This window comes from Aplidium turbinatum, chromosome 9 (genome assembly GCF_918807975.1).
Source record: "Aplidium turbinatum chromosome 9, kaAplTurb1.1, whole genome shotgun sequence".
In the NCBI taxonomy this organism is placed as follows: Eukaryota; Metazoa; Chordata; class Ascidiacea; order Aplousobranchia; family Polyclinidae; genus Aplidium; species Aplidium turbinatum.
In genome coordinates this window covers 26576583-26647489 of record NC_137480.1, presented here as the reverse complement: position 1 = coordinate 26647489, position 70907 = coordinate 26576583, and the positions used below count along the sequence as shown (strand labels likewise).

General features: G+C 37.9%; 5 protein-coding genes across 7 annotated transcripts; 3 read left to right on the top strand and 2 right to left on the bottom strand.

Annotated features, from left to right (window-relative positions):
- Positions 1-1940: 1940 nt before the first annotated feature.
- On the bottom strand, positions 1941-7090 carry LOC145777440 (galactosylceramide sulfotransferase-like). Of its 2 annotated transcripts, none has more exons than XM_082588811.1 (4): positions 6804-7090; positions 5006-5105; positions 4316-4427; positions 1941-3382 (listed from the first exon to the last, which is right to left on the bottom strand). In XM_082588811.1, the coding sequence occupies exons 1-4, from the start codon at positions 6959-6961 to the stop codon at positions 2514-2516; spliced, it is 1239 nt and encodes a 412-aa protein (XP_082444937.1). In that variant the 5' UTR covers positions 6962-7090; the 3' UTR covers positions 1941-2513. The 2 variants fall into 2 exon arrangements, with proteins under 2 accessions (XP_082444937.1, XP_082444938.1); XM_082588812.1 differs by having other exon boundaries at positions 4316-4424.
- Positions 7091-10332: 3242 nt separating this feature from the next.
- LOC145777733 (cytochrome P450 2J4-like) lies at positions 10333-17814 on the top strand. 2 transcript variants are annotated; one of them, XM_082589175.1, is made up of 10 exons: positions 10333-10454; positions 11581-11730; positions 12737-12867; positions 13279-13378; positions 14199-14308; positions 14511-14629; positions 15218-15327; positions 15486-15630; positions 16299-16459; positions 17073-17814. In XM_082589175.1, the coding sequence occupies exons 2-10, from the start codon at positions 11668-11670 to the stop codon at positions 17421-17423; spliced, it is 1290 nt and encodes a 429-aa protein (XP_082445301.1). In that variant the 5' UTR covers positions 10333-10454; positions 11581-11667; the 3' UTR covers positions 17424-17814. The 2 variants fall into 2 exon arrangements, with proteins under 2 accessions (XP_082445301.1, XP_082445302.1); XM_082589176.1 differs by lacking the exon at positions 10333-10454 and having other exon boundaries at positions 11570-11730.
- A 1137-nt stretch (positions 17815-18951) lies between these two features.
- LOC145777594 (cytochrome P450 2U1-like) lies at positions 18952-26201 on the top strand. Its single transcript, XM_082589014.1, has 9 exons — positions 18952-19078; positions 19619-19764; positions 20137-20236; positions 20724-20833; positions 21128-21246; positions 23394-23506; positions 23722-23866; positions 24072-24229; positions 24429-26201. The coding sequence occupies exons 1-9, from the start codon at positions 19016-19018 to the stop codon at positions 24744-24746; spliced, it is 1272 nt and encodes a 423-aa protein (XP_082445140.1). The 5' UTR covers positions 18952-19015; the 3' UTR covers positions 24747-26201.
- A 3953-nt stretch (positions 26202-30154) lies between these two features.
- On the top strand, positions 30155-65765 carry LOC145776889 (regulator of G-protein signaling 6-like). Its single transcript, XM_082588107.1, has 17 exons — positions 30155-30233; positions 30848-30915; positions 31635-31712; positions 32316-32514; positions 34471-34589; positions 35562-35613; positions 35913-35974; positions 36527-36603; positions 37100-37287; positions 37863-37929; positions 38650-38769; positions 39014-39217; positions 39811-39871; positions 40291-40445; positions 40986-41000; positions 64860-64902; positions 65647-65765. Exons 1-16 carry the CDS (start codon positions 30155-30157, stop codon positions 64891-64893), a joined length of 1578 nt encoding a protein of 525 aa, XP_082444233.1. The 3' UTR covers positions 64894-64902; positions 65647-65765.
- LOC145777766 (uncharacterized) lies at positions 47996-50346 on the bottom strand. The gene is made up of 5 exons (XM_082589211.1): positions 50134-50346; positions 49576-49782; positions 49108-49234; positions 48792-48877; positions 47996-48518 (listed from the first exon to the last, which is right to left on the bottom strand). Exons 1-5 carry the CDS (start codon positions 50176-50178, stop codon positions 48372-48374), a joined length of 612 nt encoding a protein of 203 aa, XP_082445337.1. The 5' UTR covers positions 50179-50346; the 3' UTR covers positions 47996-48371.
- Positions 65766-70907: the final 5142 nt, after the last annotated feature.

The following is a 70907-nucleotide window of genomic DNA, read 5'->3' as shown; positions in this document are numbered from 1 at the left end:
AGAAGCAGCAATCCAGGAAGTAGAACCTAGACGTTCTATCAGAGAAGGGATACCACCTAACAGATATGGTGAATGGACTGTTTGAACTGCATTTTTGACATGCATGCCGACATTTTAAAATTGGAACTGTCAATGTGTAAAAAATTTTAAACACCAAACATTCCCCAACGCTATGGTAACAACTTTATATCAAGAAAAATCTTATGTATGCTCTGTTGTTAATTAAATGAATATTTAATTTATTAATCGATTATTTTATGATCAAACTGCATCGGTTCTCACAAAATTTGGCAGGGAAGAATGTGGTAAATTTATAACTTATTTAACTCGTGCTATAAGAGCACTGCGCTGCTTGTAAGGTCAACTAGTGTTTGTTTCTCTTGGGCTTGTTATGGTCAGTTCAGTATTCGATGAAATGCCAGAAGGACTTAGGAGGTCGTGAACTTATTTTGAAAGATCAACGGCCCAATATACTGCCCAGAGTGTTCAACCATGCGTTAAAATGTTTTTCAACAAAGGCCAATATTTGCAAATACTCACAAGATGATTTAGGAAGCATTTGGTTAAAGACAAAACCTCGCCTAGAGTCATTGTTGGGTTGGAACAAGATTTGCATAATTTTGTCAATCACTGCTACATACCACCGGCCTCAACCATCTCTGGAAGCACCAGCGGACACAGGTCTTTAGGAAATCGCTCCCATTCTTACAAAGGATTTGTGTCCAAGATGATTACAATGCATTATGAAATTAAAAAACATTTTTATTGATATACTCATAAAAATATAATGATTTATAATAGATTGCAATCATCTTGGAAAAAAGCGACTTTTACACCAATTTCATTCAAGAACTTTTCTTGAAACCAAACTTTCTTGACAATGAGTAAATTTTTGCCGTCTTTAAAAGACCCCTTGAAACAAAGTGAAATCTCGGGTTTAGTGTATCAAGTTTGAAACCTTTCTTGACAATAAGTAAATTTTTGCCGTCTTTAAAAGACCCCTTGAAACAAAGCGAAATCTCAGGTTTAGTGTACCAAGTTTCTTGTGATCGTCGTATCCAGGCTTACACCCGGTAGTTGAAGATTTAGATTAAGTGGGCGGGAAGGCAAGGAAGCCAATCTTCGTGTCTACCTTCAAGCATGCCTTAAAGTGTCCGGCCAAAGACACAGCCGCATGCTCTTGAGCGGTGTCGAACCGGCGACCTTTCGATTGCCGTTCCAAGGCTCTCACCACTCGGCTATGCAGCCGACTTTCTTGTGATGATTGCAATTTAATTTATGTTGGCCAAACAAAACGAGATCTTAAATCTCGCATTAATGAACACAAAAGAGCTTTCAAATATCAACGCCCTGAACATTCTGCTCCTTGCATGCATGCCATAACTTCAGATCATAAAATAACTTGGAGCAATTCTAAAAGTTGAAAGTGATTATAAAAAGCGAATGTTTTTTGAAAGTTGGTTCATCAATCAAAAGCCTCATGTAATGAATCGCAATGATGGCATCTCCTTTCCTGCCATCTATAAAAAACTATTGTAAGTGCTTATTTGACGTTGTTTTAAATTGGTTTCATGCTGATTGTAAAACTGTGCAGTAGTGCGTACAAAACTCGATTCATGACTCATGCCGTTCACTCTCCTATCTTGTTGTTATTTAAGTTTCTTGTTGATCGTTAACAATTAAGTCTCCCCCTTTTTTTCGAACTTATTTCAAACTTTGCGCGCGATAAGTTTTTGTCCAGAAGTTGAATTTTCATTTTGCATGTTTAGTCGTTTTCAGCAATATGTCCTGTGTTTTGCCATGCTAGACAGGTAGTCACTACCTGGTCTAGCCCCCTGAAGTAGTCAGTCGTGTCTGATTGACGAAACGTCGGAATAAAAGCAGATTGTCACTGTATACATCTGGTGATAGTTTAGCTTAATTTGCACCAGTAGAACATCTCATATTATTTAATTTAATGCCTGGTGAACAGCCTCATTCAATTTTCAGTATCTTTCTAACTTGTTTTAAATATTTCTAAGAAAAGGGCTTGTACAACATGTCAGCCACGTACGACATAAATCAGTTAGCAGACACAGTGGTAAAACATAAAACTTAGATATGAAAATCAATATAAAATGAAGATAAACAAAAGGTAGAGCAATCATTAGTTGACATCATCATTCATCAATGAAGGATGGCTTCACAACTTCTATACAAAGAACATCTCTAAACAATATGGCCTTGGTACAAATCGTCTTCATGCTGGTATTATTTGTCCCCTTCAAATGGAAGAGCTGAAGGGGGTTTCGAGAGCTGTGGAAGGAGATGATCTAAAGAGTGACCAAGAGTTGAAAACGACAACAGACGATGATTGTGACTTCAAATATATATTATTTATAAAATCTGGTCTATTTTTGTCGGCCTCCGCTTTGTAGTTTACACGAATAGACTTTACAGACGCCATGGAGTGTAAAAGATTTCCTGCTTTATAAATGCACAACGTTGCTTAATGTCCTCAAAGTTAATCATCGCTAATGAGCGCTGTCAAGAGACTGCATTTTAATGGCAGCACTTTGTACTTTGAAAGCCACCTTGCTCAGAGTATACTCATGCATTGTGAACAATCTGCATTCATCTGCTTTTCTTGAATATCTTTTCATTTTCTTCCCAACGGTTGGTCTCGTATTTGTTGCAACTTTCTGGGAACTGGCATCGCCTGCAGGGTTGCTTGTGGAAAGGATAACCAGGCATTCCTCGGTTAAGTTTCCTCGAATGTATCGTAGCTTTCGGACAGATTCCGCCATCTTCTGGTGACCGTATTCTTTTACCCTCAACCAAAAGGTGGAATTGAAATATTTATACAAAATAACATCAGCACTATTCCACTCGTACACTATTTCACGATGTTTTCTCCCGAGCTCCGTTTTCTTCGACTTTTCCTTTGCCGCGTAATGGAGGACATGAGTCAGATCCCAGCACATGAGGTCCGCCAGTAGCACCAGAGACTCATCCATGTAATCTTCTATGAGAACCAAATCAAACAACTCGCTGAGGAATTGCACAACCAACTGGACGTAACCGATTTCTGAGCGATGATAACCAAGCGCAAAATAAACGGGGTTCTGTGCTAACTTGTTGTAAGGGGCAGATGAGGCAAGATACTGGAACTCTTGTGCTCTCTCTAGCCAACGTTGGAACAAACGTTGAATCGAGTTGTTTTGCGCCAGCTTGATCTTCTGGAATACAGGAACAACTGACCTGTAGTCTTTGAATAAAGTTTGAAACATACGCGCTGGTTCACTGAGCATAGTCACCCACACTGTGTCGCCACGCATGACTGAGCGAACAGCTTGAATGTCCAATCTCATGTTGTGACAAATGATATTGTAAGGAGGCCCACCTGCAAATAAATTTATATTACTTGATTTATCTATAAGAAATTGAGGACGTACGTCCTTGGTTTTTTATTTGCTGAAGTATTTCGGTCATTTGTAACAATTTGCGTAAAATATTTCGGTCATTTTCGATTCAATTTGGTCATTTTTCTGCTATTCAAATATTTTTTCAAGCTGGTGTCTGGTAGTCTACAGAGGTCTAAAATTGCTTGTCCAGACAGCAAAATGTGTCTTTCTTTGTCGCTAAATTGTCTAAAAACGTTGCATCAAAGTAAACAAAACGGATTTTGCTAGCTAAATATTTTATACGGTAACTACCGTAGGGCTACGCATAAAAATAAGTTTCACTGAGAAACGTTTTCTGGTTTCGTCTATGCAAAACCTTGTCAGCATGGAAAGTAGACAAACTTCTGAATCAACGAAAACTTTGATACTTTCACCAGCGAAGCTTATGTTTGGAACAATAACGACACAAATTGTTTATTGACACAAAAAGTAATTGACACAAAAAGTCACAAAAACAATTGAAAACGAATGAATTACCAAAACATCTCCACGAAAAAAACACGTAAATTTGAAATGTTCTCTAGTAATATTTAAAGTAAACAGCTCATAAACAAATTCATCTACCAACCATGCTGTAGCCTGATCATTTCAAACTATCAAACCAATTATGCTGCAATCGTCATCATAGATTTGTAGTTTGTACGATATTGTGTTCTACTGCTACGAAATGACTACTATATAAATATTTATAAATACAACATAAACAAACAAACTTGAATGATTATAAGTGTTGTGTTTGAGACTTGTTGCAATTCTAGTGTCAAACAAACCAATAATATTTTGCTACCTAAAAGACAATTGAGCTCGTGTAATTGAAAATCTATTCATTGCTCAAATGACATATTGAACAACTCGATTATAATCAAACTCACCATGGGGGGCGACAGAATCCGCATCAAAAGATAAAGGAAAATTAAAATCTTTCTTGTTGTGAGGCAAAGCAATCCGCTGTTTGTGTTTCAATCCATATCTCAGCAAAATCTGCTGAAAATAAAAATTACAAAATTAAAATGTTTACTCTTTTACAAGATAAGCAAAACATTTGATGTTCTTGATTGAACAAGAAAAATGTGGCCTCGTGATATTGGTGGGTCCAGAAACAACAAATACCACTCAACAGAGAATGTGGCAACTCTATTTATTAGGAAACATTTTGTCATTTGAAATTTGAGAATAAAATCAACCATTTTGTTGCGGAATGGTGGTTATGATACCACTATGCTTAGAAAGATGGCTCTCAACATCCATTGAGTAGAAGGTAACAACTGACTTGATGCTTTGTGGTGTTTTCACGGTCTCTTTGTTCAGTAAAATTCGTTGCTATTCAATCTTTCAGAAAGTAAAGTCAACTTTATTGATGCAAGAAACTGTATCTTAGGCGAAACAAGACATGCTTGAATGAAGATGAACATGAACAAAGTGAAGATGAACAACTTTCTAGCCTCTGCAAACTTAATCTTCAACTGCCAGGCATAAGCCTGAAATATTTTCAAAAATGATAAAAAAAGTAGTTACAAACCGCAGTGTTGCCAGAGACAACAAATGCAAAACTATTTTTGTACCAGTATTGGTGAGTGAGCAGCTTTGTGAGTCTTTACAAAAACAATATTACTCTTGGGAGTACATAGAGATCTGCCTGTTGCAGCTAAATATTGCCGATGACTGCAAAACAGAAAGCATCATTTTAGGTAAGGCTATCTTCTTTGAAAGTTTTGCATAGAAACTTGCATCAAAACATACATCAAAATTAATACATTAGGCAGTAGCTACTTAATATTATTATAACAATTAATAGATGTAATGCTTAAAGCTTGGCCAATATGCTAACAATTGCATATTTTTGTAAGCCTAGTCAGATTTTATAAAATATAGCATGTGGAATTTGATTGCTTGTGGAATCTTTATCAAATTGACAAAGCTTGTACGAGAAAGTTTAATCCTTGTCAGCCATACATAGTCTACTCTTAGAGGCCTTGAACCACTAACACCCCAGCCAGCAAGCCTGACTGAGGCCCAGTAAAAAGTTAAGTGGGCACTTAAACTTGTGGGCACACCATGTAAGTTATTTATAGGTCCCAAATCCGTTAACACAAGTCCAGCTTTTGGTGTATGTTCAATTAATTGCACCAAACCGAGTCCCATCTCTTAATTTCAACTTGTTATTACTTTTTCTTTAGTTTGAAAACACAGAATAAATGAGCATTAATGTGGGTTGAATTTGGGCTGCAACCCAGTTGTAAAACATGGGTGGTAAGCGGGTTGTCCAATATTAAAAAATGTTTTTAAATTTAACAAAAATATTTTTATTTGCTGTGTAAAAACAACTTTGTCAGTGTTGTTTTTACACTGCCAAAAATTATTGCAAAGGTTAATATGAGATTTCATGTGGGTGCAGCTTGGAAAGCCATTTGCACAACAACATTATACAAAATTTTATGTTGTTAGATGTTAGTTGTTAGTTCAGAATAATAGTAATTTAAATTATAGCAACATAGATATTTTTACACATTTTCTTCTTTCACCTTTCTTTCAACTACAAAGAAAATCTAGTTTTAATACCGGTACATCTGAACTTGAAGTTTTTTGGAGTGAGTTTCAGTGGCACATCGTGTTCGTTTGGGATCCAGGAAACCAAAAACATCAGTTTGACACCGCTCAAAAATTTTTAAACTGGACTGCCCAATTGGGTAAGAACTTGAGCCCGAAAACAAATATAACTGGGACCCAATTGGGCAGCCAAATTGGGGTCTAGTATATTTCCCCTTTGGTACCCATTAGGGCCCCAATTGTCATTGCTGACTGGGACAGCCCTAATCACAGATAGGCCTAAATATAATGTTTATAAATCTCTAAGCTTCAACTCAAAATTTAGGGAATATATATACGGTATGTATGGTCTGGGTCTGCTACTATTCGGTGAGTCCGATTCGGTGAATCCGATTCGGTGAGTCCGATTCGGTGAGTTCCTAACCTCTAACACCTAACCCCTAACCCTAAAACGGCAATGATAATTAGGCTACGGTACCCGATAATTAGAAAAAAAAATTGAAAAAACCCCCCCTTAAGGGATCGGACTCACCGAATCGGACTCACCGAAACGGCCATTCCGGTATGGCCTACACAACAACACAACTCTATATCAAAGCACAGAAAAGAATTGTCATAAAAATAGCTCCAATTGACAGATCAACAATACCTCATCAACTAGCATCAAAATGGCCTAGGTCTTTTTTAACAAGTTTTGAAGTACCAAAAAAACAATTCCCACCTAAAATGATAGCGTGAATAATGCAATATGTCAAGCTTACCAATATATATGGCAACTAAAAATTTAGCTTAATTGTTATTTAAACAACTTACAGCTCATGGTATGTTTGACCCAAAGGAATCCATGCAGTGAAAACAATCCCAGAAATAAAAACACAGAATAAAAAACTTTTGAAAAGAAAACGGTTTTTTGGTACCACTAAAATCATCTTGAAGTGATTGGCTACACTAGACTGTGAATTGGTATCCATTTGAATTCTATTCAATTTATTTTTTCTTTGTTGGCGTGAACATGTCACAGACAACTCCAAAGTAAACGCATAAATTTGTCACCAACAAAAGGAAAACTATGGCAAAATCAAAAGGTTTCAAATATGCATAAAACAGCGCTTGAAAATCACTATATTTAATTTGCACAGCTACCAAACCCAGAAAATATATATATATAGATAGAATTTTTTTTTTTTTTGGGAAAACAAGCCTGCAATTACCACTTGCAAGTACAAGGAAGATTTAAACTTTACTACACACAAAAGAAATTCAAGATTGCCTTGGTTCCAGATTTTCTGTCAAGACTCATAACTCTATTAACATCGTGTCAATATTGAAAATAGTTAATATAATTCAGCCAATAAGCAAGTCACGTACGTTGTGAGCAAAATCTTACTTGTCCTGATGTAAACTGCAGCCTGCAGTTGCACTCAGCCAGTGCCGGTCTTAGGGTATTTTGGGCCCTGTGCGGAATATGCTTTGTGGGCCCAATGACAATGATCCAATTCCGTAGCATAGCTAGGTATTTTGAAAGGGGAGGAGGCTGGTTTGACGGTCGGCGGGCGAAGCCTGACATTTTTGAAAAACTTAGATAAAGAAAATTTTGAAACATTGCTTTGAATTTGGAGCATTCTGAGAGCATGTTGAACAAAAATTTGGGTATAAATATTACTGTAAAATGGTGCTGTCCAGTGGCATAGCAAAAGGATAAGATCATGCTTTCTTTGGCATTTTTTGGAAATAAAGCTATGTCTCTATGTTGAGTCTGGATGCAACCTATTTCGTCCCCTGAAAAATTCGTACCCCGATTTCGTACCCTGAAATTGGAGTAACAAAATCAAATTTCGACCTATTTCATCCACTGAAAAGATCGAGAGAAATCTTTAAATGTTTGCGGCAACTCCGATCAGCGACTTCGACTCTGTTGTTTTTTTTCTCAATCTTTTCAGGGTACGAAATGTTCAAGGGACGAAATAGGTTACACCCGTTGAGTCTCTTTGTTTTCTTGTTGCTAATTCCTTTGTTGAATTTTTCCATTAGAAATGACAAAATTAACGCATTTTCTGAGTAAATTGCGGGCCCTGTGCGATCGCACAGTTTGCACACCCCAAAGACCGGCACTGACTCAGCATTCAGCAATCAACATTTTAATTTAGATCAATAACTGTAGTATCGTAACTATGTTGCCAAATATTTTTTAAGTTTTCGACCAAGTAAAATTTATTCATCAGTCAAAAAAGACAATCAGGCCAAAAATTACAACATTATATGCAATTTGAGTGTTTCAATTAAAAATATAATTGAAAATTACATAGTTTTAGAGGTAGGTTAGTCCCACAACAATATAGAAAAAAATTAGGAAATTTGCAATGAATTTGTAAATATGGTGGCCAATTAACAAAAACCGTTTCAAAGGTCCCACACTCTCTCTATTTATTATTATTATTTATTTTGATCAGACAAGATTGTCTTTTGTGATTTTCGTACTGATATGTTATTTTAAAAAAAATTGGTGACAAATCATTGAAATAGACTAAAAACCAGCGACTGGTGACAGTTGCAGTGGCAACTCTGCGCAGCAGAAACAAAATTCAAATAGAATAATTACGTCTGCGACAGAGAGGATCGGGGCAGGGTTGCCATATTGACGTTTTTTCTGCCAAATTCCACAAATTTGGCGTTTTTTGAAAGCGTTTGGCAGGAGAAAATTACGTTTGGCAGTTTGGCATTTTTTTGGCATTTTTTATTTTTGTGTCTGGCATTTTTTTGTAATTATTACGGTACCGGTACAACTCACCACTACAGTTTTTTAAACAACTTTTATTAATGAAAAGTCCATCAAAAAACTTTAATTTATGGTCTGGAAACTCCGAATTCCTAATTTATTGAAATGGAAGCTCCAGACCAGAGGCCACTGGCCAGTCACACCAGTCACCATTCACCAACCAAAGTTGGAGTTGGACTGGGCAGCTGGAGGGATGCGGTTTTGACATTTATTTTCTTGCCAATAGTAAGTGTTAACAGGGTATGGTTAATGATGCGCAGTCGCACTGTTTGAGTTGAAAGCATAGCTTAGGCCAGAGATCTTGTAGAAATTTGAACCGGAACGTATTTGGCCTACCGGTATGCTGTACTGTGTATGAATGGCTGGCTGGGCTGAACATGTTGACATACAGGTAGGCAGTAGGCTATAAACCTATACGGGAGGCTACTGTCTCGAAGAGCACACGGTCACTGTGCAACTTACCAGGAATTTCGTTGACTTGAGCTGCTGAATTGGTACCGGAAGTTCCTCACCAGTACCGTACATGCAGTCTATTATATATGGCATGTGAAAAAGCAGATGAAAATGAAATGCGTTTTTTTATCAGATTATAATCAAAATCTAAAGTTGTAGTCTGCAAGTGCCGCCCCCAGACGTGCCGCCCGGGGTGGTCTGCCCCCCACCCCCTAGATACGCCACTGCAGATCACCTTCAGTTAAGCTTATTCAAACAGAATATTTGCGATACAAAAGTTTCAGACAGCTGTTTGATATTATAAATGCATGTGAAAACCCATCGGATGCCAGAATAGCTCCACATCCACTTGTAAAAACATGCACTACAAGGCCAATTGGTCTTTATCACCTTCCTCTGATTGCGCTTGGTTGATGCTTGATAGCTCCAGCTATGTGGCCGCGTACAACCTTTGAAAGTTTGTTTTAATTTAGCTTGATACATGCAGTTTGTGTTTTATTATTCATACTAAGTGGTTTATCAAGTTAAATTGAGACAATATACCATCAGACAGAGCTATATGTAGCACCAAATAGTATGGTGTATGACCTTTCTGACTAACAGGACAAGTAACTACTAACACTAACAGTTTGGCAGTTTTTTTTGGCAGTTTTTTTTTGAAACCCTGAAAAATTTGGCAGTTTTTATGAAACATTTGGCAGGCAAAGCTATTTTGGATCTGACAGCCCTGGATCGGGGTCGAGATTTTCACGCTCCGCACTTGCTCCGCCTCCGAACTTGCTCCGCATCCACTTAGCAACTCTCCAACTCCAGAAGGAATGGAAATAATCTCAAATGCTTGATCTTTGCGAAAGCTTTTTCTCTGCGCTTTCTGGTGCAGAAAATGCAGTTGCCACCCATGGTCCAGTACTGTACTAAATAAACAAACATGGCTTGCACAAATGTGTGTTTGTTTGTCGATATAGTCTCGACAACTCTCAAGGAAGTCTACAATATCAGAAGCTACGTTTGTTGTTAACGTACAAGGGGCTCTTATTGCAGAAATGTAGCTTGTACCGTACTTTACTTTATTTTGTTGCAGGCATTGCGAGAGTAGGCTACGTCATGTAAATCAGAATTGTCAAAGCAATGTGCCGCGGAACGCTAGTGTGTCAGCGTCGCAAAAGGGTCGCGCGTGCCGTGAAAGTTTGGAGATTTGGATGTTGCAGCCGTAGCGCGAAGCTGCAAAGTGTCAAGTCAGTTCAAAAAAGATCATTTATTTTGTGTTACAGTTGAATCATTAAATTAGATTCATTAAAATAGAAAAAGTCCGAACCAGTTAGTCAACAGTACATCGACAACTATTTACAATGGGAATTCACGTAGACAGGAATTTCTACCCTGCCATCACTGCTCACATTGCTAAAAAGTAAATAGGCTAGCTTTACTGACATAAGCTACCTTGATTAAAATACAGCTTAGATGACTTCTATCGTGTATAACCTAGTTTGTTCAACGTAGCCTACCGTAGCAGCTTCGATCAAAACGTTGTTGAAAGGCAAGATTTCAATAAAAAACAATGACGTAAAGGAAGGTGGTGTGCTGCGGTAGATTGCTCTTTGGTGACACTCAGAAAAGTTTGAAAATCGCTGATTTAGACTAGGCTGATGATGATGGTTATCCTTTGTCTGCGAAAGTGGCCGAGTGGTTAGCGCGTTGGGTTCGCAGTTGAGAGCCTGCATGTTCGACTCCAGCCACTCGCAATTGCTGTTGTTTCTCTGGGCAAGAAACTTTACGATAATTGCCTCTACCCAGTGATCGATTTCGAGTAATGGAGAGTACCAAATTTAAGTCATAAGCAGAGTAGACAACCGGAAACAGACATTGCCGTCGGCTGCAGCGTGGGTCAGGTGTACGTCGGAAGGCGTACACCGATGCATAGCGCTCAAGTCCGCTTTCCCGCAATGCAGGATAAAGATAAACAAACAAACAAAAAAAAAATGATGATCTTTGTAATAAAAAACGCTATCAATAAGTTTTTGAACGGCAAATGTGTCCAATCCTGGCTGTAAAATTTCGGTTACATCTGATACATTTAAGGTCCTTTGGCCAGACCATTCTAGACTAGGCTACACTTTTCACGACTTTAACCTTCCCACCAGTCCCCGATATTGAATTCGTTTTAAAGGCAGGATTCCAGATACTTCCAGGATAAACGAATGCAGATTAATAAAGTTTAAGTTGTCATTTTTTGTTATCGCGATGTCTGCGACCATTCCTCAGATGGCTGCGTGCAGTGTTTCGGTTGCTGGGGCTGTTTTAGCAGCATTGTTGTTATTTTGGTGGGCACAACCGCTTTCTAATTATCCTCTTGGCCCCAAGGGATTCCCTTTATTTGGAGTCTTGCCTTTCCTTGGGCGAAATCCGGAGCAATATTTTTGTAACTGGAGCAAGGAACATGGCGCCGTCATGTCAGTTCGCCTAGGTTCCAAAACAGTCATCATTCTCAACACATATGACGTCATAAAACAGGTACGTCGAATACTTAAAACAACAAGATTGCTCAAGGTGTTGTGTGCTTGATATTTGGTGAGCAATCTCATCGTTTGAGACTTTGCGGCCGAGGGTCTACCTCTTCACCATCCCGGATGTTAATGTTCTTCTTGCCCAGACCGCAAAATTTGTCATTTTTACATTGATTAAAGGTCTGCCGACGTTGAATCAAAGTAAAAATAACAAATTTTGCTGTCTGTGTGGCTACAAACCCGACAGCGTGGTTTGTCATCAACAAAGTTTTTGGAAAATAATTTCTTCAAAGTATTGCAGGAATGTTTTTTTGTAGAATAATTGTAGAGTTGATTGGTAGAACAGAACTTGAAAGTAGCAGAATAGGTCGCTCAATGCTCATAACTCGAAACTAAAGTGTTTTGTGAGACTCTCTTGTCAGAGAATAATAATTATTATTGATACAATTATTGCGTATTAATTGCAACAATTACAAATGAAGGAGATCAACAAAAGTAAAGTTCGCATGGAAATTAAATACCTTTGCAAGTGAACTAAAAGTTGGTAACTCAAATAACAGCCCAATGCAATCCAAACAACCGTCCGCACTCGGGGCCGTTGAGAGGATAATTTGGGCCCAGTACCAATGAAATCTCCGGGTCTCAAATCAAGACAACACGAACTATATCCAAAGAATACGCGGTAGTTTCTTTCAACTGTCGGACTTCTTGAAACGATTACTGGCCCCTAAGCCATACCGGGCCCGGTTCCAAAAGTACCCCTTGAACCCCCGCTATCAACGCTGCTGTTTACACCTCGGGGTGGTAAAAGGATTGATCTCACCTTTAAACTAAAGTGTCATTTGAACAAACAAAAAGCTTTTACCTAGAACTACTTGCATGCTGATATGAAACTTGAAACGTACATCAACCTGGTTTACTTCAATGCTGTGTGTTGTGCCTATCTCCTCTCACCTCGGCTATCTAGATGAACATTTCGAAAAGAAGTCGTTGCAATATTTTGTTGAATTTAGGTTTTTCATGACGAGGCCTTTTCTGGGAGGCCCAAAGGAGAAACTGAAAACGTAGGAAACAATTTGGTCTCAAAGGATTTCAAATCAAACGTCACTTCCATAATCCAGTTCACAAAAGAAGTTCTGACTGAGTGAGTTTTGAAAATAATGCACGGTATAAGCTATAGGCTAGGCCTAATGTTTTTTATCCAAAAAACATTAACAAGCAATTAATAAAACAGTAACCAAAAGTAACTTATTCATTTTTACAAATAGCTAAAAAGGTCCGAAGCTGTTTCTTTTTTAGATACAAAAATTTTTTTAGATGAAGCTTAATTTTTACATACAAAAAAAATTGCCACGAAAAATAACAAAATATTAAACAAAATAATACGATAAATGTGTCGTACCCGTTGACGTTACTCAGTTTTATAATTTGGTTGTAACCTACAACAAAGTAAACTCTCTACAAAAGTTTTGTTGATAAAACATCTTACAAAGAGCTATCTTTTGGTCTGTTTGATCCAACTGTGCTTTTAAAAATTTATTTTATTTTATTGAAGCTTCAACAATGGAAAAGAAGAAATGGAAAACTTGAACGAGGAAATCCAATATTTTTTGAAAAACCTTAAACGGTCCGGATGCGAACCTGTTGATCTGATGGTAATAAACCACCATCATATTTGCATCCGTGTGTTGATGAGACGATTACACTGCGTATTAAAAATTTAAATAATCTTTTGTTATCCAATCATTTCAAAAATATGCAATAGAATGAGTTTCCCTTTTAGCAGCATGATCGTTGCTTACTTCAGAATGTAGATATTAACGATCTGTTTTAGTCTGATGCTGCGAGTTCGCTGTGGAAATAGCGGATTACACTAGCACGTCACCTCATCTATTAATCAACTGATTCAACCAAATTTCCCAGCAATAACGCCTAACAACACAGAAACAACAGCCAGCAGCCTCAAGTTAAACATAAGAGCCGCAGGAACGACTCACTAACTTCAACACCATTCGTCACAGCACACGACTAGAGAACTGTGTTCCGAAAGCTAATGTAGCCTAATTCACTGTTACCACAGCGAACTCGCAGCATCAGGCTAAAACAAGTCGTCTCGTCTACATTGTGAAGATTTCAAAAATACGTGATCATTGATATGCTACTCAAAGGAAATCGATATAACTTCTAGCTATCTAATATCTCATAACTTAATAGGAAGTGAAATGTTTATTGGAGCGACAGTTGATTTTGTTTGAAAATAATGAAATAATCTTTTCACAGTTATTCAAATTGTTGCTCTGTGTTATTTATTAGCCTAGAATACTATTTCACTTTCTAGTTTTGGCAGCCCTTCTCAGTCATCCTGCTCGTAATAACGAATAAAATGATGTTTCATGCTGAGGAAAAATCCCTATATTGCTATATTTTATAATCTTCTAATAAAAACGCTCACGACAGTCACTTCCCTCCTCACAGCGTCATCTTCTCTGTGTCGTCACAAACATAATGGCGCGATTGACATCCGGGCATTCTTACGATTACAATGATTTGGAATTTGCGGCCATTATCGATGCAATATCTAACAAGTCGGTGGTAAACCTATGTAACTGATATTGCAACTGAAAGTTTTACAGCAAAACTGTTGTTGTTGTTTGTTGTGTCTTTCACGCAGTAACCAACTGATTAACTTATTAGAAATATTTTTAAAGGTTCCTGTCTTGTGCAAATTATTTGAGACATAGTGTGATAAGAAAACAACGAAACACAAAAAATTATTTCTTTGTATAGAATGAAACCTATCAACCCATTTCTGGCAATCTCCTTCAACTGCTTTCCTTTCCTAAAGCACCTTCCTTTCTTCCGGGACTTCCACATTAATTTCGTGGATCGAGAAACAAAGCTGACAGGTATTTCCCCTAAACTGAAAGTATATTAAAACCTTGAAGGTCAGTGACGTCATTTTAATTTAAATAGAAAATTTTCAAGGGTTTTAAGCAGGTAAAACTAACCCAATTAATTAAGCTAATCAACAATCATCTAATGTCTCAATTACAAAGTTTTCCTATGATGTGAAGTCGTCGAAAATATAAAAACAAACCCAGTGATTTGTGTGCGGACAAAAATACCTCAATTGAATAATATGAGCAGAAAATTAGGAGAACCATAATGGATGCTTGCACCGGATGCCCGACTGACGGAGTTAAGCCACTGGTTGTATACTGTAACTTGTCTTTGCTTGGTTTTATATGCATATGGACTTGGACATGGTCCACCAAAATGTATTTCAAAGATTATCTTCAAATTCTTACTATATTCTGTTTAAATAAAACTGTTATTCTGTTTAAATACAATGCTTTTTTCAAAGATTGTACTAAATTAACATGTTTTTATTTTAGAAACATGGCAAGAACCTGGTCATAAACTTGTTTTGAAAATTTTATTTGAGTTTGAATCTTCGTGAAATGCTGCTGGATGCTTGTTTTCATTTCTTCCAGATTCGCTAGTCTCGATGGTCAAGAAGAAAAAAATGAATCTCAAAACTTTCCGAGGTATGAGTGACGCTTTTCATGAGGACAAGACAGTCTTCGGGTCCCCAGGTATTTCAGTGAGTATCCCAATGACAACCTTCATATAAGGTTTGTTAAAAGGTTTATTAAAATTTAAGCGTTTTTGTGAAAACTTACAATTTGCTGTGATATAAACTAATGATTGACGCAAACGTGAAAAGGGAGCTTGGTTCATTTCTCCTCCTCTTCTCATTAGGACAGAGAACTACAACTTCTAGTGAGGAATTTCTTCATCGCCGAAGTAGAGTCGATTGTCATCCACATACAATCGGCCGTGCTGGCTTTGTTAACCTTACCGAACTATTACAAACGAATAGTTTTTGAAATCGATTCCTTGAAAGGTAAGGTTTGAATTTGAGCAGACTGACATCCGATGGCTGAAAATTTAGATTAAGTTAACGCGAAAGCTAGAAAACCAATCTTTTTGTTTGCCTTGAGTTATGATATTAAGTATCTTGCTAAAAGCACAACCGCACGCTCTTGAGCGGCATCGAACGACAAACGCAGCATCAACGCTGTAACCGCTCAGTCATGTAACCAATAAAGGGAAACACGAAATCAAAGGTCAGAACAATGCAACAAGTCTTGTGCTGTCTGGAGAACTTGCTCTTCCGATCTTTACTGATTGCTCTTGGAGCGAAACTGCAAGGTTCAATTTATCTTCTAATGATGTGATGTGACAATTTACGTTTGTGTGATCATCATGACCGTTTCAAGTTTGTTTAATGATCAAGCACTTGATATTTTTTCTTATCTTTTCTAAAACTTTACCGATAGCCTAATACGACAATGACTTAAAAAACTGATTTCGGTAATTTTTGAAAGATGTCAGCTAACATTGCACATCACAGAAAAGACAGAGTAAATCTGTTCATCAGGCATTTGATAAATAAAGTGCCTTGCGTTCTTAATTATATTAGCGGTTAATCAGTTAGCGGTTACTGTGATAATATAGTAGACACATGGACGTCAAAATTTTCTTTGCTTAAAAATTCGTCACTTTATGAAGTTTCTGGAGGGATAACAATGAAGCATCTTGACTCGCTCCCCTTCATCAACGCTTTTCTGGCTGAAACCTTCAGGATGACAACCTCCCCCGCGTTCAGCCTTGCTCGTCACGTAACCATGGCAACGAACCTATCAGGTTATCATCTTCCGGAGGGGACAGAGGTATTCGAGGCTTTCTTATCTGCATTTGTGTTTTGTTTTGATTGTCTTAATCGGTAACATCGCGATCTTATTGACTTTAGTTTATCGCTCTCCTAGTTGAATTGTAACCTGTGCAAAAGGAAAGCTGTAATGCAGCGAGCCCTTATCATTACATCCAATGAGTTTTCTTTTGCTAGAACGTGGTAATGCTCAAGTGATCAACGATTGATCAGCTAAAGCAGTGGTTCTTAACCTTTTTTTCCCCAGCGCCCCTTTTCAGAGATTTCCATAGTCTGGCGCCCACCATAATATAAGGGCTGTAGCCTACTAATGACATTTTCTTCCAAGACTATAAGGCTAGCCTACAGCCAGTAGTAATTAGTTATTAGTTAGTAAGAAAAAACTAGTTTAAGCCGATGTTAGTTTTAATACTAAAAAATCAGCACAGATGTGCCTTAAGGCTCTTAACTTAAAAGTCTTAAGGCACATCTCTGCTGATTTTTAGTAGTTAGTAAGAGTTACACTAATAACCATTATTGACTGACTATTATTATGACCAGTCCTTATGGTTTACTTGCACTGCCTGCCCACTGCCTGTTCCGCTTTGCTTGCTTTAGCTGTGACGTTGTTTCAGGTCATAGCCAACTTATGGGCGGCCAACAGAGACCCGGATGTATGGAGTAACCCGGATGTGTTCCTCCCTGAGCGTCATCTCGACATCGATGGAAAGTTTAAAGATTTAGGAAAAATGTTGAACTTTGGGACTGGGCCAAGGTCTTGCCCTGGACAAGAGCTTGCAAGAAACATTGTATTTCTGGTGTTTACAAACCTGCTTCATACGTTTACAATAGCGCCATCTACCGATAACATACCATCTTACAATAATAGACACAACTCTAATAATGATTTTCGAGAATTCCAAGTTGTTTTAATCAACACTTATTCAACAGAACTTCAAACTTCTCATTCAATTGGTTCCAATTGAAATACCTTTAAACAAAGCATTTGGAACGCCAGTCGCGCGATGATTCATCCGATGACTCCATCGATAGACAACTCCATCAAGCCACGAGTGTTGCCAGCAACATCATGTCCATGGAGTTGCACAAGCAAAACGAACTTCCTCCTCCTCAGAAGCGTGATCTTTACTCAGGAGCACTTAATGGACAGCACTTACAGTTACACAGCACTCTTATTGTTGACGTAAGTTGCTTTAATGTTTAACTCAAGTGACATTTGAGGCAGGCAACAGTATAAAATCATTATCGACCATATTCCCCAATGCGGCTGCACCAAAAAAATGAGAAAAGGCTTCTACAGGACTAAAAGACAAATTTGCAAGCATTACAAATCTACTTTTTGTAAAATAAATATCATCCATCTCAAATGAATAGCTTCAAATCACTTTTCTCTATAAATTACTTTTGTAAACTTATTATCGGAAATGACGTAATAAAACTCGAGGATGCTTTTGCGTTTTTGTATTGTCGGCAATCAAAGCGTTGCATTCGTCAGAGAATCCGGTCATGCACAGTTGCAGAACGTGTAAGACGGAACAATAGTCAGTTTAGCTCAATTGGGAGAGAAACAAGGTTTTGATAGTATAGAAATTACTCAAATAACCAAATTGCTTTCTCTGATAGCAACCATGAGTATAATTTCTTTTGTTCTTGAGTGTTGCAGCAATATGAACCTGCGGTTCGGAAAACTTGTAAAAACAACAGAAGAAAATTGTGGCAGTACTGTTTGTTGATGAAAAGAGTTTAGTTTGCTTAACATGACTTTATAGTACCAACCTACATGCTTTTTATCTCGCATAATCATCAATCTCATTGTTAATGTTTTGCGAATCACTTCTTAGAACAAAATGGTGAGATCCTTGTGACGTAAGGTTACTCATAAAGACATGCTTTGTGACAGACAAGGAACTATGACTTCATCAACATTGCGGTGACCTCACAGGTTGATGTTATATCAGTGAAGATGACGTGTGATCTGGCAGAGCGCATTGTGACAAAAAAAACTTTACTTCGAAAGCTCGAGGTGTACAAAGCGACTTATAAACTTGGCCCCATTTTTTCTTCAATGTCCCATCAGCATGTGGCCATCAGGGTAATTGAGGTTGTGTGTCAGCTGGGTAGGAGGCAAGCAGGCCGTCAGTCTGCCGTTCATAAAGATGTTATGCTTTGGTAGGTAAAGTCCATATTTTTATGTAAATTTATCCTGTAGAATTGCACTTTGGCAATACTTGAGTTTTACTTTCAACTATTGCAGCAGTTTATGCTACTTGAAGTATTCTCAAGTCTCGTGAGTATCACAGCCTGCAAGTTATCCAAAGTTTAATTTGAAAACATGGTTTTCGATGAAGTGTTGAAAATACTGAAAATGGTTGCCGGGAAAATCAACATTTGGGCCGTTGGGGCAGCAGCTGTGATATTCTGGTATTGGTGGAGACGGCCAAGTTCCAAATACCCCTCTGGGCCCAGAGGTATTCCCCTATTGGGTGTCCTACCATTTCTGGGAACAGAACCAGGTCGTACAATATACAAATGGAGCCAGGAAAAGTATGGCCCAGTTATGTCTATCCGCTTTGGCTCAAAACCAGTGGTGACGTTGAACACTTATGACACAATAATTCAGGTGAGTTGCAGAAGATAGTCATTGTTTGTTGATAATAAATAAAGTAACGCAAAACAAACTTATTCTTTGTAAACATACGTAACTATCGGAAGGTATTTCAATACCCGATAAAAGTTGTAAGCACACAATGCCGTGGATTCCTTTTTTGCTTATAATTGTGATAATCCGCTTGGGATGTCCGAAGTAAATCCTCTTTTTTGTCGGTGATAAATTCCTCACTAAGAAACTGTTTCCGGACAAGAGGAATTATGACAAAACACTAATTTTGGATTGTTGTACTGAATCATATATAGGCTATCAAGCGCTTTGTCTCAATTTGAAAATGAAGTGAAGTATTATGACGATAAATGCCCCCCCCCCCCCTTGTTATTGTTGTTCGGTAAGAACAAGTGGATTCCCTAACCTCAGTCAGTTAGTGACCTCGTCTCTGTATGATTCAAAACAATTGAACGGATGTGAAGCGTGTGGGATTCTCTCAGATCCCACACGTTCAAACATTCTTTCTATAAATCCGCTGTCATAACAATAAAATATCTTCAGGCTTTTGAGGAACAAGAGAAAAAATATTCCGGCCGGCCCTGGGTGGAGATAGCCAGTCAGTTGTGGGGGCGGTATGGGGTCGCCCTCAAAGATTACGGGGACGATTATATAGCTCAGAAAAGCTTCATGCGACGAGCTTTTGCAAAGTAAGTATTTGTATTCTTTTGACTTAGACTTTCTAACACATAAAATCTTCTAAAGTCTACCAACAAACCACCAACAAATCATTTCACAAGTAATGCCCTAAATCTGTTGTCATCTCATGTTGGCGATGTTTACAATTTTACTTAATTTAAAAAGTGTAACAACGTGTTTTCGTGAAATGCATTCTACTTATTGAAGCAAGAGCTTTACACCAGTCAAAGAGATGAAAATTATTATTGCATGACGTCAACATCTTTGGCGCATCATTCGCAGTTGTTAATGTTATTGGCCTACAGAGTAACTTGATGTTTTCTGTTTATTGGCATTATGACCTCACAAATCATAAATGAAAACATCTTTTCTTTCAACTCCAGGTTCGGTGGAGGAATCAATGGGCTCCAGGCGGGAATGGATGAAATTCCTCATTTTCTAAACAAACTTGAAACCTCAGCAGGAAAGCCTATCGATCTCTCGGTACAGATATTTGTCAAATTATTAATTTAGTTTTCGTAGCACCTTGCTTAACAATCCAACAACTAGGAGTAGTGAGAAAGTTCAAAATAGTGTGGCAAGAATTCGTTCACAACTCCAAAATAATTAATCTTCTCATATTTGCCTACCTGCCCTCCTTAGCAAGCTCTATTATCTCCCAGCCAGCCATGTAAAATATGAAATATCCTCACTGCTTGTTTTAAAGATTCTACAAAAGTGTGGGTATTGCATGCAGAATTTTTTTTAATTCTTCAGCATTTTTTGTTGCCTAACCTAATCCACTATTGCCTAACAATATTAAGCTGCTTTCAAACAATCTGAGTAAAAAGTCACTTCAGTTTTCTTTGTTCCACAAATCATGAAAAAATTTCCTAATTCAAAACTTTCAACCAACTGTCAAACCTAAACTATCCTTTTCCTAAAATAGTCAAGTTGAGTGAGTATTTGAAGAACATGGCCTTGTTTGTAGCATGATGTTCTCTTTGCTGTTGGAAACATTGTGACGAAAATATGCGCGGGAAAGCGCTACGACTATGACGACCCAGAATACTTCGCTGTCATGGACGCAGTGGAAAGAGAGTAAGTCAGACTACTAAGGTCTTAGATTAAGTTGTAGAATTCATATTAATCGTAAGAGCTGCATTTTTGCTTTTGAAACGTCTTTTGTTGTTTGGGTGTAGCTGCATCTGCTTGTTAACAGCAATCGATAGGCTTAGCCTTGGCCTTGCCAGGTTTTTCGTCAGCAAACAAAATCAACTTTTTCATGGAACAAGAACTGGCCAAATGTTCATGTCCAGTATGAAACTATACAACACAGCAATAGTCTGAATGTTGATCAAGTAAAAAGTTGACGGAATATTTCTGGTTGTTCAGGTCGAACCCACCCAACCCGACGGCGCAGATCATCTGCTACATTGTGCCTTGGCTGAGTTATTTTCCTCCGTTCAGCGCAGCAGATAAACATTTTCTCAATTGTGAAAAGGATTTGGCAGGTAAACAATAATTTTGTGGACGTAGCCTGCTGCAGTGTACTGTAGCCTACAATTCGCTTGGCAAGTTTTTTTATTTGTTTTTGCAAGTCGTGATACTCTGTAAAATGATCTAATTGCACAAAGCTTCTTCACGCTTAACAATTTAAAGCACGATAAAAAATATGCCGGGTGAGTGAAATTCTAGATAAGTTAAGAGGAAGGCAAGGAAACCACCATTCAGGCTCAACGCGTGCTCTGGAGCGGTGTCGAACCAGCGCCTTTTGGAGCATTAAAACACAGCTCTAATAACAAACTGATCATGTTATTATGTCCTAATGCAGGGCTTCCCAAACTGGGGGTCGCGATCCCCCAAGGGGTCGCGTAACAAACTTCAGGGGTCGCAGAAATTATACCAATTTGCACAAGGTAGCCTACTGCATATTAACACTTCTGTGCGAGGTGCTGTGACAGTTATTAACTTTATTAAGAGTCGCGCACTCAATAGGCTGCCCGTATTTTTGAAAATTTATGAGGTGAAATGGAATCGGAGTTAAAAACTCTTTTACTGCATCGTTTGTAAAGTGAGGTGGCTTTCAAAAGTTAAAGCTTTAAAATGGCTAGCAAATTAATGTTGAAAACCGAAATCGTGATTTTTCCAACAGAATAAAATTCAGTCTTAGTCCACCATTTTGCAATGGCATCTAGCTTTACGAATTATGTCAAATGTCAGATTTTCTTGAAAAACTAAACGAATTTAATTTGTCCCTACTAGGAGAAAACATCAATATTTTGCATTGGAATCTAAAATTGGTGCCTTCATCAAAAGATTGAACATCTGGAAACCAAAATTTCAAATTGATTTATCTGAAATGTTCTCACTTCGCCTATACCGTTCCAACCTAAACAACATTGAAACCGCCTTGAGACCTGCATCAGCAAACACTGAGCCACAGCTGGACTTGCTTTTTTCGCAGAAGGCAGTCACACCCATCACACTGAATAAATGTGTTTGCTTTTTCGTTTTGTTTCCAGTAGGCTGCCCATAGTCTTCGTTGTTACGGTCAGAAATAAATAAAAATAAACTGAACTGAGTACCAGTAAATTGTAAGTTTATTTGGTTTTCGTTAGATTTCAGCTTTTCAATAAATATCACAATTGTATATTTCGCACTGTTCGTCGTTTTAATCGTAAGGGGCCGCGAAAATTTTTAGGAGATTAAAAGGGGTCGCGAGCAAAAAAGTTTGGGAAGCCCTGTCTTAATGCGATGTAATGGCATGCGGAACACTTTCATGCTTACAGTTCCGAGGTAAGACCTTACAATGTAACAACAGATATTTACGCAACAAACAAAAAGCAATTATTATTAAATAATTGAGACAATGTCTTCAATTTTTCTACACCACTGCTAGTGCCGTGGTATTTTGATAGGAATCGAACCGGCAACCTCAGCACTTCCCGATCCCTACACCATCCTACGTTGCAATTTGTAGAGACAGCGAGTAAAACTTGTTCCAAAAAGTTTTCCTACCAAACCATCAACTCAATTTTTTAACTTTTAACCAATTTGAAAACATTCATTCATTTAATACTTCACAGTGTAGATTCAAACGATCTGTTATAGCCTGATGCTGCGGGTTCTTTTTGGCAATATCAAATTACACTAGCTTTCGGAACACAGTTCCCTAGTCATGTGCTACGACGAATGGTGTTGAAGTCAGTGAGTGGTTTTTTAAAATGGCTCTTTGTTTTAGCTTGAGGCTGCCGGCTGTTGAGTTTCTGTGCTGTTAGGCGTTATTGCTGTGAGGTTTTGTTGGATCAGTTGATTAGTAGATTAGGTGACGTCACCTAATCTACTAATCAACTAATCTACTAATCAACTGATCCAACAAAACCTCACAGCAATAACGCCTAACAGCACAGAAACTCAACAGCCGGCAGCCTCAAGCTAAAACAAAGAGCCATTTTAAAAAACCCCTCACTGACTTCAACACCATTCGTCATAGCACATGACTAGGGAACTGTGTTCCGAAAGCTAGTGTAATTTGATATTGCCAAAAAGAACCCGCAGCATCAGGCTGTAACAGATCGTTTGAATCTACACTGTGAAGTAAGCAACGATCATGCTGCTAAAAGCGAAACTCATTCAACTACATTCATTTAATGTTCAGCCGCTATCCAGCCAATCATCGCGCGACACGAGGAAGAATACGATGCTGAAAACATCAATGACGTCATAGACGCTTTTCTTGAGCAACGAAAGAGCGGAGAGAAAAGCTTTCAAGTGGGTGGTAAGTTTAAAAAGAAAATTTAAATAACGAAACAACAAGTTTGTAATGTTGGTATTTAGAGAATAAGTTACAGACAAATGCAGAGACTTTATTTCAGGAACATTTCTTGCATAAAGAAACATTCCTGAACGTTACTTTGATGCTGTTTCTGAGAACAACTAAAATTTAACCGATCATTGAGTTTTGAATAAATATTATTTTTCCAAAGGAAGAACGACAACTTCTCGCTGTTGTTCGCGATGTCTTCCACGCTGGAGCACAACCGACGCAGATCCAGATCCAGTGGTGTGTCCTTGCACTTCTTCGTTACCCAGACTATTACAAAAGAATGAAGGAAGAACTTGACGCGATTGGTGAGAAGGAAATTGTGTTCACTTTATCACGTGATCAATTTCGTCATAATACAAAACTATTCCATCACAAAGCGACCTCATTTTACTAACCTCGAGTATTTTTTTATATTTGTGTAAAAAAACAGGGAATGTTCAAACATGTGATCCTGGTTTATTTAACGCAGAAGATGCAATAATTGTTATTATCAGCGTCATAATATTTTAGCTTCCACGGTATCTCTTAACGATCGTTCCAAGTTGCCTTTCACGCGCGCTTTCATATTGGAAGTCATTCGGATCACTACGATCGCACCAATCGGTGTCAATCACTACGCCGTCACATCCGGGAACCTTTTCGGATTCGAAATACCGAAAGGAACTCAGGTATGGTGACGTCACTAAATGTAATCAATAGAATCTGCGTATGATCTCATTTGGTTGCAAATATCCTGGTAATATGAAGACAATTGCGGAAGAAAGGTGCTCATTTGTGAAAAACTGGTCTTATACAGTTTACCTTACACTAGGCCAGCACAATACAGAGGTAAATAAATAATTGAGAATAATGTTTATTTCATTCCAGATGATGTCAAACTTGTGGGCCGCAAACAACAACCCAGAAGATTGGGAGAACCCCGATCTTTTCAACCCTGATCGTCATCTCAACGCAGATGAGGAGCTCATTGAATCGGCAACTGCAAGGGTGATCACTTTTGGGGTGGGGTTGCGGGGATGCCCCGGGGCAGATATCTCTCGGATGATGATCTTCTTAGTATTTTCGAATTTGGTTCGTTCGTTTGAAATCACCGCCGAGAAGGAAGATCTTCCAAACTTTAACAATGGCTACAACTCTGGATTCTACGCTCCCATTCCCTTCAAAGTCATTTTGAAAGAACGCTAAGCGACTTCTCACGCGAGATGAAGCAGATTGTTCATGTCAATAACAACTTTAACTTTCAAAATTAAACTGACTTCATGAGCTTATTTAACCGCGTTCCATCAAAGCCATTTGTCATTGAAATTTTCATAAATAAGGTCAATGGACTTCAAGTAGTTGATTCCAATGATGCTTTACCAACTACGAACCAGTTTACAAAGTGATGTCATGAGAACAATGCCCGTGTCACCACCTGACCTTCGTTTGAACAACTGCGCTGGGAATCGATGGAAGTTAATACGCGACAAATCACCTTTATTCTGCCTCAAAATATCAAAACAATACACGTCAACATAGCAAAGGTCAAGAAAAAGGTAGAAGCGACAAAACGCGAACGTTAAAACGTGCTTGTGATCGAAGTAAGTTATTGAGTTTAAAAAAATTTGGCACGGTCGCAACACCTTCAGAAAAATTTAAGATATAAAGGGAAAATAAAAAAAGTTACAAAACAAATAAACATATATAGGCTATAACTTTATTAGCCTACATAACTTTAGCTGATATATTGAAGATTTGTATGGACAGTTGCTATGAAGATCGGCCATGGTGCGTTATCAAGAGTGCTGATGGTCGTAAGGGGAACACGTCTTGATGCGTTTAGCTCATAGCAAAGAGCAAGGCAGGCAAAGAAAACCCCACAAAGAAATCCTACCACGGGCAAAGCCATTTCAAGCGCAACGCACCAGGCCTTGCACGACTCACAAAATAGATAGGTAGGCTATGACTTGACGACATGAAACAATGACAAAAAACAAATAAATCAAACTAGCAAAAAACAACATCATTATCTTGCGGAAATTCAATTATACCCAAAGAAGTTATGTCTTAAAGATATCAAGCGTGCTTTGATAAAAGTTGCGTTGATAAAGCGATAATTTTAGACCCCTGTCAGCTAAACTCGCCACTTCCACACCGATCCAACGTTGGCTAACGTTGAATTAATGCAAAAATGACAGTCATCGCCAGCTGGAATGTAGTAGTGGTATGTCCCAGTAATATGATAAATTTGGGTTACCGTATGTTTTACACGTTAAACCATATTAAAGTGACAAAAAATATCCAATTTGGCATATTACGTTAAAAAATAGATAAACAATCAGACAATAGCATAACGATCCAGTCCAAGATATTGAGATAAAACAACTGGTTGGAGCACATGGCCAACGCTTCACCGAAAGATGGAGATTGGTCAAAAAGGATGGAAAAACTTGTAACCTACAGCAGGCTATATGAAGCAAAGTCACAAAAATACCCAATAATTTTAAACTTATACTTATGAGGCTGCAAGATATACACTTTTCAGGTCAGCTGTGGTCAGAAGTTTGACTTGAACTAAACACAATTTGAAATTAACTAAATCGCAAATCAAGTATTTGTTTATTGATGTTTCATTTGTTTTTATGGGTCGTTGTTTGTTAATAAATTATTCAGTGACGTGATAGAACACCGTCTGCTGATAGTGAAAAAAAATGGAAAGTCTAAGGGAAGAGTTGATATTAAAAGGGAGCAGAGAATTTAAAGTCAAGTAGCAATTACAACGGTCTTAACGTTTCGGTCTAGCAACACGGTATGACGTCAGTCTCTCCCTATATCAGGGGTTCTTAACCTTATTTGTTTCGTTTACCCCTTGTCGAATGAAAAAAGTAAAATTTACCCCCACCGTTTTGGTGGCCCCTTGTGATGCATCGTGTCCAGTCAATCATGCGAAGAAATGCAAAACATCCTTTTATGTCTGGATTTACCTTGGCAAATATCAAAAACAAATTGTTTATTTGCCGAAGACACGATTGTTCTTGACGGGGTCCTGTGAAAAATAATTACTCAAAAGTCCTAAATAACTATGATAAAAGCACACAAGAATGTTTAAGTTTTTTTCTTTTATTAATAACTGACACGCAATTTCAACAGTCAATCAGTGAGACTTTTGTGCTTGCTTTCCACGAACAATTTTGGAGATTCTTGGAACAGTCGTTGAAAGAGCTACTCGCATGTCGTCTTTGGGAACTAAGCGAGATCGATGCTTTGTGTTAATAGTCAACAATGAAAAGAACCCTGCTTCACACAGATAAGTAGTTGGAAAAGGTATCATAACTTCAAATGCACGCTTAGTCAGCGTAGGAAACTCTTTGACTAATCACACCAAAACTTGGAAAAGTCACCATTGCACGATAAGAATATGGAACAAAGCGTTATTGAACATTGAAGATCATTCAATTCATCTTTGCAAAGATCATCGTCAGCAATACTTTCTAACTTGGCTTCGAAGGGATGAGTTATCCAAAGAGCAGTAGGCTACTGTTAAAACTTTCACCTTCGAAGTACCGTAACCGTCAAAGTTGTTTTTTAAGGCGGCAAGGTGCTGGCATATTTCGACTTCGAGGTCAGAAATCTCGTTGCGACTTCTACTGACTTTCCAAACATCAAATAATATGCGTGAATTCCTCATTCAACTCTTCTACTCCACAGATCTAATTTTGTCTGAAAGCCCTGAATTGTATCATGTACATATATAATGGTAACACTTTTTCCTTGTATTTGCATAATGAGCTGGTTCAAACTTGAAAAAATGTCTGTCAAGTACGCCAATAAATTTGTTGTCGCCAAAGTGCTTAACGGGGATTTGCGTTATCGAAAAAAAATCTCGATTTCACCATGTAGTTCGAAAACTCGAGACAAAACAAGACCCCGAGAGAGCCACCGAACTTCGGTGTGATAAAGGAGAACAGCATAAATTTGAATCAAAATCGAGTGCAACACTACCAGTTTTTTGATAACTGAAAAAATAAAGTTTGCTTTAATTTATGATTCAGTAAATTTACCCCCTCGGTAGGTGAAATTTACCCCCAGGGGGTAAATTTACCCCCGGTTAAGAACCCCTGCCCTATAGCTTACAGTACTTGAATAAACGACCAGCTGCACACACAGAAGCGCAAGAACAAGAAAAGATGGTTCGACTCCCGTGGTGTGGGTTTGAGCAACGCACTTCAAGGACAGCTTCTCTTTTGTTAATGGTATTTAGTGGATCGAGGGAATTAAAGGAAACATAACTACAATAAAAATGGAAACTCTGTCAGCGATGACTTGATGCAGAGGTAGCAATATTATCTATCAAACATCTCATCAGTCGAGATCCTGAGCTTGAAGTAGAATCGTTGGAGTTTAAAGAAGAGATATTAGAAGAGACTCCCTATTTTGATATTTAAAACACTGGTCGTCAAACTTTTCAGCACTAAAGAACGGTTTAGGGCAGGCATTGATTTTGAAGGTTTGATTTTGAATGTTTATCCTCGGACTGACAATGCCTTGATTGGTTATTCCTGATAGTTTCGCATACTTGTAGAGGCTCTTGACGCAGGGCCGGTTACCGAGATTGGCCGAGTGAAGTTTTTCGAGGCATTCTTTTGCGGGCCGGCCTTCAATAATACACAAATGTTTGGTACATGCAAATACATAAGACCTCTTCAATCACTGCAACGCTGAAGGCCCTGAGCTGGTTTTGCAGCAAAAAGCTGCTATAGTAGTTGGTGACACACGCAGTGGGTTTTCTATGTCCAGCCAATTTCGTTATTTTGTTTCGTTTGCTTATTTTTGAAGAAAGCTTCATGAAATTCTTTTTTTTACTTTGGGTATTTTATTTGCAGTAAACATTTAAGCCTCTTAATTATTGAAACTAAAATTGATATTTTAGCACTAGCCTTTTTGATCAAAACATTTTGCAATTTTTGGAGCGATTTTCCGCAACCAGTTGACAAGTTCCCACGAACTGGCAGTCTGGCACCGCCCGTGGCTCGGTGGTTGCCGATTTAAAAACAGGCACATCGCGATTTAACAACAACAAGAATGGTCAATGTTTCAGAGAGGCGCTGTGCTAAAAGATGGTCAAATTTTACTAAAAAGAAAACAAAATCTAGAAATTACCAAAACTCCGTGACAAAACTGATAACATAGACAAATAACACCTAACAACCAGACGGAATTTAACATAATAACGCGAAAATAAACGCGAAAATTACAAATGTTTTCGGCCATACTCATGCCAACTCTTTTCAAGTAACCAACTGACTGGTATTCTTCATAAATTGGAATTACAGAACTGATTTACATGCACAAAAATCGAATAAAGAAACGCAGAAGAATGAAACGGCAAAAGAGAGGGTTTTCGGCCATAACATCTGCAGAAAAACATTAAACCAGCGTAATAGATAACTGCTGTTCGATCCTCTGTTCCAACATATAGCTAATAATTTCGTCAATGTCATTAATCATCATAAGTGTGTCGCTTCGAAACTTATGAAACATTTGATTGCATTAGGAGACGCGACAGCCTATACCAAAACTTTAGATAAAACTATTTTAAGGGTCCGCAACCGCTTCGAAGGCACCAAAAGGAGTCCGCCAAAACAAAAAGTTTGAGAACCACTGACCTAAAACGAATCCAAAATACAACGCATAACCTGGAAACAGTATTTCAAGGGAAAAATTACATAAAAATAGGTTTTTAAAAATGATTCTACTTGAATAAGACCCTTCTGATGATCCATTAAAGGTGAAACAGGCTGTTAAATATTCAGATAGTAATTAATAACTATATTTGGTTTTTAAAAATGTATATCTTTCTGTTTTTCTTTCAATTTTTTCTGTAAATTCCAATAAGTGCATCGCTTTAAAACGTGTTAAACCACGACTTTCAAAATGTTGGATTCCCATAGGCTGCATGCGGCAGTGTCTGTTGATGTAAGCGGCTTAAAGAGAAAGCAATTGAATGGAAGAGCACTTAGCAAGATTGCTTTGTCTTTGATGCCGCGTTTCAGCAACCAACTAATCTTTGTTATTATCTCTATTAAACGTTTTATAACATTGAATCAACGTAAAATAAACAATTTTGTTACAGATGTAAATGAAAACAGCTGCTCCATGCATCTAGTAATCCATTATCATAGAGTTTTTAACGTCCTTTCACGAAGATGACATCTTTTATCTGTGGAATCGGATAAATTTATTTTACGACAAAAGTGGTTGTAAAGCTGCTGCAGCCAACCGAGAATGTTCAAAGCAGTGAATTGATTATTACGCAAGCGGCCTCGCTTGGAGGCTCCGTGTTTAGATGAAAGTGGTTCCTGTTATTGTGTGCTCATAGAAGGCAATGGAAGTTTTCAGCGAATTTCAATTTTGTGGTTATATAATTTTCTTAAAATGAAGTTGCGACTTTTTCAGTCTTGTCATGTAAATCAGATATAAAAACTTTCAAGTTTTTATGCCTTAAAGATAAAACTTCCATCGTAAGCGGGTTAGGTTTTCAAATGCAAACATAATAAGTTGACTGTAAAATTGTGGGGTGTCTTTCATCAGTGGAAGATTCGAGGAGCGAAAAGATGCCGAAAAGTTCAAAAGTGTGGGCAGAGTCCGCGTGGAAGAAAGCATTTGATGGAGTTCTCGCGCGTCCAGTGTTTGGTGGGTAATTCTTCTTCTTCTTCTTCGGCCCTTATTCCCACTTTAAAAGGCTTGTGGATGCGGATTACAGTCCTCCACATCACTCTGTAAGCAGCATCTTCTTTCTTCACTCTCACTATTTCCATATCTTCTGTCACACAGTCTCTCCATCTTCTTTCAGACTTCCTCGCTTTCTTTTACCAACTTCCAGTAATTTACATTTCCACATCTTCAGAAATTGGAATTATGAATTAAAAATATTTTTCTTTGCAATATTTTTTTTACAAAAGTCCACATGGAAGCTTTTCTGTTCTTTTGTTGTGCAATAGTTACATAGCGACTGACGTCCTTCAGAACCTCTCAACGTTTGCATCGTATCGTTCTTCTTTGAAGAATCGTGTTTGCTGTTTTCCAAGTGAATAAGCTGAAGATGCCGTTACTATAACACAATTGATTTAAAATAAATTACGATAACTGATTGGATTGCTGTACAAATGCAGCATTCGAGGAATGCAAAATAGCAGTTCAAAAAAATGCAAAAAGATTTGCAGCTAAAACAAATTGAAATTGATGCTTCATTGTCTTGTAACTTGAGCTTTGGCCATTTGTCTTGAAATTTTAATATTTTGTTCCAGCTGCAGATGGAAGTATTGTCTCCAGCGATGTGAACACGATCCAGGACGACCTGCTCGACATGCATATTGTAAGTGTTTTGAATTATTACTGTATCAGATTTATTGACGAAACCCAAAAACAACCAAACCTACCAGTTCTAGTGTTTTGCAACAAACAAATTCTGTCACAAGGAAAAAATAAAAATTTCAAACATTGCACTTTGACAATAAAACTCGCTCTTTCTTATGATCAATGTTTTTCACTTCGGAATATTTTTGAAAGGTACATAAGTTTCGAAAATCTTTGTCATTTTCTCGAGAGGCTCATAACCAAATTAGTATCCATTGAGTTTGATGCTAATTTCAAACACTCTGGCATCTTATCTGCTATCGCTAGCTAAGGAACCCAAACGAGTAGGTCAAAATTTTATTTTTTGAGAAATTAGATTCATGATTTATTCCGTTTTCTTTGAGGGAGCACGTGACAAAACGCCTCCCTCGACCCGCTACCGGCCACGAACGACATGAAAGAAACTTTTGAACAAATTTTAAGAATGATGAAATTATTTTAAGCAGATCTTCAAATAAATAAAACATGAGACAATGTTATTTACGTTGTTCATTTGTTTCGTTTGTTAGTTTGTCAGAAACCATGATAAATTATAAATAAGCTCAATTTCTGTCGAATTGCAGCGCCCAATTGTAACGTCACTGTGGCAGGTTCATGACGATTTAAAGTTTACCGTCATTTTATGTTTGATGACGTTTGAAGTGACGTCATCTTCAAATTTATTGGAATACTTTGCAGGAGGGTGAGGTATGCGTCACTGAAGCTGATTCCGAAATCCAGCTCCACTTCCCTCCGAGACAGAACGTCCTTGCTAAGGTAATGTTGTCATGGTGAACGTGATGGGACACTTTAACGACAAGTTCTCTCAATGGTGGCAGATTGACCAGATATAGATACAATGACAAGCACATTGCCTTGCGAGGATAATTTGGGCTCGGTACCAATGAGATACTCGGATCCTAAGTCAAGATGTTTCTAAGAAAAGGCATTACGGTATATGCCAAGAATGAGGGGTGGTTTCTTCAAGCTTCCGGGGCGCCTTGAGAGGTTACGGGCCCCTAAGATCATCCAGGCCAGGGTCCAAATATACTCCCTGGACCCTCCCTGCCAGCGCTACGGGCCTTTTCGTGCACTCATGTACAACTAGATTTGGGAATGCATTGAAACTGAAAGGAAACTCAGAGTACAGGTTTACGCGAACTGGCACCAACAAACGAACTCCCACCACCATGAGATTTTCAAATGAGGCAAGAAACAACTTTGCAAGAGATCGATATTGAGCTCCAGGACCGAGTGTGGTGAGAGTATGATCAGAAGGTTGTTGGTTCAACTCCAGATAAAAGCATTCATTTTGACATAATTTTTCTCATTGTTTTTTTTTTGCTGTCAATGCACAACCTGTTACTAAGAATATTCCAGATCAAGCAACTTGTACTGAAAATGCAACATCCCAAGACGGGAGTGAAAACACACACCCAAAACTTCCGTGGCATCATCACAGGAAGTTGTGAGTGTCCGGCCAGGAACGATTGCGCTTCTTCAGGCGTAGGAGGAGCCTTCAACACCCAAGCTCTGGTGGATTGGATGACAGAGAAGTTAAACATCCCAACTCCGAAAGGTGAGAGAGGAATAAAATTATTAATAAAAACAAGATGCAGCAGTTTCACATGGGTTTCCTATTTATTATTTTTTTGACTATTTGAATTTCGTAATATTTGTTTTGGTAAGCATGTATCTGTTTGAATGAGAGAGTGTAGACTCGACGACCTTTCACGCCTACACAGGGCTACGAGCGTTCGCACTCTCTTATTAGATGCACAGTTGCGCACTGTTTGTTTTGTTCATTGTTTTGTTTTGCGGACGAACAAATAATAAATGACTGACTGACAGACCGAAATACCATTTGATGGTTTATTTTTTAATTGCTTTATCTTTTCCTTTTATATGCGGTAGGCCTACCCTGTATTTTGTAATTAATAAACATAAAGTAATTTAAATTTTTAGTGCCTAGCATTTTTCTGCAGTTTGACCGAAAAACCAAGCACTTCTGTTGAACTTCTTTAAAGAGTTGAATTAATAACTTCCTAGAGTTGAAATTTTCTGCTACCGGTATTCAATTTTTTTGTCCATAATGACCTTGATATTTCCTATGTAGCGACATGCATTTTGAAAGGGATCAATAAATTAATAGATCTTCTCCTTGCGTTTGATTAATCTCCCAGTAGTGTTAAGGGCAGTGTCAATTTTGCTAGCGTAATTAATGGAATAATTTGTTACAAAGCCAAGCTTTGTGTTACGTATCGACAGTGTTGTACGTTGACGGCGTCAACTTTTTGTTGACGCTGAGGCTAGCGCCGTCAGTTTATTTTCTAGTTGACGGAAGTGATAGCGCCGTCAACTATTTTGCCGATTTTAAGCGTCAAGCACTATGCGTCATTTTTCGTTTGCATGGGAAATGTCGTTTCACAATGAGAGTTTCACAATGTATTCTGGCCAGCGCGACTCATCCGAATTACTCGCTTTCACGTTGGTTGGAATGGCTCCCTGGAATACAAGCGGAAAAAGTTCGCCAAATGGTGATCACCAGGGCCGGATTTAGATGATGGGGGGCCCGGGAGCACTTTTAGATCGGGGGGCCCCAGTACAAAAAATTTTTTTCGCTCCCACGGCGTCTACAGTAGCATTAACCAGCACTGCACAGCATTTTGCAGAAACTTTAAAGGTTGAAGAAAAACTAATAATAACACAAAATCACATTTTTTCACGTCGGGGGCCCTTCAAAACGGGGGCCCGAGCACCTGCACCTTCTACCCCCTCCTAAATCCGGGCTGGTGACCACTCATATCGTGAGCATTATGGGAGAACGAGGGATCAGAGAGAGAAAGCGAAAAATCAATGAATGTCATCGCGGTGGTTGAAGAAACTTTATTTCAAGAGCAATATGCCCCTGAAAAGAGCGATGTTGGTGCAGTGGACCTCGTTAAAATAAGATTATATAGGCTAAGCCATCACAGCACGCTTGGAACAGTGATAGGCTACCTTTCCTAGCAAAACGTTTTCAAGACTTGTTTTTGAAATACAACACACCAATACCATTCAGCGCTGCTGTGGAACGCATGTTTTCGTTTGGAAAGGACATTATGCGTCCCAAACGCAGCAGATTGTCAGACAAACGTTTTGAAATGCTTGTGTTTCTACAAAGAAATAACTAATAAACTAAAGCAGCTAATTACAATACAGTCTCAAAACATAAAACCTGCTCTATCTTTATTTATAGCTATTGTTAGCTTACACTTGGTTGAAATACTTCCGTTTTGTGAGACCCTGGCTAAAATAGCGCAAGAAATTAACGCTGACGCCGTCAATTTCTTTAAGAGCTGACGCTGACGCCGTAAAGTTTTTAGGCAATTAGCGCTGACGCTGACGCAGTCAATTTATTTCATTGACGCGTACAACACTGCGTATCGACGTATATCATTTTTAAATGGGAATTTTAAGAAGCATCGTTGTTTTTTTTGCAATTGAGTCATCAACGTGGATTCTTTACAATTTCCAACTCGATATTATGTTGTAGAAGCTTTTCACATAGCGGTGGTTCTTTGTAAAGTTGGTTTCATAATTCCTTGCAACACACCTTGGAGTATGAACACATTGAAGCTTGATGAGACGGAGGGAATGGTGCTGAGATTTCAGGTGTGTCAATAAATCATTCAACTTGCCAAGTTGCTCAAAGATTGATTAAATATGCTTAAGAAAATAGCGCACGATTGTGTTCGTATAATCGTTTACTGTATTCAGATCCCATTATGAGGATTATTAGTAACAAACCTGTCACAAAAGTTATCTGAGAAATTTTTTCTTCTTCTTTTTTTTTCTTCTTTTTCTTCTTCTTCTTCTTCTTCTTCTTTTTCTTCCGGGTTTATTCTCACTTCAAGTGGGGTCGCAGGGGGAGATTGCAGTCCTCCACATCACTCTGTCAGCAGCATCTTCCTCTTTCACTCTCACTATTTCCATATCTTCTTCCCCACAGTCTCTCCCTCTACTTCTCAGCCTTTCTCGCTTTCTTTACCAACTTCTAACTATCTGAAAAACAATACAAAAAATTCAACATATCTTAGAGTTGAATTTTCTATAAAATTTTCTAATAAGTTTATAATTTATGATATGCTATACTATATTTCCACAATTTATTCTAATTATTTTCATGCACGATGTCGGTAACGCATAGAATTCATTACAATGTATTATTATTATACAAAATAGCCTATATTATATGATATTATTATATCAAAATTTGAATAAGAACCTTCTAAAAACCGCACTGAAGGTGAAACAAGCTGTTGAGATTGCTTTGATAAAAGTGATTTCATTGGTTTAAATATTTTATTAACGACTTATACATTGCAATATTTCCATAATTTTATACTTATTTTATTAATTATTATTTATTTATTTATTATTATTTTTATTATTTTTAATTAAATAATATAATAATATTATTATTATAACTATTTATATTCTATATTAATTAATTATTTTATTTTAATAATCTTCAATCTTTTATTTCCAAACCAAAATTTCCGTCAATGTTTGAAACAGAAGTTGTTTGTTTCCAACATTTTTTAACTTCGTCAACGACATTAATTTTTATTCAATTTCATTCAGTCGCCATATTACTGGCCCACAGAGACTCTCACATCCAGTGAGACGGACCATGGTGAGATATAGTTGAGATTGGAATCGTTCTTCAAATAATTTGTTATTTGAAATTTTATCTGTCAACAATTTTCGACTTTTTGTTGGTTTAGCGACAAACTTCTTGCTGATTCTGAAACTGAAAATCCCATTTTCTAGTAAATGGAAACAAATAAATGGCGCCCATGTCGGAAGATTATTTTATGATTAAAATATCAACAAGTGTTTTGTGATGTCTGTCGAAAAGTTTAAAATTAAAGAGAAAATTAGGCAAGAAAACACAGTGTTAGATTTCAAAGAGAAACATTAATTTTGTTCCAGCTTGCTACTTGGTGGGGAGGCAAAACAATCCACGTGGGATCCAAATGGATGAATTCGAAGTGGTGAGAAAAATTACTGACCATATCTCTTTATGATTGTGAAATTTGTATTCATGTGGTTGGCTATGCAGACCATACAACGACATGTCACGTAACAATGAGTCAGCTTTCGGCTGGTGCAGTGAACCAGTGAAATATTTTGACAACATCTAGAAACTAATGGGACTGATAAACATCCTTAAATTTATAAATAAAAGAAAAGATAAAATAATATCAAAGGAATTTTATGAAGTTACAGCTGATCAAACACGGTTCCTCGGTTGGACAATAAGACGCGGAAGTATACACTTTGGCATTATTTTCCATTGAGCTAAATCTATTTCGTGGAACTATTTCCAGACACATGCAAGCGCAACGTTGACACTGCCCGCTGAGAGGTCTGTAGTTCGAAGACTTTACAAAGCAGTAGTCTCCACGAAACTATCAGGACTGTGCTACAGCAGGACTCAAAGAAAAATTTTTTGACTCGACAAACTTTTTGCAAGGGCTGTTTAGCATTTAGGTTTTTCCAGAATATCAATTACAGTATTGTCTTATACTGTTTCAACATTTCAGAAATATCTGGCAAAGATTCAACAAGCTTTAAGCCATCAATGGGAATTTATAGAAAAAACAGCCGCACTGAAGGAGAGGTTTGTCCTGTCAGCGAAACCGCTTAAAAATATTGATTTATATTTCTCATAAACAAACGAATTTAATTTTCGCTAGAATGGTCAATGCATTCGCAATTGAAACTTAAGAACTAAACTCTGCAACGAAAGCAAATAGATGGATTAAAAAAGCGATGGACAATTTGAAGCAGTGCAGCTCATTGCAAAGGTTAACGATCTATTGAACGGCAGCCAGTGGATGGTATAATTCGAAATCATCATTCACTCACTTTAAGTGAAACTTCAAACTTCACTTTGTCAACTTCGGTAATTGGGCTCGGGTCAATGGTTCGAACTCTGTGCAAGCATACTATGAGGTGCTGCTAGTATTAAGCTTCATAAAAGACTTTAATCATTATTTTAAAGATAAGTACGTAATCTCCCAGTCTAATCAAAGTGCATGCTGATCCACAGTAGGCTGTAAACTTGCAGAACTAATGTTCGTCGAATTATTTCAATTTCTGCGTTTTTTTTACAGTTTTATGAGCAAATGCTGTTTGTGCGATCAGTTCATAAAGTCTTGGCAGGAATATGGTCACTGGAGGGTGAACAGACCCCAGTGCTACTGCAAAAGTGCGAAGGCTAAAAATTTCTCAGACTGGCCAAAGAATTTGAGGGGTTTGAACAGAAAATTTTCTTCCTATGCCGAGCTGGAAAAACTACAAGGTAACAATAAATTCGTGGATAAATTTACTCAAACACAAAACCTAAGCTAGCCGTTTATTTTATTTGTTCAAAGTATGACCTATCGTTGAGACATGGATGTAGCAGCAGCGGGCCTCACAAATGACTTATAGTCTACTGCGCCAGTTTAACACTAAGACAAGAAAGTGTATTTGAATATATACTCGTCTGCAACTCGACAGAGCCTATGTCAAGTTTCTTCCATCACAGTACATCCCAGGATGCACCACTACAGACACAGACGTGCGTGAGGACTTACAATACAATGTTGATGCGTATGGCAATGACTCGGCGAGCAAACATGCATCATGACACCTGCTGGTGCATCTGAAGTCATTCAATATTTGATTGACGATGTAGGTTACTAAGGCCAGACAGTCAAAACAATCGATTAATTGAAGGACCAATCACAGTCGTTGAGGATACATGGGATAATAGCATGAGTTCTGAAAGGGGGCACGCAAGGAAAAAGACTTGAGGTCAAAAAGCATTGATCTTGTGATTACTTGCTGTCAGAAGCAAAGAATGTTCGACCAATTGTTTATTTTTTATTTCAGTAAAGAAAGAGAAAAAGAAAACTGGAAAGCAATCTCCTACGAAGATACTGATGGCGAGTTGCTCAAGGTAGGTGGGCTAACAATATGAATGTGACCGACAACGTGGCTGTGGCTAACAATATGAATGTGACCGACAACGTGGCTGTGGCTAACAATATGAGTGTGACCGACAATGTTGGTGTGGCTGACCATGTGGGTGTGTGAACGTGGGTGTGGCCAACAAGTGTAGATGGGGCTAATAATGTGGGTTTGGCCAACAACGTGAGTGTGGATGTGGCTAACAACGTGGGTGATGTGGGTGTGGCCAACAATGTGGGTGTGGCCAGCAATATGGGTGTGGCTAACAATATGGGTGTGAATGTGGGTGTGGTCAACAATGCGGGTGTGGTTAAGAATGTGTATGTGGCCAGCGGGTGTGGGCAACAATGCGGATGTAGCTAATAAGGTGGATGTGGCCAACAACGTGGGTGTGGTTAACAATGTGGGTGTAACCAACAAAGACAAACAACTGATTCATAATGTTAATTTTTAACAAAACAAAGTTTCAAACAAAAGTATATTAATAAAAACATATCAAGGACTTTTAAAGTACCGCTATTAGATATATTGTTCTGAAAAAGAAGATACATATACTAATTTGCACATTCGGGATTAAACGTTGCCCTAACAGCATTGAAAATATTCCTTGACGGAAAATATTCTGTTCCTTGTTTTGAGACTTAGCAATATCTCTACAGGTTAAGTTCAACGCAACTTGCTGAAAGCGATTGTTTGATAAATCTTTCAGAATTGCTTCAAATTGCACTGAAATGGAGGAAGCTGACCCGTTCCTCACCAAAGATGAAACGTATAAGAATCACTGGAGAACAGAATCAACCAGAAACTCTTGGCCGCTCCCCGCAAATCAGTCAGTTCTATTGTTTCTGTCTCATCGATTGTGAATAAATAAAGGAAAAAAACTTAGCAGAAATCTAAATTGTGATGCAATATAGTCTACAAATGTTTTCATACCGTTTTTGTGTTGCAATGTTTTGTTTTTCTTTGCTTTTTTGTCGTAATCCTTCCAGAAGTTCTTTCTCGTGGTTGCAAAAAAGGAAAAATGTAGATCTGCATTGTATATGTAGCAACAGAACTCCGTTCTTTTCTTTTAGAGAAACAGGTCCATACAAAATGCAATGTAAAATTTGGGGTCTCAACTTTGACGCTATGTTGCGCGACGACCTGGGTCGGTGGCTGTTCGAGCAACACCTGAAGAAAGAATACAGCGTCGAGAACCTCGCCTTCTACCGCGCATGCGTTGTGTTGAGAGGCGCCCCGGTCGCCAATGTGGAAAATATGTTGAGGACCATTTTTGAGTAAGTAATTATGACCAAATAAGCATTTCGCTAAGTGTTTTATTCATTGACTTATTTAACGAGTTAGAGGTATGCTATTTAACTATCATTATATCATTATCACTTACCAGTATCACTTATCATTTAACTATAACTATTTAACTATCATTAACTTAGGCTACTCGTTCTAGAAACGGTTCAATCCTAATGACGCAAATCATAGTAAGTCTAATGTACATAAACGTCATTGCAATGAAATAATAAAGAAAATATCACACTAAATTAGCAAATGTGAAGAAATGCACAGTTTGACAACTAAATATTTCTTCGTATGGATAATAACCGATGCGGCCTTTTGTAAAATACACGCTGAGCTCGTAAATTTTGTCAATATTCTTGTCCCGTTGTCGTGATGCTGTGTCCATCTTGATTTCATTGATTAGTCTTGTTCATAGTTCCTTCTCTTGTTCAAATGTTTAAATAAATATGGGACAAGTTAGCCTATTAAAAAAGTAGTAATAAAGTTTAACATCGTTTTTAAAGGAAAAGGAACAAAACTGATGTTAATAAATTATTTGATTCGTGACGTTTACAATGTTTTCCAAACTTTTCAGTGATTTTATTTCTCCAAATAGCAACACACCCATCAACATCGACACACAGACATTCAATCAGGTACAGCCAAGATGACATGCTGGAGAGGAATAAAAAACAAATTACAGTAAATGTAAAGTAAACTATACAGTCCTACAACAGCTTCTCTTGCTGCAGTAGTTTTAGTGTTGAGTTTAACAATCTTACGTTGTGTATGTTGTTGCAGAAATTGTGATTCGATCATTTTTCTTTATACATTCAAGAAAAATAACCGTCTTTGTTCAATATAATCAATAGTTTTTTGTTTTTTTTATCAAAAGCCTGAACTTTAAAATCCTTTGGCTAAGCTATCCTAATGTTTGGCGTGATCCGGCCCGGAGTCGACCCAAGCTTGGCAGACACACCTCAATCATTATATTGAAGAAGAAAATATAAACCCGGTGATTTTGTTTTACAATGAAACGCTCGAAACACAACAATGGGCAGCACTGTGCTTCCAGGTGAGGCAGGAGATCAAGAAAAGTAAGACGCGGTTCACGTTCGACATCGCGCTGGACCACATCTACATGCTGATGAGGAAGGACTCGTACAAGAGATTTCTCAATTCAAACATTTACAAAGAAGCTGTCGAGAGCGCTGTCAATCCAACCATTGTGTGAGTACAACTACGCCATGTGACGTCACAACACGCAGATGCTGCTTCGCGTTGCTGTGACGCTGGGATCTAACTTGAATATAAAATGATCTTTCTTTTTTCGATGATATGGACAGCGGACATGACGACGCAGAACAATCCATTTAGGCCTACAGCGGACACTTAACATTGCATCTACCTGGTGCTAAAGTTGCTATCTAAAAGTTGATGTCTTTAAATTTTTGAGAAGTTGTAAATATTTCATCGCAAATATAGCCTACATTGCACAAAGAAGAAATTATAGGTTTTATTTTGAAATTTACGGAATGAAAACCAATCAATCTATACGTCATTGAAAGTTGACAGTAATTTACCTCTGTATTGAATACTTCACCGCTTATAAAATTTTAAGCTATAACAGCTAAGAATCTTCACAGCAAATGCCTCGTAAAGTTTTCTTACTCAAAATATTCCTTTGTAACACATCATCAGCTGTAGGCTAGCGGGCTATTTAGGCCAAGCTCAATAACTTTGACGAGATTATATTTGTTTTATTTTCAGAAAGGAAAAGAAAAGGTAAGAAATGAAAATATTATTTATAGACCTAGTTTGCAATTTGCTGAATGTGCTTTTCTTGGCTTTGGGTCGTTCTCAATTTCAATGCCGTTGAGAAGACATTTTGGGCCTATAATGTTCTGCCTTTACTCACTAGTACACCTTGCTTGCTTACTGTTTCTTTTTAATAATTGTAAAATCCGTTTGCATGTGCGAAGTAACATAAATACACAACGGTTCATGCAATATCAATATGAGAATATAAATGAAAGGGACTCATGAATACTACAATCCTCCCCAAGTTGTAGATTTGGATTAAGGGGTATGCTTTTTATATAACGAGTACGATAAATTATAGTTGTCACAAATTTTCAGTCTGATGATAACAAAACGTTGCTTACTCGAATTACAGTTTTACACAGAACAAGAATTAATCAAACATAGCCTACTTGTCATCAATCTGTACAAAGGTCATTTGTGACTGGTTTGAAGAATGAAGAGTTTCTTGTGACCACATGAGATCCTTTTTTTGCAGTGATCATCGAACCATTTATGTTGGTCACTTTGTAAGGACGCAATCCATAAGGGAGTGATAGTTTACTTTCTCTTTTAACTTTCAACAAAACCAAGTCACCAATTGAAATATCACAATTTTTAGCATGTGTACGTTTGTCTGCATATTTTTTCATTTTACATTTTGCACGAGTGTCTTTCTCTCTCAACGATTGGTCATTTACAGTAGTGAGAGATTGAGGAATAGTAATATTAGCTTTCCTCCCAAACAAGAGTTCTGCGGGACTCGTTCTGGTCGTGCAGTGTGGCGTAGCTCGATAATTTCTCAAAAAGTTATTCAAGTCAGATTGCCATGAATTGTGTTGAACATTTGAAATGCGAACAGATTTGTTAAGTGTTTTCATGAAGCGTTCAGCTTCGCTGTTGCTTTTCGGCCACAAAGGAGTTATCTTTCGATGTTTGAAACCTAAACGTTGGGCAAATTGCTTAAAATCGTAACTATTGAATGGCGGGCCATTATCTGATTTAAGCACAAGTGGAATTCCAAACATTGAGAAAATTTTGTCAACTACCGGTATCACAGATGAAGCTTTGGTAGAATTGACAATTTCTACAACAGGAAATCGCGAGTACTCATCGACAATTACTAGCAAGTATTTACCAGTGTTATACGGTCCAGAAAAATCAATACACAGTTCAGTCCATGGTGCGTTAGGCAATGGTGACATTTTTAATGGTTCAACAGTGTTTTTAACGGTTGCAGCTTGGCAATAAATGCAATTTTTAACAGCGTTTTCAACAGTTTTGTCAATGCCAGGAAACCAAACTTTTTCTCGAATCAATGCTTTTGTTTTTACGATGCCTTGATGTCCTTGGTGTGCAAGAGTTACGGCTTGTTTTTCTAACACTCGCGGCATAACGATTTTGTTCTGTTTAAGAATTAAATCAGAGTTTGTTAATGTCAGCTCGTTCCTGATAGGAATGTATGGCTTGATGTCTTGATCTGGGTTCTGCATAGCAGATTTCCATGCGTTGCTTTTGATGATGTTGATGATTTTCTGCATTGTGTCGTCACCTTTGACAGCATTTGTGACATCATCAATTGTCATTGCTAGTGGAATTGCTGATTGAGAAATAAAGTTCACATATTGTTCAGTCGCATCACACAATTGAGTGCAATGTGTACTTCCCACGGGATGTCGAGACATGTAATCAGCAGGGTTGTCTTTTCCTGGTTTATACGTCACAACGAAATTGTAGGGTTGCAATCTTAGATTCCAACGCTCAATTCTTGCTGGGGGCTTGGATGATGCATTTCTGAATATGAGTTCTAATGGCTTGTGATCTGTAATCAAATTGAAGGGTTTTTGCATGCCATATAGATACAGATGAAAATGTTCACAGCCCCAAACAATTGCTAGTGCTTCTCTTTCAGTTTGAGAATATCTTTGTTCGACAGGGGTGAGAACTTTACTTGCATATGCAACAATCCGGGCAGGTTCATTAACATTGCTACGTTGAGTGAGAATGGCTCCAAGTCCTACGGGACTGGCATCTACGATAAGCTCTGTTTCTTTGTTCAGGTCAAAGTATGTTAAGACTTCATTCCCTGTCAGGCTGTCTTTGAGAGCTTGTATTGCGTCATCATGCACAGCAGTCCATTTCCACTCTGTGTTCTGATGTGTTAACTCTCGCAACGGTTGAGTGATTGTTGAAAAGTTTCTGATTGTTCTTGCACAATAGTTTGCTAATCCCAGTAGACTTCGCACTTCACCGACTGATTTTGGCGTTGCAGCATTCTTTATAGCATTTATTTTGGTGTCTTGTGCAGAAATGCCTTTGTCAGAAAATGTGTATCCATAAAATTCCAATTTTGTTTTGTTAAATTCACATTTTCTTTTGTTCAGAGTGAGATTCTTTTCTCGCAATCGTTGCAATAGAGCATCAAGATTCTTGTTGTGGTCTGCTTCAGTCTTTCCATAGACAATGATGTCATCGCTAATGTTGAGTGTACCGGGTAAGCCATCGAGTGCTTGCTGAATGGTTTTTTGAAAAAGTTCGGCTGCTGAACTCACACCAAAGTTTAAACGTTTGTAGCGATATAACCCATTATGAGTTGAGAATGTTGTTATGTATCTGCTGTCATCATCCAACTCAATTTGGTGATATCCTTTGTTCAGATCTAGCTTTGAAAACATTTTGGCTCCATTTAGTGCATGAATAAGGTCATCCACAGTTGGGCAGATGTGTCTTTCACGATGTATAGCCTTGTTTGGCATTCTCATGTCCACACAGATTCTTACTTCTTCTGGGTTGTTTGGTTTTGGTGGTGTGACAATGGGAGATACCCACGGTGTTGGACCATTGACTTTTTCAATTATATCATGGTCTTCCAAGTATTTCAGTTCTGTGTTGACTTTTTTCCGAATGTGAAATGGTATTCGCCTGTGTGGGATAGCTGTAGGTATCACTGATTTGTCAATGTGGAGTTTGGCTTTGAAGTCTTTGAGTTTGCCTATGCCTTGAAAACGGTCAGCATATTTGTTAATGATGCTAGAATTTGTACCAGTGACAGTTTGATTGATTATGTGCAACAGGTTTAGATTAACAGCACTGTTGTAGCTCAACAAACAGCCATGTGTTCCTTCCACTACATAAAATGTGGCATAAGTTGATTTATTTTTTGTCTTTATGTCAGCATGACATTTGCCAAGTAGTTTCATTGGCTTGCAAGAACCATATGTAAAAATTTTAACATTGGTTTTGAAAAGTTTGCATTGTATTTTGTTGAAGTTTTCTTCATCAATGAGATTAGCTGATGATCCAGAATCAAGCAAAAATTTGATGTTTTTTCCATTGATGTTTAGATTTGCAGTAGGATTCTTTTCTGAATTTATTCTACATACATAAGCAATTTCTTCATTAGAATCTGATTTGTCATTACTGCTTTGCTGTTCAGATGTAGCTCTAACATTTCTTTGATATTGTTTTTGTTTAGTTAAACAGCATTTTTCAAAATGATTTGGTTTTCCACAATTTCTGCAAGTCTTTCCAAATGCAGGGCATGACCGCCTTCCCTTAGCATGAGGATAACTGCCACTGCAAAAATAGCACTTGCTGATGCTTGTTGACTGTCTGAGTTGTGTTGGCCTAGTAGGTTTTGGCTTGAATGAATGCTGTTTATTTGTTGAGAGTTTGTGCATTTTGTTGATCGATTGTGATTGACTGTGAGCCTGTTGTTCAAGATGTTCTGTTTGCTGTCGTGAAGTTTCAAGGGTTTTTCCCATTTCAAGCAAATTTGTTAGATTCAGATTTTTTGCTTCTAGAGCTCTGGTACGCAGTTTTTTGTCAGAAGTTTTGCTGATGATTTGCCTTTTAATTTCTTTGTCAATTTCGCCACCAAAATCACAAGTTTGAGCCTTTTTTCTAAGTCTGGCGTAAAACTGATTGATGGTTTCATCTGGCAGTTGTGCCATTTCACGAAATTGCAGCACTTCATAGTCAATGTTTATCTGAGGCTTGAAGTAGTTACTGATGGCTTGTTTGGCAGCCTCATAATCATTTTCATTACCAGTGTTAGGTAAAGTTATAAAGATGTCGAACAGCCATTCTCCTGCATAGTGCAGTAGAGATGCTCGTTTGATTTTATCTTCTTTAATTTTATTGACAATAAAGAAGTTTTCTAAACGACAAACCCACTTGTTCCACCGTTGTCCAGTTGATGAAGGATCACCCTCTTCAAAAGATGGAAATGCTTGCGAAAGACCAGTCATCTTGCTGTCTTACGTTGATGTGTTTACGTGGTTTCTGATACTCTACTCGTCGCCAGTTATAATGTTCTGCCTTTACTCACTAGTACACCTTGCTTGCTTACTGTTTCTTTTTAATAATTGTAAAATCCGTTTGCATGTGCGAAGTAACATAAATACACAACGGTTCATGCAATATCAATATGAGAATATAAATGAAAGGGACTCATGAATACTACAGGGCCCAGTACCAATGTGATTTTTGGCCCTAAACCAATATTTTTATAAGAAAAACGGGTTCAAAGAATGCGCTGTGGTTTCTTCATGTTTTCGGGCCCCTTGAAAATATTCCGGGCCCCTAAAATTATCCGGGCCAGGGTCCAAAAGTACCCCTGCATCCCCTGTCAACGCGACTGCTCGAGTCAATTGTGTCGTCGAATGTTACGTTTCATGTTCAGCTACCAAAACCATCGCAAGATCGAGTAAGCTGAAAATATTTTGGCTCTTACTGACAACACATTGGAAAACGCAAAAATATTTTTTAATTTGGCAAAAGTTTAATGGGGCATTTCACAATATGCCAATCAAATGAAATGCATTGTTTCGACACTATGTCCTTTGTTAGCTGCTCTTGCATGAACAATGCTGGCTAGGCTAGTACGGTATAGGTTATGCATTGTCCTCTCCAGGCCCGTAACTAGCTTGGAGCACTAAGGGGGGCAAAAAGTATTCTAAAGGGGGCCCAACTTTTACCTTCCGTATCATGTATTTGTACACAATGTGGGTAAGATTTACGCAAAAAAATTAATCGTAATAGGCTACAGCGTTTACATTAGCATAGATTATCATAGAAACAGCAGCGTGAGCTGGCATCATAGAGTGAATTAACTTACATGCTGTAGCTTGAACAGTTATTATAATGACGACAGCATAGAAATTGAGAAGCAAAATCATTTTTAAAACATCCGATGATCCGACCATCAACTAGTGATAAAATCGTAAAAATTGGCATAGAAACCGCAGCAAAATTTAAGATTTTGTAGTTGATTCTTTTATTAGTTATTCCATTGCCTTTCATAAACTTTGAGTTCGTTTCAGTTTATTTACATTTTCCTCTAATGCGCTGCATAAATCACACAAAATATATTAGGCCTATAGGCCTACATAGAAAATAAGCGTTTGTTGTTTGTTTGAACTATGATATAATAGGGTTGCAGCCGCTGCACCAGTCACTCATCGTTTTGTAAATAATTGTACAATGCACCTAATTTTTTCTAGTGCAGAATCAACAATCATCTCTTCAAGATGAATCCTTTAATGATAATAGTGAGAATCTATTTCACACCATCAGTGAAATGTGTCCTCGCCATAGATAGGTTAGGTCCTACCTTAACAGAAGGCATGGATGGACTTCACTGAATCTATTAACAAAAACGTCCACGTCTATTTTCTCGGTCATTTCCTTTTCAAACGCCAACAGAACCAAGTTCGTTTGGAGCATAGACCTGCGTGTAGGTTTGTCTATCCGAGATAAGACCGAGAAGCCACTCTCACAAACCGCACTACTGGACCCGAATGATGCCACAGTAGCGGCAAGCTTATATAGCCTACATTCAGGAATGCCAGTCGTTGATTGTACATTTCTTTGAGTAGGCTACACTGTAAACGAAAAAGGCTCGAAAAAGAACCTATAAGGGAGCTACTGCGAATGGGGTTCTTTTTAAAAAAAGAACCCTTTATGGGGTTCTTGAAAGAACCTATAAGGGAGCTACTGCGAATGGGGTTCTTTTTAAGAAAAGAACCCTTTAGGGGGTTCTTGAAAGAACCTATAAGGGAGCTACTGCGAATGGGGTTCTTTTTAAGAAAAGAACCCTTTAGGAGGTTCTTGAAAGAACCTATAAGGGAGCTACTGCGAATGGGGTTCTTTTTAAGAAAAGAACCCTTTATGGGGTTCTTGAAAGAACCTATAAGGGAGCTACTGCGAATGGGGTTCTTTTTAAGAAAAGAACCCTTTAGGGGGTTCTTGAAAGAACCTATAAGGGAGCTACTGCGAATGGGGTTCTTTTTAAGAAAAGAACCCTTTAGGAGGTTCTTGAAAGAACCTATAAGGGAGCTACTGCGAATGGGGTTCTTTTTAAGAAAAGAACCCTTTTGGGGGTTCTTGAAAGAACCTATAAGGGAGCTACTGCGAATGGGGTTCTTTTTAAGAAAAGAACCCTTTAGGGGGTTCTTGAAAGAACCAATACAGGGTTCTTTCAATAACCCCCAAAGGTTTTTTTTTCTTAAAAAGAACCTTTTTGAGGTACTATCATGAACCTTCTGAACGTTCGATAAAATACCTTTCAGGTTTTTTTCTTATTTAGTACCTTTTTGAGGTACTATTATGAACCTTTGATAAAATACCTTTCAGGGTTTTTTTCTTATTTAGTACCTTTTTGAGGTACTATTATGAGCCTTCTGAACGTTCGATAAAATACCTTTCAGGTTTGTTTTCTTATTTAGTACCTTTTTGAGGTACTATTATGAACCTTCTGAAGGTTCGATAAAATACCTTTCAGGGTTTTTTTCTTATTTAGAAATTTTTTGAGGTACTATGATGAACCTTCTGAAGGTTCGATAAAATACCTTTCAATTTTTTTTCTTATTTAGAAATTTTTTGAGGTACCAATTAACCTTCCTATGGTTCCAATAGAAACTTTTAGATAAACTTACAGTGCAATAACTGCTTAAGGTTTTATTGAAAAAGACAGTATACACAGCAAATTTACCTTCACAAATCAAGATTATCAAGAAATCGTGTTTTGTAGAAATGAACAAGTGGAAAGAAAACGAAAAACGATGAAGCATCTTCATTCTTTACATATAGGACGATAAAAAATACAGACCACAACAACTACAAAAATTACATAGGATGATGGATAGCTTTTAAAGAGCTAAGAAAACATGCTTGCAACAACGAGATACCGGTGCACGTTTTCTGATCTCCTAAAAACCTTCCGAGCATCCTGCATAATCACTGCCCATTACAATTTATTCACAAAACGCAATACCTTGCTTGTTACCTCCACATCTAAATGTAAAATGTGGGTAGACAAAAAAGACAAGGTATGCTTAGTGGATTTGGGGTAGGCTACTGGATGTTAAACACCCAGTAAGTACTCAACAGCACGGCGACTGCATCCACTAAATTATCCATGCCAATTACTTGACATCCGGCGACCATGACAGTGAAGCCATCTTCTTTAAACCGTACAACCGGATATGTTGATTCTGGATTCTACAACAAACAATAAGCATATAGATCAACTCGATGGCCAGCACAAGTGCGGGCATTGAGCAACATTCGCTTCACTAAACAATATAATGGGAGGGAGGCACACAACCATCAAGGGCCTTTTTCTTGGTATCACATTTAGCGATTATCAATCAAGTGCGATGGCTCGCTATGCAGGACATCAGTAATGTTCTTAATCAACTTTTACATTCTTAATTAGCTTAATTATAATCACCAATTGCTGTAACAAAGCATGCATTGAAAATTGATGCTTACTGCATTGGTTGTGATGTAGCCATTATAACTATCATGAAAGAGTGACGGTACCGTGAGTAGCCAGCTTGGAGTAAACTCGTCCTTGTCTAAAAAATGAACTATTATCTATTAATTAATAGTTACTATGCATACTGTACGAACTACAAATAAGGGGGCGTTCAACGTCAACCGGTAACTGGGGAGGGTACCTAAAAGTTGATATTGGAGGAGGGGGTAAAAAACTGGGTGACGTCAATTGTGAACCCTTCTCTTCAAGCAAGAAAAAATAGTTTAAACTTAACTTGATATAATGAAAATGCACGTTTTGTCATGTTACCTGTTAAGTTCAGGATGTCCGCCGGCAATTTCTGCTTTTTAACGTTCTGATAAAAACGGTGGTAGCTAGTTTCTGAGAGCAGTTCAACACAATCCTTTTGCACCAAACTGTTCATTTCTTCGATCATCTGCACAGACAAAAACCTCAAATTAACCCTCACATACATCCACTATTTCTATCATTATATAGGATATATTAAAACTCATATAGTATAAACACAGGGTCAGTCGGATAATAATCCTTAAAAGCGAAATCTATTTGTCAATTAATCAGGCTTCTGTGTTTATACTGTGAGTTTACTACACTAAGCTAGCAAGTTCCAGCAGCGATCGCCTGATAGGCTAGTTATCGCCTGATATATCTGATGTCAGCTAGATCCTAGTCACCTTACTAACCAGTACGTTATACTGGCTTTAGTCTTGAAACAGTGCCATATGTATATAAAAATGAACGTAATGTTCAACATACCCAAATAGCGGTTCCTAACGGCGGATATTTCGCTTGCAGATCCGCAACCGACATTTCGTTCACATCGTGCAAACGCGTGGATCGAGTGCGCAACATTCGGTCGCGAACCGACCCGTTGTTGCGACGGCTTTCCCCCTTCGCCATCTCCCCTTTCAATTGCTTCAAATGACGCTCAATGCTGAAAGCATCTTCTACCTCGCCAACCAACTGTAAAACACAACAATTAGCGCGTACACAACCATTCAATATCAACAAAGACAGCATCGGCCTTCTTTTTAGCCAAAAGGCAGTCCTTGATCATACGACTGAACTTGCTCTACACTTGATCTTCTACGCCTAACAGGAAGATAGTAAAGCTCTCAACCACGACTTCAAAGCATGTGCAGTGTGGAGTACAAGCTCCTGACAGATTGAGTCAGAGCCAGCAGTCAGAAAAGTGTATAGTAGTCGGTTTCTGTACTGTTTCTTGTTAAAATGGGCCAATATGCCTATGAAAAGTCAAATAAAACCGATATATAGGCTATTACATTTCAGACTAATCAACTAGTAAATTAATACCTGCAGATTTTCACTGATTCTTGATATTTTGCACCTCATATCCATATCAATACTATCATCACCATCATCAATAGCAGAAGTCGACTGACGTTTCTGCTTGCCGTATTTTTGGACCAAATAGTTGTAGCATACAGATCTTCACGAGTTCATTTCTGCACTTCGATAGTTGGCATAAAATGATACTATCTTATGCAGCAGCAGATGTCTTGACTCTATGATACACTAATCTAATTATCGTAAACTGTGAAATGCGTTGTAGCCACCACTCAATATCTGTTTTGTTTTGATGGACATATTTAGATTCACACAGAGACACAAAGAATGGACTAGTTTGACCCGTAAACTGGTCTGACCCGCAAAATTACGATAACTAGTAGAAATTACGTCAAGAGACGCACATTCGCACAAACGATTCCTTAGCTTAGGACGACAAGAAGAAAAAAAAGTTTTCTGAACAATGATTTCAAGCTTGACTGAACAGCGACACAAAATGATAAAAACACATGGTTGCATAATGGATATACAAGACGTAGTATAATATAAACGAATTGTAACATAGCCTACCCCTACAAATGTATGAATTTACTTTAAAACTTCAATATAAGTTAGGCTACATCGAGTGCACAGTTTTTTGACCTGTTTAAAGGTTCACTTATTAACCAATACCATCTAGATGACGAATAATCTGGATATTGGCCATTTTACCGCATTATGTTGGGTCTACAAGTACAGTTCGAACAGTTCCGCACTTGTTAGGATAGGTTTCTACAACCTTACCCATAGATCGTTTAGAGCGCCGCTGAGAATGGTCGATCAATGAACAAGAAGATTTATTTTCTTCTGGTAACATTTTTGTGGCTGGATAATTTGAGGCAAATATTGCCTGTTCTAATTTTGCCAAAATTGATGTGTTATTTATTGGATTTGCTCCCACCGACGTCGAACGTCAAATCAGTCCTTCTTTTCAAACAACCTAGGGGGAAATTTGGTAAAGGGCATACCATCAGTAGAAGATTATTTGGTGTTAGAGGCTCATTATCGCGAGGGTCAAAAGTTACCGGTATCGGAACGATAGGTTTGGAGTTTATTATATTTTGATTCCACTTCAACCATCATCGTGTGGAGAGACTCGTCCAAACCATTGTTCCTTTAAAAAGGCTGTCAAAATTTTCTTATTGGACGTTTTTTTCATCTTCCATCCTGAAGTTTTCTTCCATCCCATTTCCATTCCACCATAGAAATCTTCCATTCCATCTTCCATTCATTGTAGCCGAGTTTTGTTTTTTAACGTTTAGGTTTTGAGAGGCAGTTCTTTTGTAGTCCCCACTCCAGATAACTGGCTAGCTGCACACGTGGCAAATTGCACATCTCACTCCACTTCTCAGGGTCACAGGGGTCAGATCTCAATAAACTCCACTCTCGAAAATCTTTTATTATTATCGCTTCCCAATTTAACTGGCCTATACCAACCCCACGTCTTCTTGGAATTTGGAAATTGCGGGCCAAATTCAATGCACTGTTAGATCTTTCTACATGTGCATACCAGCGGAGCCTTGTCAGCAAGAACCAGCAGTCGATCTTGCAACACGGATGACCGCATTTGTGGTCAGACCATTTTTGTTGTTGCATTGTTGGACTTCACATAACATATTTGTCGATGTCGCACACAAGTAGCCTATTATACACTCTCCCACACGTTTTGTAAGACAGGTGGAGTGATCTTAAGACTGGCAACAGTTCTCTGAATGCTTTTTAAGCTGCTTTTCCACGCGGCGTTATTGTGTAATCGCATCCTCCTGCTGCGGAAAGTAAGTCTCTAAGAAAACGAAAAGAGCTTACAACTTGCAGTTTTCCCGACCACTTGAACATCTGTTTGCGTTCTTCCGTCGATCGAATGGGCTGATGTGCCTAGGTATCGAGAGCATCTAAAGTCAGAGTCTTCGGACAAAGTGATCAGATCGACTGCATCTCTTTATATCCAGTACTGTGGCATCCGTTGCAGTGAATGCTGTTGCGACCTACACCTTTGCGATAGACAGCACAAGGAAATCTGCTTGAATCGTGTAGTTCTTCAAGGCCTATACCACAGATCGACCTTGGTTTTATCAGTGTTTATTCTCAAGCCATTCTTTTCCAATGCTTCTTTCCAAGGCAGGAGCCTCTCTGTACACACTCATTGTTCCAGGCCGTCGGCTAAAATAATTAAGTCATCTGCATAAAGATCTTCCCAAGGAACACCGGCTCGAAACTCTCTTGACAAAGCCTCTGAGAACGACAATGAAGAGTAGAGAGCTTAATACTAAACTTTAGTGTGTACTCCTACTGTACTCCTACTCCTACGTCAAGTGGTCACCAACACGAACACCAGCTCCTGGCATTAGTGTACATAACCTTGTATAAGTCGCACAATCCACCATTTCCATTAAATATTTCTCAGTGTCCACCAGATAACTTTACAGGGAACACGATCAAAAAGCTTTTAGAGATCTACGATCTTCTTGAATGCACCCCCTTTATCTTTGTAGAGAGATACGATGAAGCTCCTCTCTCATCAGTCTAAAGGAATCCTACTATGACAGATATTGAAGATGCAAGATCACAGATCAATGATGCACCTGCATTACGTACCGTCTGTTGCTTAATAAAAACTAGAAGACCTATATCAGGGATTCATAGATCTAGGCTATATGTCTGTGGTCTTGTTTCGGTGCAATTTCAACAATCGCATAGGGAGCGCAACGAAATCAATAAAAATGCGTTGGTGACTAATTTTTGCGTTTTCGGTCAATTCATGTGAAACATTATAGGGGCATCTAACTTACGTAAATGGCTGTTTTTTTTCGATGCACCCACTGCCTCCCGTGTATCATCAACAAGTTTTTGTGGGTTGATGGAGCGTGGGAGCGGCTGCTTTTGAGCATAGGCGTAGCCAGGGGGGGCGAAAGGGGCCATGCCCCCCCCCCCCCCCAGTTTTTCAAAGTTTGGATTCCGAAGTTGAACCATTTGTTGAAAATATAATATAATTTGTATAGATTTATATCGTTTTCCAAGACATCTGGCTATTAACACCCCCCATAAGAACTTGTTTTAGACACACAGAAAGACACCAATAAATTTTGCAAATCGTAAATCGCGCAAAGTTTACGCGATTTACGCTTCTTTTAACTAATCTGTGGAAGCAATTTCAGAATCGCTTACTCTGTTGGGTTTTTGTGTAGCTGAGTTTTTTGTGTTCTCTAATTTTAGCCGCAGTTTTTGCCCGTTTGTGTGTAACAGCTATCTTTAATAAGTTAATAGCCTAGCTGTTTATCTGCCTATAAATTTCATACAAATATTACCCTAAAAGTGTTTCCAGAAAGCGCTATAATCCATTATTTGAGTGTAATTTTGCAAACATTTTCCGTGGAAGCATGCCCCCGGACCCCCCTAGAATACGCGTGCCTTCGGCACGCTCTAACCCCCCGCCAGCTTTATTGCTTCCTTTGCTTAACCCACCAGGATACGCCATTGCACATCAGGTGGCGATGTCTTAAATCAAACACTTTGTCGTTCTCTTTAATTGATCAAATATTTGCCCCCCCCCCCCAATTTTTTTTCTGGCTGCGCCACTGCTTTTGAGTGTTTCGTTTGTGCGGTAATTTCTGTCTTCTGTGTTTGGAATTTGTAGCAGAACAAGCTTAAGCCTATTATTATGTACTCTCTCTTCTATCACTTGGTGCTGCTATTTTGCAAGGAGCTTAAGCTTTATTGAAATTTAATTTGCAACTTGACTCAGGGCTGCAGTGCCGCTATAAAAGAGGTACCGGTACATGGCTCTATAGATCCTGCGCTGTCAGGCTTTACTCCAGTGACTCCAGCTCCGGAGGTGTCAGAATTTACATCAGTCGCTCCAGCTCCGAAGGTGTCACACTTTACATCAGTCGCTCCTGTTTCAGCGCATGGAGAGAAAATAAAGACGTGTGTCCAAAATAAGTAGGCCTACATTTTTTTAGAAGTAAACACAATGGAGTTGCTATAAAACGCTGCCCTTTGAAACAAGGACAAATTTTGGAAAGGGACCGTATACGAAATTATACGAATTTTTCGAAATGCACACGTGTAAAATGAAACAAGATGGACAAAATATTTTCGATTTTGACATGAAGAAGAACACGTAATCACAGATACCTCAAAATGAAATACAGTTATAGATCCAGATAACTGCCAACATAACAAGTTTTTGCAATAAAGTAACACAGATGATGCAGTTGACTTGACCCTAGTAGACAGGAACGGATTCAGGGGAGCACTAGGTCATGTGCCCCCTAAAAATCGGTATAAAATGTGTAATCATTTTGAATCTGTTCTGTTAAATAACGAAGGCTTCAATGACACATTAGAAGATCGTCGGACCACTCGGCATGCGACAATTCAGCAAGTGCTTCACCTCAGCAAGAACATTTTAGCTACTGTCAAGTCCACAAATGAGATTTACGTGCTCACGTCGAACTTGCTTGGTCATCGCTTGTCAAACTTATTTTGGTGACATAATTGTGACATTCCAATTTTCGGCTTGCTCAGTTGTTGCTTGCTCAGTTTCATCCTTTACCAACTTCAGGCACTTGCTGAAATGTTGCTAGCTCAGTTGTCACTGATTGCTCATTTCACAACTGCTGACTTGTAGGAGACTCCATTAGGATGGGTAAACTCATCGCTAAAAATCGACATATGTTCCTGGTCTGATGATTTCAACTATAGACCAAATCATTGTCTCCAAGATCAGGGAATTTGGTACATATACTGGCTTAGGAATTGCACTGCAATGAGCCACAGGTCTATGTAGCAGAATCCAGACTTGGGTAGCCCAACAATTGCTTTGTACGGGAATCAAAGTCTGCAACTGACCAAGTATAGGCTCTTTATGACAGCTCTGGTGATAATATAAGATGAACAGCACAGATACAGTGTTCTGCGCTGTCATTTCATCAGCGATCAAGTTAACTACTTTTTAGTTAAGGGTGTAAGAAGTAACAGCTGCCATCTGTAACCGGTTAAATAAGACCTAAAGTGGAATTCTGTCGCATATCAATCTATCATTCTACAGTAGCACAATTAAGCAGTTTTCTGATCAGTTACAAAAAAAAAATATATGCAGTGACAGATTGAAATTTCACTTTGTTTCTGGAAGGTTAATTGCAAGTAACATGATGTTGTCATAAGCGTAAAAAAGCTTACGGAAAAATAAATTCCAAAATTGCAAGAAAACTTGATGTGACAGAGAAAAAATAATTTCATTTTTTGATTCAGCGCATTCAAATTACCCCTAGACCATATTCAAACTGAAATTAACTCGGAATTTTTGTTGTTGTTGTCCAGTAGGCCTATAGTCCCAGCCACGCCATTTGTTTTTCTAAGTCTTGGCCTCGTTCCGCACGTCTTGTGTAATGTGAACGGCATAATTTAAACCAGCAACAAGTTGTTTTGATAAATTTACGTTAGTTTTTTGTTTAGCCTACTTGTGTTCCTATATTTCGTCATGCGTTCTTTATTGTTTTGCACTCTCTTGCACTGATGGCCAAAAGAAAAAAAGGATTCGTAACTGATAAGTCGATTTGTATTCATTCTAAAATTGCTCATTTCAATTTTTCAAAGACAGTCCACAAATCGAAAGCTCAAAAGTTACAGCGCAAGTGAAATTGTCTAATACGCACATTAAAGTAGCATAAATTAATGCACATCAAGCATATTAAAAGCACAAACAAAAACCAAATCAAAATTCGTGTGTCGTTTCATCTCATTTTACAAATGTTGTAGAGTGTAGACCAGGGACGTGTAGTCAGGGGAGGCAGGTGAGGCAGTGCCTCATCTGACTACACGTCCCTGGTCAAGCAAAAGTTATATCAAAGAATTAGTTATCACAGAATTAATATTATTTGTTAAAAAGTAGTAAGTATTGCACGTTTTTAGGTGCTTTAATTTGTGTGAATTGCTGTAGTCGTGCCCCCTTTCCCGCAAATTTTACGTTTCTACACCCAAACTGTGCTTTAATTTTTTCTGTTTCCGTGGCGATATTCATATCGAGCGTTCACGTGGTCAAAATTGTTGAAATACGCGAGGAAAGGCAGCTCCAAGCTGTGCCTCACTTCAGATCAGAAAACTTCCATAGACTGCATTATGCGTGCCTTTTTCTTTCGCAAAGTCGCCCAGAAATCATGATGAGCGATTTAGCTATGATTTGAGGCATGTCTAAAATGTGACGTCACAGCTAGTATGAAACCTTTTTCGTCAAGCTGGAACGCCCGCAAAGTATATGTGATTTCTTGCAGTGTAAATGTAAAGGACTGTTTCATACAAAATTTAACTAAAATCACCGAAGACTTAGGGTCGAATGCACCAACAGTGATTAACTTAAACAATGATTAAAGTTAATCATTGATTAACTAAACAGTGATTAAAGTTAATTCGTTGTTGGTATGCACCAACAAAATTTTGTGCATGATTAGTTGATCAATGATTTAATCAGACTGTTGATGGTTTTTGCTGAGTCATAACTCTAGCAATGAGTATTTCTTTGATTTGTTATGAGATTCAGTACACTAGTACAGTTCAGTGGTAGAAAAAGGTACCTACATACATTGTTTGTTCATGGCAATGGCAAAAAGCGTTACATTTGCTGATTAATTATTTGGTAGAAATGTAAGCTGGACCGGTATTCACAAATTTGCTCGAAATGATATCTGCTGTAATATGTGAGCCAGGTACTAAGCAGCCTGGTTTTAACTACTGAACTTGGTGTGCCGTAACTTTCACTACATTGCAGAAGCAGCCTGTTTAGCAGATGCAGTAAGGCTACAAGGTTGTTCATCAGAAATTTGAAAGTGAATCTTTGAGACAATTCCACTTAGAACAGTGTTTTATAACCGGGGGTAGGAGAGGTGTTATGACAGTCTAATATCAAGAAACCATTTCTCATGCTTTTTAAGAAGTTGTGAAAGGGCATTTCAAGTGTCAGCGACAGTTGTGCAAGGTCGCTTTGCAAGTTGCTTTGCTTTTCAAAGCTTTGGTGGCCCAGATTTTTGCTTGGTACCGGGCCCGAAATGTTCTCTCAATGGCCCTGATAGAAACCGTCGCATTTTGAAAGAGGTTTATCTTGTTTTTGACCATTTTGCGCTCGAAATACTCAGAATGAACTAACTTTAATGTAATTTTTTCAAAATTAAAATTCTCTGAGGGAGGCCTCCAGCCCTCCACCTGTTACTGGGGTTGCCTAAGTCAACACACTGGAGGGGGTCCACCTGCATGGATCAACTCCTTGCTGTTTAAACTCCTGGCAATGCCCTACAAGACTACGGGGTGCTAAACTGTCCAGACCAGTTTACAGTAGTGCTGAGGCTTTGTTAAAAACAACATGTTTTATTTTACGCTCATTGCGACAACATACAGTACACTGCGATTACACATGCAACACAGCAGACGACTGGAAACAGCAAAAGAACCATACAGTTATCGAGCAGATGCTCTCACCACTCAGGTGGCTAGATGTTAAGGTGGAGGTAATGGAATGCTTTTTATCAAGAAACAACTGCCAACTAGAAATTTATTTTCATAAACATTGGGCTAAGGTAAATTTTTCTGAAATGATTTGACTATATTATATTACTGTTTTGTATTTCAGTGTAGAACAAATATTTCACAATTTTTTCTTGACTGTTAAATTTAATTCATTTATAAAATGTCAAAACAACGATAGCAAAGTTTTTTTCCACACGAAGAAGATCTGTTTCTCACTTGCATTGCAACATATCGCAATATTATTGAATACAAGAAGACTGATGGTGTTACCACACACAACAAAAATGATGCCTGGCGGGAACTCACAAAAGATTTTAATGGTGCCTCAACCTTCGCAGTTAGAGAAGAGGGTACGCTTCAAAGGTTGTGGACAAACATGAAGGCCCAAGCGAAAAAAAGGGTCTCTTTGGCCCGCCAAGAAAGCTTCACCACTGGCGGTGGTCCACCCCAAAAGAGTAATGACACCGAAAAAGAAAATTTGAATTAGCTGAACAACTGATACAGGCACAAATCGAGCAATGTAAAAAATAACAAATTTGAGCTTTGCTACTCTGTTTAAGTATTTATGTGATAACTAGGGCGATTTTTTGTATCCAAATTTACTTTTTTATAGTTGTACCAATTAACAAAAGAAATGTACAGTAGAACTCGGTTAATCCGGATTCGGTTAATCCGGATCTTCGCCTAATCCGGATGAAATTGGAAGTACAAATGATTTGTAATCTTTTTCTTAAGAAACAACTTCGGATTATCCGGATTATTTAATCCGGAACTTCGCCTATTCCGGACAAAAGTTGCGTTTTCTCTATCGCTTTATCTGGATTTTCCCGACAGTTTTGCCATTTTATGCTAAAACGTAACGTGGCTTATTGCGAGAAATTTCTTATCTATTGTTCCGTTAATGTGACGCAATAAATTATTGCGGATTTCTTCTTTTTATGAACAGTAATCCTTCCTAACGCAAAATTCGTGCGCAAATGCCCAAACTCGTACTGTCACTTGAAAAGATGTCAATCAATCAATCAATGTTTTATTTGTCAGTAACAGGAACATAGGTACATGTTTGAAATATGCAATATACACAGTACAAAAGTTACACAAGTTCCCATACCGATACATATGTCGGTGGAATTTTCGGCGGTATGTCGGTGATGTTTTTCCAATAGAAGACTAATGTTTGATTTTTTGTAAGTTTTCCAAAGAAACTCGTCTTTCGTAACTGTTTTCAAAAGTTTTGAGTGACTACAGATTATTCCGACACGCATGTCTGAAGATATAACTTTTGCCAGTGTGTTCTTGCGTTAGACGCAGAGTCTACAAATACAATCGTTTTACATGCATAGGCTACTGCATTTCAAAAGAATTCTATCGCTAATATGGTGATCGCGCGTCTCGGAATTGACAGATGACCACACTAATGCGTTCAATTTCGGTGATTTTTACCGATACCCTTCTATCTAGGTAACGTCAGGCTTGATAAAAACCGTCATCGGTTAATCCGGATCTTCGCCTAATCCGGATGGAATCGCCGGTCAAATCGAATCCGGATTAACCGAGTTCTACTGTTATAATATAACCAAAATTTCATGGTTGTGTGGGGTCAATGTTTAAGATGTTATAAAGTTACCAAAAGTCACTTTTTGTATTTTTAGATTACTTTTCATTTGTTAGGTCACTTTATTTTGCATACTTTTTTGCCTAATTTCCCTATTTGTATATCTTTTATTGCTACTGGAGAGATGAATTTACATTTTATGTAATGCCCAGACTTTTAATATATCTTCTACTATGGTATGGATTTTAGGCATGCACGAGCCCATGCTTGTTCGCATCACGTGTATTACCGAAAACTCGTTAATAAATTTTTGCGATCAAACAAATAGTGTTAACTATATTTAACCAATTGTTTTCCCTGCAACAGCTAAAGTGTTTGTTTTTTCCTACTGTTTTCCCTGCAACAGCTAAGTTGTATAAAGTGTTCGATTGACAGAAACTTCTTCCAAGAGTATGTAAAACATTACATTGTGTAGTTTGAATGTATAATTCTGATTTGAGTACAAATTGAAACTAATTTAGATGCTTTTTTATGTGGAATTGCTGCCATTTCTTTCGCTTTCTTGTTTTCGTTGAATAAAGTTACTTTTTGGTGACTTTTTTGCAAAATTGAAGTCATTTTGGTTACAAAAAATCGCCCTAGTGATAACATTTTGTATATGTACAATTGAATGGTTGTAACTTTTTGCTGTTCGTAATTGTTATTCATACAGAACAATTAAGAAATAAACACACCAGATAGCTGTAGCCATGGTTTCATAACTTTATTAAAACAGACAGAAAAAACTAGTACCTCAGAATACTACCCTGCCAGCAAATCAACCACTATTTACATTGATTCAACGTCTGTACACGTTGAATCAATGTAAAAAAAATGATTTTCTGGCTGAGTATTTACTCACAGATCCCTCATCAGGTGTACAATGAAAGAAAACAGTAACCGGCTCATTTACAGCACTGGGTGAAAATCAATTGATGACGTTAAAAATATTACTTCAGTTTAAAAATATTGAGAACCCATGTCCTCCTGGTGACAAGATTGGTGTATGAGTTCCAAGACCGGATTACTTTAGAAGTATTGAGTGATAATTTGCCTTCTCATTGCATTTCCACCAACTGTGGACATGGGTTGCTGTTGGCTCCTTATGCTGGAGTTGGCATGAGATGAAGATTCTTCAAAATCCACAAATTCACCACGGTGAACAGCAAAATTATGCAAACAAGCAGTTGCGACTATAATGGGAAGGGTGTTGTCCAGTTTAGTTCAGAGAGGAATTCGCAAGCAGCGATACCTTTGCTTCCAAACTTCCCTTTGTGAGGTCTTCAGCATCAAGTTCAGCACAATCCATTACATTCACTCAGGGATATTAGAACACCGGGATTGCTGACTTAGCAAATTTCGATAAAGCGATGGACACTAGAAGGGTCAGCGCTGTTAACGCCCGAAAATGAAAAAGGCGAAAACGCGTGTCAATTACGCTGTTGAGAAGTCGCCTTTTCTAGATATCTGTTGTATTTCTGTATGATTAACTTAGTTACACCACACTTTAATAGATTACACACAGACCACTTTATTGTACTTTCTCTCAGCTAATCTATCTCATGGTTCCAGTCTCGTAACAGTCGCACGTATTACAAAACGATAGTGAAATATAACAATGGTTTCTATGACGAAACACTGCAATATCCCTGCTGGAAGCAAGTCTCGTGACTGTGACAGAAAAAGAAATCCAGTCGTTGCTTTGCAGCTGTGTAGGCTAAAGTAGAGAATCTAACGATGTAGGATAGTGTGATAGTTTCAGCGTTTTAGTACCAGTACACTGGCAGTTAAGATTCAGTTGGCTAGTTATATAGAACATGGTCAGTTAAGTTTAGTATTGTTACAGACTTCGAAGAATATTGGTAGTTGGCGTTACTTTAAATGTACATTTTGTACTTTACACGATTGCTGGACTACTGTCAGTATGTTGATACATTTTCGTACGGCATCGGTTTTGGTAGGTCACAGTTTGAATTGAATAAACAAGAGGCAAGCTTGGAGTCAACATTTTAAACTGTAAAAAGCGTTGTTAAAAGAGGTGTAAGATTTTAACGCTTAAATCTAAAATAGCTACAACAACTGCATGGGACTATTAGGCTATAGGTTCTCGTACGTCGTACCTACTAGTCTGTAAATATTGTCGGATTTTATAATTTAGGAATGCTAAAAGTTTCTATAATCTGTCACAGTGTAAGTTGATTTTAAGTTAATTAAGTTATCTGCAAATTTATTCTGTTCATCGCTCATTTTTAAAATCTTGTCGCGATGGTGAACTCGTGCTGTGTACCGGGATGTAGCACTAAACTTCCAATCTAAAGTTGAAGTCATAAATAAAGGAAACAGATGTTTTTGTTCAAAAGGATATATCGCGCATGAATTTTATTTTTAAATAAATGTGAATTTATGCTGCTAATTGTTGTTTTTTTGATTAGTATGATATCGTTTTTGTTGTTGTTAAAGAAAAATTATTGTAAACGTGACTTGAAAAAGTGAGTGCCTCACCATCTGTAGACTGTAGGCTACTGTGGCCCTTACATGGCCTTACATAGGCTACTGTGGCCCACACATGGCCCTTACACAAACTGTACAGTTTTGCCTTTACTAAACTGTAGCCTACTGTGCCAATATCGGATTGCCCATACACAAACGGTACAGTTTTGCCTTTACTAAACTGTAGCCTACTGTGCCAATACCGGATTGCCCTCACACAAACTATATAGTTTTGCCTTTACAAAACTCTACTGTGCCGATATCGGTGTGACCTTACACACACTGTACAGTAGCCTACAAACTTTACAACATTGTATTGGGCCGATACTGGGTTTGTATCGGACAAACTGTACCATTTCTTGATACAATACGGTAGCCTACGTACTGTCCGGTATCGGCCCGATACGGTGCAAACGTTACCCAACCCCATACGCGCCGATACAAAAACAGTATCGGCCCAATAATGTGATGTTTACTGGGTATAATGGGACGATTGGCGAACTAAATAAGGTAGACTAAGGCATATCTCACCTTTCATCCCCGGGATCCTCACCCCCACCACTAAGCTTTTTTCTACAAAATGGGCACATTTTTTGCAAAGAAAATCAAGTGCAAGTTGTATAAGTTATACTTTTCTGTATTATGTAAAGAATAAAGATGCTTTATCGTTTTTCGTTTTCTTTACACTTGTTCATTTCTACAAAACACTATTACTTGATAATCGTGTTTTGTGAAGGTATTTGCTTTGTACCGTCTTTTTCAATAAAACCTTAAGCAGTTATAGTACTGTAAGTTTATCTAAAGGTGTCTATTGGAACCATACGAAGGTTGGTACCCCAAAAAGGTACTAAATACGAAAAAACCTTGAAAAGTAATTTATCGAACTTTCAGAAGGTTCACAATAGTACCTCAAAAAGGTACTAAATAAGAAAAAAACTCTGAAAGGTATTTTATCGAAGGTTCAGAAGGTTCCTTATAATACCTCAAAAAGGTACTAATTAAAAAAAATTTAAAAGGTATTTTATCGAACCTTCAGAAGGTTCCTTATAGTACCTCAAAAAGGTACTAATAGAAAAAAAACCTAAAAGGTATTTTATCGAACGTTCGTAATAGTACCTCAAAAAGGTACTAAATAAGAAAAAAACCCTGAAAGGTGTTTTATCGAAGGTTCATAATAGTTCCTCAAAAAGGTACTAAATAAGTAAAAAAACCTGAAAGGTATTTTATCGAAGGTTCACAATAGTTCCTCAAAAAGGTACTAAATAAGAAAAAAAACCTGAAAGGTATTTTATCGAAGGTTCAGAAAGTTCCTTATAGTACCTCAAAAAGGTACTAATTAAAAAAAATTTAAAAGGTATTTTATCGAAACTTCAGAAGGTTCCTTATAGTACCTCAAAAAGGTACTAATAGAAAAAAACCCTAAAAGGTGTTTTATCGAAGGTTCATAATAGTACCTCAAAAAGGTACTAAATAAGAAAAAAAACCTGAAAGGTATTTTATCGAAGGTTCATAATAGTAACTCAAAAAGGTACTAAATAAGAAAAAAACCCTGAAAGGTATTTTATCGAACCTTCAGAAGGTTCCTTATAGTACCTCAAAAAGGTACTAATAGAAAAAAACCCTAAAAGGTGTTTTATCGAAGGTTCATAATAGTACCTCAAAAAGGTACTAAATAAGAAAAAAAACCTGAAAGGTATTCTATCGAACGTTCGTAATAGTAACTCAAAAAGGTACTAAATAAGAAAAAAAACCTGAAAGGTATTTTATCGAAGGTTCATAATAGTACCTCAAAAAGGTACTAAATAAGAAAAAAACCCTGAAAGGTGTTTTATCGAAGGTTCGTAATAGTACCTCAAAAAGGTACTAAATAAGAAAAAAACCCTGAAAGGTGTTTTATCGAAGGTTCGTAATAGTAACTCAAAAAGGTACTAATTAAAAAAAAATTTAAAAGGTATTTTATCGAACCTTCAGAAGGTTCCTTATAGTACCTCAAAAAGGTTCTTTTTAAGAAAAAAACCCTTTGGGGGTTATTGAAAGAACCCTGTATTGGTTCTTTCAAGAACCCCAAAGGGTTTTTTTCTTAAAAAGAACCCCAATCGCAGTAGCTCCCTTATTGGTTATTTTTCGAGGTTTTTTTCGTTTACAGGGTAGTTGCGTTGTTGTTAAAATAATCTCACAGAAAGGTTCCAAAAAAAACCTTTTCGAAAAGAACCTTTCTGCAGGGTTCTTTTCGAAACAAGTTCCGAAAAAGAACCCTAGGCTTAGGGTTCTTTTGACAAGCAAAGGGTTCTTTTTGCAATAAAGAACCTTTTTTGTTAAAAGAACCCTAAGCCTAGGGTTTTTCTCGAAAAAAGAACCCTAAAAGAACCCTAAACGAACCTTTTTCATTTACAGTGTATATACTATATTGGAATCCTGGTGTTCTGCAACTTCCACATGGTCAAGTAGGAACTGTTTTTCGACTTGCCATTCCGCCTCAGATGGAATATCTATCTTCAGTTTCGTATATAGTGGAATAAGCAATTCACGGTCCAAGAAGTTTTTATTTTTTCTTGAAAGGGCACGAACAGATGTGTAAAACCATGAATTGTCTGCCAATCTAAGTTTCAAACTGCAAGTATAGAAGCATATAGGCTAGCCTACCTACTAGAACGCAAATACCAAGGTGGTTGTCCGGTAGCCTAATTTAATAACGCTTATAGTGGCAGTCAACTGCACAGTATTCTGGAGGCTGATCGGCCATCACACTGCTTATCTCAGTTGGAAACTGGTGCAGGCCTACTCTGGATCTTACCAGCAATAAATTTCGAGTCTGTCTGTTTAGCACAGCATTCGACCACAACATTAGATACACAATGTTTACAATTAAACAACACAAGAAAATTGGGTGTAAAACTGAAAAGTTAGCGAACAGAGCTAACTAAAATCATTTTTCCAAGGGGGGCCAACATTATTGCAGGGGGGGCTTTGCCTCCCTGCGCCCCCCTTAGTTACGGGCCTGGTCCTCTCATTGTATCAACTGATTATAAACTTACAAATTCAAAGAGTAACAAGTTCTTTTATGTCAATAATTTACTTCTGTTTGTTTCAGGACCAAATTATTTGGGCTGGTATTCTTCACATAAAAACAACATGTAAGTAACATCTTTTGACATCATTTGACAGTTTGAAACAGCACTCACTGAAAAGCTTTTTCTGAGTACGTACAGTCGTACAGTATGCATATCAATAACAATAATGCTTGTTTTTATATAACGCTGTATCCATTGCGTATGGTTGGTTGGTTGGTTTTGAATCTTTTTCTTCGGACCGACAAAGCCTTGATTGGTTATTCCTGATAGTTTCGCAAACTTGCAGAGGATTTTGAATGCAGGGCCGGTTACCGAGCTTGACAAAGTGAAGTTTACGATTGTTGAAGCGTTGTTGCCGGTATATGCGTTGCTTCTCAACGCTTTACAAAGCAGACAGTTTTCAAAGCAGTTTCAAATACTTCTAAAAACTGTAGTACCGTAGCCTATATATCCTTACCTATGACTCGAGGCTGATCATTGCAAAAGTTTGTGATTGTGAATTGTTCCCAGACACGTTACCAGACTATCCAACAAAATCTGTCATTTTTACATTGGTTCAACGTCTTCAAGGTTTGGATTAATATAAAAACATCGGACTTTGCTGGGTTAAACATTAGATTTGTTGTTGAAAGAAATATGCGCTTAAAGCTATTTTGCTTTAGTTCACTGACCGAAAGAATGTAACTCCTTGAACAGAAAACCGAAAGTTTGACACCCAGATTATGACAGGTTTTTGTAAATATGACATGAAACATTATTCTTGCTGCCAGTAATAATAATAGTAATGATGCTATGTTTATTTGAAAGCACTTTCAAAACGATCAATGACTTCCAAAGAAAGCCACCGACACCACATTCGCGTCTGAAGTGCTATGAACAAGTGATACTGCACCGTGAAATATCAATGTTGTCTGTTAAAACTGTAATGTTTATCAACTCTCCCGTGATTTGTCACAACCTAATATCCGCCATTTTCAAGTTTTCGAGATAAACGACTTTTTGTGTTTATAGCTGTAAAATTAACAAGGTAAAACACTCGAAGTTGACTTTTAAAAGGCTGGAGCGGACAACCAAACAAAATTTTTAAGAATGAAATTTGAGCCAGGTTTTTGTTTGTTTATTAAAATATGGCTTATATTTGGTTTTGCCAGATAACTAGTTATAAAAAAAGTATTAGGTTTGTATGATAAAACCTAATATATACTCTCGATGTTGACTTTAACCGCCTTATTGGCTTATTTAATGTTATGTTTTTGTATGATAAAGCCTCATATAAGCTAAATGTTGACTTTGACTACACTATGTTGGCTTTGTAAGCCTAAATCAAACCTAAAGTACCGGTAAGCCTCTGGATTTCCCCCAGAACTGTCTCTAGATGACTTTGCTGATATCACAAAAGCCTGCTAGTTTAAAGGCTATCGCTGACTCAAAATTAGTTGCTGGTAGCCTACTTAATAGCCATGCCTTCATTTAAGGCAGAGGTGACGAACCTGCGGGCCGCATGCAGCCCGTCAAAGAGTTTTGTGAGGCCCGCAAAACGATTTGACAATCGCTCATGCATTAAAGACAAAAGACATCTCAAAGCTTTTTATGCATTCACTGGTACACCTTTCCTTTGCTATTTTTTTGCCCTAAACACTAACTTTCAAGGTTTAAAGTTAGAAAATAGGAAAGCTATAAGGCAAAGTTGTTAAAACTATTCACCAACTTCACCTTGTATTTTTGGTCGATTCCAATCTATGACGTCATAGAATTTTGACAAGCGCTAAGTTGTGTGGCCCGATAACTCATGTGTAATTGACAAAGTGGCCCGCGACCGCAAAAAGGTTCGTCACCCCTGATTTAAGGCTACCGTACTACATTGGCTCATTGGCTGCACAGCATCTGGGAGACTGGGACGGTTGATTAAAAATGACCAAACACACTGAGTAGCGTATTCCCGGGCCTCTGCTTTAAAATCTTAATAATCATATGCAAGCTAAGTTATTTAGCGTACCGTAAAGTCAACTAAGCCATCAGTATACCAGTAGGCTACGAAAAATCAAACTGATCGGCGAGACCTAAATGATACGGCATTTAATGAAAAGAAAAGCTAGTGTGTTCGGATGGACATTTTTAGGCTAGCCTACATAATTAAGCTTACTTAGTGCTTGACAACATTTTCGCCCAATCTACTTTATCAAACGCTTTTAAATCCGCTTCATGCAACTCAAGAGATGTAAGATGTTGTGAAATAGCCTGCTGCAATTGCTTCTGAAATTATAGCTGTCACGTGACGATATCCTGTTACATGATTGGAGTAGATGAATATATTAGGTTTCAGAAAATTATTCTTGCACAGATTAGAATATGTTAGGTTTTACCCACCAATTATCTCGAAAACCATACTACATTAGGTCACAAATTTTTGTTAGGAGATGCATGAAGTCTTTAAACGTAGAAAAATGCAAAAAAGTCACTTTTGACAAAATGGCGCATATTAAGTCTGCCAAAATCACGGGAGAACTGCTCTAAGTGGCGTCGTTTATTTTAGTTGGTATTATTTACATTGCGTCATTATTTCATCACTGTGGTCTCTGTGCTACGTTTGTGCACGACATTCGTTTCCGGCTCTCGCAATAAAACAAAAGTCCACTGAAGCGTGATGGTAAGCCAGCTAACTTTTTGCTTTCCCAATTTTGGAAAACGAGAAACCTGATTCTTGACAACACTGCTGGCCAGAAGAAAGTTAAACACGAAGTATTTGGTTTTGAGATAACTTGCAATGCTGTCAAATGGTTACAGAGATTTCAAATTTTCTAGAGAAGTGTTTTTATTCACAATCTGCATAATTTGATTATTTATTCTCTCTCGTGTTCGTTCCACATGAAATTATTGCTCCTTCCGCTGTGTGGAAAATGATCCGTGCTTCCTTCACCAGATTACAACTAGTGCTACAAAAACAAATCACGATTGTTGGAACTGATCGCAAAGCACGTGCCATGCTCTCCTCCGCCACATGGGATTGGGCAAGCCGCTTGATAGCAAGCTAGGTCTGCCATGGGCTGGTATTCACTTGTAGTCATGACGTAAAGTTTGAACATGACAGAAAGTTGAAAATTTGTTTGTGGCAACATGAATTTGTTGACATAAATGAAACAAAGTCGAAGAGATATTTACCACAGTTGAAGAATATATTATTGAAGAGCCACAGGCGATGAATATAGCCTATTTACCTGTTCAAAAGGGGCTCTGAGGCACAGATCATAACTGAGTTGATGATTTGCAATCTCTACTTGTAGAGTTTCTCCAAGCGACAGCATCAACATCACTACAATGTTGTATGGTGTACCTGAGAATGTGGCTCCATTTTGATCAAGTGGTTATTTAGCTTTACTTCATTAGTTCGAAATAGCTAAACCCGAAGTTGTTAGCAGAAGGGATAAATTACAAATTGCAATAAAATCTACACAATCTCACTAAACAACATTTATATTTCTTAACGAAAACAACCAGGATGCTGATAGATTGTTTACTTTGCTAAATTATCCAGCTCTCATTTTTAACATGAACTTTTCCCTTCAAGACAAAGTCGCATTGTGATGCTAAATAATTTATTAACAAATAACAATAAGAACAAACGAATGTCCACATAAACACACAAACACGTGGTTTGCAATTACGTTACATTGCAGTGTGTGGTGGAAGCCTGGCTTGAGTTGAGAACTAAAATGTAAAACTTATATTCCAAAGTAGGTTACAAACAATATAATGATAAAACATGTAAACATGGTTTGAAATATTTTAAAAGTCAAAGGTTTATTATAATAAATACGATGACAATGCAATTGTATTGAATAAGATTACACAAACCATAACGAAAGTTAGGCTACAACAAAATAAATTCAAACTCAATAAATCTGTTTTGCTAGCAATACTAAAATAGGGAATTCGGTTTGCTGGATTCTGTTCAAATTATTATTTTATTATATTTTATCTTCCGAATTCGATTCTACATCAACAAATTTGGTAGTTACAGTACTTTTTTCTGACTTCTTTTTTCCAAAAGATAACATTAAACACCCCTCAGAACCATCCAGTAGCATGCAACTTCTTCTGATCAACTGTGGTCCTTTCTACTTGTTACTTAGAAAGAAACATCGACCCGAGGGATAAATGTTTAGCCATTCGTAACAAAGAGTTGCCTTAACAAACAACAGCAACAAACATGGTATCAGGTTTGTACCGGATTTGTCCTTGCGATGAAAAGAAAAAAACACACCAGGCTACATCAACAGACTTTACAATAGGCCTGCCATGAGTCAAACACTATCCACACAGTAATTGCATGTAGAAACCACAAGACCACATGTTTAACTCTTATAAGTATTCATTTCATTACCGGTACAGTAAAATTAAATGATGCGAGAATTTATAACTAAACAACCCGCTGATATAGTAGGCTAAGCGTCACTCTTTCTTCGATGTCTCGTTAGAGCTGGTGTGATTAGTTGCTTTTAAATATTTATCCTCGGACTGGAAAAGCTTCTTGCAGAGCTTAATCCTGGCTGTTTCGCATACTTGTAGAGGCTTTGAATCATTGCCGCAGGCCCGATCACCGAGATTGACCGAGAGAAGCTTCCGATGGTTGAAGTCTTGTTGCCGGGGAATTATTCCATCCACTAGGTACCGCTCAATGGAGAGCAGTCCTAAAATACGTTGCTCAAGCGCACACCCCGAGAGTCGAACTAGTAAAAAAACGAGTAGGCCTGAGAACTTCAAAAGAATTTGTAGCTATAAGATGTTGGTAGCATATTGGCTACGTAATTGTTCACACACTCACCATGAAGAAGGATCAGATCTCATAAGATTTTCAATTTCTAAAATATCTTTTCCAATAGCAAAAGTTATTGAGCGCATAGTTTCTTACAGGTAAACAAACCTAGAATTCTTTTTAGCTGCAAAATTGAATCATTATTTACATGAAAAAGACTGTTTCATTTTGTGTTAGAAAACGCTTAGCGTTCTTTCAAAATGACTTTGAAGGGAACAGGAGCGTAGAATCCAGAGTTGTATCCATTGTTGAAGTTGGGAAGATCTTCCTTCTCGGCGGAGATTTCGAACGAACGAACCAGATTCGAAAATACCAAGAAAATCATCATCCGGGAGATATCTCCCCCGGGGCATCCCCGCAGCCCCACTCCAAACGTGATCACTCTTGCAGTTGCCGATTCAATGAATTTTCCGTGGACATTGAGATGACGATCTGGGTTAAACAGATCGGGGTTCTCCCATGCCTTGGGGTCGTTGTTTGCGGCCCATAGGTTCGACATCACCTACAATGAAATAATCATCATCATCATCATTATTATCAATACAGTTGTTAGAACCAGTTTGCGGTATACTGGTTATGAACTGTGATGGTCTAATGTTTAGTGGATGTCAGTTACTAAGTTTGTGTAGAAAACATGTTTTTGCAAAAACTTATTGCTGGAATAATTCTATTGAAAGGAAATGATGACGTATCCGATGTTTTGTGAAATCTTTCTGCTGGAAAGAATTGTCTTCATATTACCAAGATATTTGCAACCAAATGAGATCATACGCAGATTCTATTGATTACATTTAGTGACGTAACCAAACCTGAGTTCCTTTCGGTATTTCGAATCCGAAAAGGTTCCCGGATGTGACGGCGTAGTGATTGACACCGATTGGTGCGATCGTAGTGATCCGAATGACTTCCAATATGAAAGCGCGCGTGAAAGGCAACTTGGAACGATCGTTAAGAGATACCGTGGAAGCTAAAATATTATGACGCTGATAATAACAATTGTATCCTCTGCATAAAGTATACCAGGATCACATGTTTGAACATTCCCTGTTTTTTAAGCAAATATAGAAAATTATCGACCAATATACTGACTCGAGATTAGTAAAAGGAGGTTGCTTTGTGATGGAATAGTTTTGTATTGTGATGAAATTGATCACGTGATAAAGTGTCACAATTTCCTTCTCACCAATCGCGTCAAGTTCTTCCTTCAATCTTTTGTAATAGTCTGGGTAACGAAGAAGAGCAAGGACACACCACT

What these genes read in the sequence shown, in the direction of transcription:
- LOC145777594 (XM_082589014.1), top strand. Translation starts at nt 19,016, where the DNA reads ATGTCTATCCGCTTTGGCTCAAAACCAGTGGTGACGTTGAACACTTAT. An exon ending in CTTATGACACAATAATTCAG is followed by an intron (nt 19,079 to 19,618) that starts GTGAGTTGCAGA and finishes AAATATCTTCAG; the next exon opens with GCTTTTGAGGAACAAGAGAA. An exon ending in GAAAGCCTATCGATCTCTCG is followed by an intron (nt 20,237 to 20,723) that starts GTACAGATATTT and finishes CCTTGTTTGTAG; the next exon opens with CATGATGTTCTCTTTGCTGT.
- LOC145777766 (XM_082589211.1), bottom strand. Translation starts at nt 50,178, where the DNA reads ATGGATATGAGGTGCAAAATATCAAGAATCAGTGAAAATCTGCAG. An exon ending in GGACATCCTGAACTTAACAG is followed by an intron (nt 48,878 to 49,107) that starts GTAACATGACAA and finishes TTCATTTTTTAG; the next exon opens with ACAAGGACGAGTTTACTCCA. An exon ending in GCTACATCACAACCAATGCA is followed by an intron (nt 48,519 to 48,791) that starts GTAAGCATCAAT and finishes TGTTTGTTGTAG; the next exon opens with AATCCAGAATCAACATATCC.
- LOC145777440 (XM_082588811.1), bottom strand. Translation starts at nt 6,961, where the DNA reads ATGGATACCAATTCACAGTCTAGTGTAGCCAATCACTTCAAGATGATT. An exon ending in GGTCAAACATACCATGAGCT is followed by an intron (nt 5,106 to 6,803) that starts GTAAGTTGTTTA and finishes TCTGTTTTGCAG; the next exon opens with TCATCGGCAATATTTAGCTG. An exon ending in CTGCTCACTCACCAATACTG is followed by an intron (nt 4,428 to 5,005) that starts GTACAAAAATAG and finishes TTTTATTTTCAG; the next exon opens with CAGATTTTGCTGAGATATGG.
- LOC145776889 (XM_082588107.1), top strand. Translation starts at nt 30,155, where the DNA reads ATGCCGAAAAGTTCAAAAGTGTGGGCAGAGTCCGCGTGGAAGAAAGCA. An exon ending in ACAGCCGCACTGAAGGAGAG is followed by an intron (nt 36,604 to 37,099) that starts GTTTGTCCTGTC and finishes TTTTTTTTACAG; the next exon opens with TTTTATGAGCAAATGCTGTT. An exon ending in ATGTTGAGGACCATTTTTGA is followed by an intron (nt 39,218 to 39,810) that starts GTAAGTAATTAT and finishes CAAACTTTTCAG; the next exon opens with TGATTTTATTTCTCCAAATA.
- LOC145777733 (XM_082589175.1), top strand. Translation starts at nt 11,668, where the DNA reads ATGTCAGTTCGCCTAGGTTCCAAAACAGTCATCATTCTCAACACATAT. An exon ending in TCGAGAAACAAAGCTGACAG is followed by an intron (nt 14,630 to 15,217) that starts GTATTTCCCCTA and finishes CATTTCTTCCAG; the next exon opens with ATTCGCTAGTCTCGATGGTC. An exon ending in TCGGGTCCCCAGGTATTTCA is followed by an intron (nt 15,328 to 15,485) that starts GTGAGTATCCCA and finishes TCTTCTCATTAG; the next exon opens with GACAGAGAACTACAACTTCT.